Source organism: Hemicordylus capensis, chromosome 1, assembly GCF_027244095.1.
Source record: "Hemicordylus capensis ecotype Gifberg chromosome 1, rHemCap1.1.pri, whole genome shotgun sequence".
Taxonomy (NCBI): Eukaryota; Metazoa; Chordata; class Lepidosauria; order Squamata; family Cordylidae; genus Hemicordylus; species Hemicordylus capensis.
This window is the reverse complement of record NC_069657.1, coordinates 249,153,801-249,225,889: the sequence shown is the minus strand read 5'-3', so window position 1 is coordinate 249,225,889 and position 72,089 is coordinate 249,153,801. Positions and strand designations below refer to the sequence as shown.

The 72,089-nt window shown below is 42.9% G+C and overlaps 3 long non-coding RNA genes across 4 annotated transcripts; 2 read left to right on the top strand and 1 right to left on the bottom strand.

Annotated features, from left to right (window-relative positions):
• Positions 1-25,236: 25,236 nt before the first annotated feature.
• LOC128340224 (uncharacterized) lies at positions 25,237-65,201 on the top strand. 2 transcript variants are annotated; one of them, XR_008313529.1, is made up of 3 exons: positions 25,237-25,304; positions 62,723-62,818; positions 63,537-65,201. It is a non-coding gene; the product is annotated as an uncharacterized LOC128340224 (long non-coding RNA). The 2 variants fall into 2 exon arrangements; XR_008313530.1 differs by lacking the exon at positions 25,237-25,304 and adding an exon at positions 60,019-60,114.
• LOC128340223 (uncharacterized) lies at positions 41,122-52,738 on the top strand. Its single transcript, XR_008313528.1, has 2 exons — positions 41,122-50,742; positions 50,832-52,738. It is a non-coding gene; the product is annotated as an uncharacterized LOC128340223 (long non-coding RNA).
• Positions 56,252-70,424, bottom strand: LOC128340225 (uncharacterized). Its single transcript, XR_008313531.1, has 3 exons — positions 70,291-70,424; positions 62,079-62,161; positions 56,252-56,482 (listed from the first exon to the last, which is right to left on the bottom strand). It is a non-coding gene; the product is annotated as an uncharacterized LOC128340225 (long non-coding RNA).
• Positions 70,425-72,089: the final 1,665 nt, after the last annotated feature.

Genomic DNA, 72,089 nt, shown 5'->3' with positions numbered 1-72,089 from the left:
GAAGATAGGAAGCTGCCTTCTACCGAGTCAGACCATTGGTCCAGCCAGCTCAGTATTGTCTACACAGAACAGTCTACAATATGCAGATTGTGGACAATCTACACAGATTGTCTACAATACGCAGCGGCTTCTCCAAGGTTACAGGCAGGAGTCTCTCTCAGCTCTATCTTGGAGATGCCAGGGCGGGAATCTGAGATTCCCAGAGTGGCCCCATCTCCTAAGGGAATCTCTTACAATGCTCACAAGTAGTCTCCTATTCAAATGCAAACCAGGGCAGACCCTGCTTAGCAAAGGGAGCAATTCACACTTGCTACAGGTCTCCTCCAAGGGAGAAGCGATGCACTTCCCACCCTGAGGATTAAGCCAGCGATGGTTATGGAGATGCACATAGAGTGGTTTTGTGGCCATGCCCTAGGAATGCTTGTTGCACAAGGTTTAGACATTAAATAAGAACTGCCTTGTTGAGAGCCCCTGGTGGCGCAGTGGTAAAACTGCTGCCCTGTAACCAGAAGGTTACAAGTTCGATCCTGACCAGGGGCTCAAGGTTGACTCAGCCTTCCATCCTTCCGAGGTCGGTAAAATGAGCACCCAGAATGTTGGGGGCAATATGCTAAATCATTGTAAACCGCTTAGAGAGCTCCGGCTATAGAGCGGTATATAAATGTAAGTGCTATTGCTATTGCTATTGCTATTGTTGGGTCAGGCCAAGGGTCCACCAAATCCAGCTTAGTCTAGCATTAAGTCACCAACCTGATGCCGTTGGACAGCTCCAGAGCTGTAGGGAGAACTGAAGCAAGGCAGGGGGACACAAATGTCTCTGGGCCCCTGGGGGAAGGAGAGCTGCCAGCTGAGTGACCGCTTGCTCTTTGCCCTTTATTTATTTATTTATTTATTTATTTATTTATTTATTTATTTATTTATTTATTCTTCTATCTGAAGAAGACAGTGTGGAGTGGGCAGGCAGGGGCCCATCTCCATTTTCTGTCCCAGTGCCCCCTCCAGCCTTGTCACGCCGCCCACTGGGCATGTTGTTTGTCCCCAGCATCTGAGCACCAGGGATGGGCTGCTTTGGAATCTGGAGGTTAGTCTTGGCTTTTGTGACAAAATAATAAGCAATAAGTCTATCCTCTATGAATCTGAAAGCCACTGAAAACCAGTGGCCTCGAGTACATCTTACGGCAGTGAATTGCATATTCAGTGTGTGGAGGAATACTGACCTTTCCGAACCTAGTATGCCTCAGTTCCCAAGGCTCTGGGACACTAGTAGACCCTTGGACTTGAAATCTGGGCTGGAGCCAGTCTCCTGAAAGGCAACTAGGCTGCCATTCAAGCTACTGCTGGACAAGCCTTGGGCTGGATGCACTGCCTCCTCAAGGGCTAAGCCCCAGTTTCTCAGCCATGCCTACCCAGCTGCTTCTGACCAGCATCTCTGGCAAGGCAGCTCCTTGCATTCCAAGCTCAGTCAAGTCTCTCCTTCCCAATTAACTGTGATCATCAATATTATTTTAAGAGAATTAAGTGGGCTGCAAGTTTCATACAAAAAAGAGCCCAAACCTACTGCCAAATTGTGATTTAAACTGAGATTGGCATCAGCAGACATTTCTGCATCAGCCTGTAGCACATCTGGTCCAGACCAAACAAATAGAAGATTTATTCTGTCAGTGAGATCATTTAGCATTCCTTTTTATGCTTCAGAAAGCGCCTGTACCTGTCAGTCACCAAAGCACTAGCTTTTGGTGGCTGAGCTCTGTTGCTCTCTCCGACTAGCCTTGATCTGAGACTTCTAAAGAGGCTTGTGTGCACCCTCTCCACCTGGGAGACCAGTACCCATGCCAAGTTCATTTCCATAGTCTTGTAAAAAAAAAATCTCCTGGAGGATTTCAAACATCTGCTCATAAGTAAAGAAACATTGTCTTGAGATATAACAATAATATAAAGGGCAACTGAAACTTCCTTGCAAATAAACCAGAGCTAATAAATTATTTTGTTTCACCACTTTTAAGGGATTCAAACAGAGGATGAATATTACTAAACAGTCTGATCGAAACCTTAGGTAGGTGTTAATGCATTTTCTTTTAAGATCCTCGGAACGAATTTTTGTCATCCCAAGTGTCAATTAATTTATATTTTGGCTGGGATGCTAATGTTTGGGTGGCAGTGTTTTGGGAGGGCAGTAACAATAAAAATAATACTAAAATTTAATGCTTTGTACTTCCATAGTGTCTTTCAAGTCAACGTTAAAGTATGAGTTAATGAAGCCTTGCAATACCCTTGTGAGCCATGCCAGAAGTATATCAACTATAAAAACTCCTTCACCCAGAATGGGAAATAGAATCAATTCCACTGTGAGATGTGGCAGCTGTTAACCACACTCTACAACCATTTGGATAGCAGGGGAAAGCAACCAAAAATACAAGGGGGAATTATTACATACAATATCTATTTACCCAAAAAACAATTGCTGCCAAGACTCCAGTAAGAGTGCTGTTATTTCTTCTGAAATTATCAGGCAGATTTCCCAATTAGGAATAATCAACCCATGATATTATTTCCCATACAAATGATAGTAAATAATATTTTCCAGGAAATGATTGTGGGGAATGGGTTGACAAACCCCTGGGGCTCTGATTAAATATGTGTTTGGCTTTTAGCATCTGGTTAAGAGTCACTTCAAACATTACGAATTTCCTACATGAAAAGCTCTTCAGCAGAAAAGTGTGCAAATCATATGCAGATTGTAATGTATGATAATGATAATGTGTGTCTTTTCTGCTGGGCCATTGCTTTCTAGCACATGCACCTTGGGTGTAGATGTGTTGCATTCACATGCATCTAACATGACGACAGATTTCATGCATGAAAATTGATACTTTGTTGTGTCTGGACTTGCAGATCTGGTGGCCATTGAAGATTTGGGCTCCAAGCTAGCACAGTTATAAATGTGTAGGCCTTACCAATTTCAAGACTATGAATGTGTACATAAGAGCAGAAAAGAGGCCAACCTTAAATTGAAAACACTTCTATTTTATATAATGTTATCAATGTATTTGCTGCTGTATGGAATAATGAAAACCAAACTGAGCTAAAACAGTCTCAGTTACTACTAAGAGCCCCTGGTGGCGCAGTGCTAAAAAACTGCCGCCCTGTAACCAGAAGGTTACAAGTTCGATCCTGACCAGGGGCTCAAGGTTGACTCAGCCTTCCATCCTTCCGAGGTCGGTAAAATGAGTACCCAGAATGTTGGGGGGCAATATGCTACATCATTGTAAACCGCTTAGAGAGCTCCGGCTACAGAGCGGTATATAAATGTAAGTGCTATTGCTATTGCTACTTCTCTGGCTTGAGGCAAATAGCTTGTGGGAAACTTGGTGTATTTATTACTTATCTATTTTAATGTACTTTTAACTGTATACCCCCACCTCTTCAACAAAGTACCCTGAAGCATCTTACCAGACAATCAGAATTAAAACAGTAGTACATGAGAACATCAAGTTTAGCAGCAGCACAAAAATGCAAAATATCACAAAAAACTGACAGCAGAAAGGAACATGTTCTAGTAAGAACTAATCAGCCTATTTTCTTTCCACTGCCTCTACAACTGGACTATATTTGGTTCAAATCGAGGTCCACAAGTTAGATCTCTTGCACATCATGACATCATCAAAAACTACATCCTTGGGGCATCCCTATGTGTCCACAAGTTAGCTCACCTGTGCCTTAAAAGTTTATGGGTCCGCCATCTTGAATCAGGGTGGATGACATCATCGCAAACTACACCACTGGGATGTCCCTGTGTGTCACTCACTACAACTGTACCGAATTTGGTTAAAATCAGTTAGACAGTCCACAAGTTAGCCCACTTGTGCCTCAAACGTTCGCACAGCTGCCATCTTGGATTGGGGTAGATGACATCATCACAAACTATGCCATTGAGGTGTCCCTGTGTGTCACTCACTGCAACTGTACCCAAACACTGCTGGAGCCCACCACCACTCCACACATACAATCACTTCACCAGGCGGGCTGGTGGCTACGTGTCACCCCCAGCAGCACTGTCCCCGCCTGCCCAGTCCTCCAAGGGTCTAGGTGCCTTTCCAGTGGCCCCTGCCCTACTCTCAGTCAGGCATGGGTTCATGATGTCACCAGCCCCAAACCATTGGTCCCAAAGGTACAGTGGGCAGCCACAGCAGCTGCAAACACTCTCAGATACCCCCAAGACCTCCTAAAACTTCAGAACTGCTTGGCACACCCAGGGAGGCAGGACAGGTGTCCAAGTGAGCAGCAGGCACCTTAACCCTTTCCTCGCTGCTCGCTGCTCAGCCAGGTTGTGATGCACCTGACCTGGGGATCACCCCAGCAGGAAATGGGGAAGGCAACCCAACGGAAAGGGGCTATCCAGGACGACGACGATGACGACTACTACTGATATTTATATACCGCTTTTCAACAACATTTGCAAAGCAGTTTACACAGAAAAATAAATAAATAATAAATGAGTCCCTGTCCCCAAAGCCTCACAATCTAAAAAGAAACATAAGGTCGACACCAACAACAGTCCCTGGAGGAATGCTGTGCTGGGGCTGGCTAGGGCCAGTTGCTCTCCCTTTGCTTAATATAAGAGAATCACCACTTTGCAAGGTGCCTCTTTTCTCAGTTAGCAGGACTGCCCAGGCAGGTGAGCTGTGATATCAGCAAGCCCTGTATAAACCCCGGTGTTGGACGAGGCAGATCCAAGGACCCCAGAGCATTCTGGCACCCTAGCAAACATCATGGTAGGATGTCTGGGATGGATTCCTAGCCAGCAGTATAGGCAGGGGTGTTGCCTGGGAGGGGAGGACATAGAGAGACACCACCCTAGTTGCTGGCCCCTTTGACTGGAACATTGGCCAGAGGCAAGGGGAGGGTGTCTTCTCCAGGGGCACATCACTCCCCACTAGCTTAGTAGAGAGGAGTATGTCCACTCGTCAATTTTCCCTTCCTCATCAACATGACATTTCCTTCCTCTGCCATCACAAAATGATTGTCCTTTGCCTGATTGGCAACATCCATGGAAGGGGCCTTCGGATCCTGACTTCACAGGTATAAGGCCAGGAATCAGCAGACTCTGGGAATCCCCTCCAACCAAGGACATTCTAGGAGAAGGAGGGAACCAGAAGCCACTGATCCAACATATCCCAACCCTGTCCCTCCCCTATCACAATCACAAACACACACCTCCTCCCATCCCCCTTGTCCCCACCACAAGCGAACAAGCAGCATCCCATGCCACTGGTCCCACAAACAGTAGAGCTGGCCTTTGTCCTGTTGCTGGTCAGGTCCCTCTGCCAGGAACTGTTGGTGGAGTGTGGAGCTGCTGGTCATGGCATGCTGTGCTGTAGCTTGAAGGGACAGGAGTGTGGACAGTGAGGCAGGGGTAGGTGGGTGTTGTAGGTGAATGTGGCATGGTGTGTTTCCAGGCAGAGTGTAGCCAAATGTGTTGGGAGCCATAGAGTAGAGTGGGGATGCTAGAGCACCTGCGTGTGGCATCCAATCTAGGTGCAGGTGTCTATGCTGGACACACAGGTGAGGGTGTGCAGGTAACCAGGAAAGATGAGATGTGTGGGTTCACATAATCAGTGGATCTTGATTTGGAGTGTCCCAAGCCCTGCCACTCTACTTCAGATCCTAGATGACAGATGCTGATTTTCGTTCCACGACAGAACCAATATTCCTGCTGTGCCACGGGTTCACATGAACATGCCTATGTGGGTAACCAGCATTCAAGTATGATTTCTGCAATAGTGAGAACCAACAATATGCTCTGTATTGGGCGTGGGAGGTGCATAAACCTGAGACTTGCTTCCACACCCCATCACATGTAGAGCCTTCAAACAGATCTCTTGTGTGAACTAAACCTTAACATTATCCTGAACAGGTATCTCTAATTGCTAGCAAAGTCAGGGGGAGGACAACACCATGATTTCTCACTTTCTATATTCCATATATAAGCTCTGAACGGCTTGGGTCCGCGTTACCTTAGAGAGCACCTTCTTCAGTATGATCCCCATCACTCGTTGAGGTCATCTGGAGAGGTCCGTCTCCAGTTGCCACCAGTACGTCTGGTGGCGACTCGGAACTGGGCCTTTTCTGTAGCTGCTCCTGGTCTATGGAATGCACTCCCGGCAGATATCTGCAGTTTAGGCTCGTTGTCGTCCTTTAAGAGAGTCCTAAAAACCTATTTGTTTGGCCTGGCCTTCCAAGGCCCGTAAAGTGTTGTTTTTTAAAAGTATTTTAATTGGTTTTAAATGGTTTTAATCGTTTTTGAATTGTTTTTATATTGTTTGTTCATTGTGTTTTAATTGTGGGTTTTATGTCTTTTTAAAAAGTTGTACACCGCCCAGAGCCTCTGGATGGGGCAGTTTATAAATGTAATAGTAGATAGATAGATAGATAGATAGATAGATAGATAGATAGATAGATAGATAGATAGATAATTCATACAATCCAGCTGCAGAATCTTGTTCCTCTTCCACATAAATTGCACATGCAAGGGTTATAGCTGCATTATGAAGGTGAGTGCAAACAGTGGCAATAAAATAATCTTCTCTGCTGTATATCAAACATTTCTCCCTCCGCTTCCCCCCACCTCACCCCACCCTACCCCAATTTTGAACAATGGCATGACATCCAAGTATATGGTGATCATGCTAGTTCTAGGAAAGTGTTAAACTCTATGGATAAGTCCCTGTATCACAACTCTCCATTATATATGGCAGCATGATCTTGCTTCTCCTGGAGGCTTTACAGACAGGGCTTGTACCCCGAATCTCCTTCAGAAAAGAGAGTGTGTGTTCACACACCAGCCAAACTTACCCCAAAGTCCCTTTGAGATCCTTGGACCCACTCCACACACAAGTCGGGCTTTGTCTTGTGAATTTTCGCATATCTTGAGGTATTTCCAGTTTTTTAAAATGCTGGTTTTAAGCTACTTTTTCTGAAACTGCTAATAGGGAAGCAAATGGGGAGAGGCACTGATGTAGAATCATTAGCATGATAAGAGTGATACTCTCTTCAGAAATGCAGATGTAGCTCTTTAATACTCTCTATCCCAACCCCAACCATTGGCTAGAAGGAAAACATGGAAGCATGCCATGTGAACATGCAGCAAAACAAAACCCGAGAGCAGAGGGGAGCGGCTGCTTCCCTCAATGCCGCGAGTGTGATTTGAAGGGGCTTCACTCAACATTTACCCTGCAGCATGAAGCCATGTGCGAATAGCTCCCTGGAATAATAGAAAAAGTCATATTATCAGCTCTGTCTCAGAAAATACCTTTGGCTATGTAAATTGATCCATGTTTTTCCTCCCTCCATAATTCCTTGAGATCAACTGGAAGGCCTTGTAGAATGCTCTTTTCTTGAAGGATGCAAGACTGTTGGGGTGTTGAGATCAAGCTCTGTTGAGACAGAGCTTGATCTATGGTGGGCCTGGAGCTATGTAACAGGTTGACCCCTGCCAGGTCAAGTGGGACAGTGTCCAATTTTACCAGGATTTGGCATGGCCTATATTTGCCTCCTACCACTCCACCCCTGAGAATTTGAGAAATATTCAAAGAAACTGACTAGCAACTCTCTAGTCAGTTGCTGTTTTGAAAATGTTATCTGTTGGTTAGGCTGGACTTGTGTTGGCTATTTCTTTTATGGCTATTTGTGTTGCTGATGATAGTTTATGCTTTTGTAGAGGTAAAGTTGTGCCATCGAGTCAGTGTCAACTCCTGGCACCCACAGAGCCCTGTGGTTGTCTTTGGAAGAATACAGGAGGGATTTACCATTGCCTTCTCCTGTGGAGTATGAGATGATGCCTTTCAGCATCTTCCTATATGACCGCTGCCTGATATAGGTGTTTCCCATAGTCTGGGAAATACACCAGTGGGGATTTGAACCAGCAATCTCTGGCTTGCTAGTCAAGACATAGGAACATGGGAACATAGGAAGCTGCCATATACTGAGTCAGACCATTGCTCTATCTAGCTCAGTATTGTCTGCACAGACTGGCAGCGGCTTCTCCAAGGTTGCAGGCAGGAATCTCTCTCAGCCCTATCTTGGAGAAGCCAGGGATGGAACTTGGTCATTTCCCCACTGTGCCATTAGGAGGCTATTTTACCAAATGCAAACGGCTTTGACTGTATAGAGAAATCAAGACATCTGTTTTTAAACGAGCAGAGTGGCTAATGTCCTGGCTACAAAAGCATGCACATAAATAGCACCTCCAAGCTTACAAAGGGACTGCCCTAGCCCCTCCCCATCCCAACTCCACCAGTTCCTTTATGTGTGGGTTTTTGTGCAATGGAGCTAGCAGGCAACATGTTTCTGCTGTGTCAGAGGGCTTTGGGAGCGCAGTGAATAAGCCCTTTGATGAAGTGGTCCTGATCAATAAGAATATCAGCCAGGCCAAGGCCTAGGGGCATAGGTTCTAGGCTGAGTTCACAAATTAGAGTTACAAGCCTCCCTTCAAAATCACAACTCTAATATCCACTTATTAGTCTGGTGCTATGTGGGTAATTATTAAAGTAAACTATTACACAGCTGACTGGTATGTGTAATAATGACTTCCCCCACCTAATTATTTTTTGTAGGAAAAGGAAGAAATACCTGATTATATCAAGAGAAAGAGCAGCAACATACATGAAGATGTCCAAATGCAAATATCGCCATGCCGTGAGCCCTTTCTCATGACCGGTGAGAAAGAGCAATAAGGTTAGTGGGGACGCTTACCTCCCCGCACACAAGCAGTTCCCTTTTCTTGGGCGGGCAGATCGCCCACCCAGACAAGCACCGGCTGCTGCCAGTAGTTCTGAGGGTCAGGGTGCCGGAACACCCCCCCCCCCCCGAGCTTCAGTAATGTATTGCGCGAGTGTGCGGTGCCTTATGGGGATCCCCCCTCCCTGAGAGCACCGAGGTCTGCTAGCCATGGCTGACAGACAATAGAAAAAATGAGGAGCTTGCTCTCTTAACCTTGTTCTAGAGGGAGACTGCATAGGCAAGTTTGCCACCGTGGTGTTGCTGGAATCAGGCCCGATGCTGGCAGTATATATGCACATGCAAAGCTGGGCTGGGCTTCCTTAGCCTGGTTTTGCACAGATGTGTGAATATAGCCTCAGTGTGTTCCCTCCCGGGTTTGGATTTGGCAGAGTCTAAGGTCGATGGCATGACCTTATTACTGCAGCATGGCTAGCCTCCAGAAATCCCACAATGCACTGTGTGAGTATCACAGTGCATGGGGGGATTTCCCCACTGCCTGGTGCTCTAGGTGCCCGGCTCTGTGGCTGCTTGGGCTGCAGGCAACCCAAGTAGCCGCACAGCCAGGTACTGAGGTAGAAGTGTGCACTTGTGCCCTTCTACTTCAGTAAAAGCCTGAGTAAAAAAAACTGCACTGCACACGAGCAGACCTACTCAGGTAGGACATTGCAAGTGCAGGTAGAGCTGCTTGTGTGAACAGCCCCTCTTTGTTCTATGTCATCCATGATCCAATTCAGGAAAGTTTCCAAGAATTCTTAACCCAATGGATTATTGAGCAAGACTATTTTAGCCAAATGTTATGGAAAGACCCAGCAGTATAATTGCAGAAGAGTGGATGTTAGTCGGTTAAAGAAAAGATGGTAGATAATCCTGTGGTGCTTAAATGCATGCATTGTAGCATGACATTTTGCCGGCTAGAGCCTACTTGTCATATACAGGTACATCTATACCACATACACTCCATCCATGCAATCCATCCCGCTTATTGCTGCATACAGCCTGCATGTCAGATACATGCGATCACTGGGAAAGTTGGTAGTTGCTAGGTTTGTTCATGTTTCCTACCCACGTTCCAGACCCAGCATTTTGCTGATGGCGGGCAAAAATCTGTCATCTCCCATCTCCCACACAATCACTCTGCTCCTCCTCCCTTGCTTTTTCAGATCACATGCCCATGGATTCGGAGCACACACAGCTATTTTACCCTGGGTGGCAACTCCTCCAACCCATTTGGGGCCATCAACGAGCTCTGTGTGTGTGTGTGTGTGTGTGTGTGTGTGTGTGTGTGTGTGTGTGTGTGTAGGCAGGTAGGATATAAGTTATAAGTTTATTCGGTCATTGAACAGCAAAAGCAGGTAAGTAAAATGCATAATGCATTGAGAGCCAAGTGTGCCTCAGTTTCGTATGAGTCTAAGCTCCCAATCACACTTAATACTAGCAGCATGAAAGCCACTCTCCAATGGCAGTTCCAGTAAGCATTTGAATGTTTGGGGACAACCCTATTGTGAAGCAGGCTGCTATGGGTGCCAGACTCTGGCCAGTTAGGGTACTACAACATCCTTCCCCAAGACATCCGAATGCAGGTACAACATCATGTCTGAATTGGGCTTTGAAGAAGCTGTGTGATAGCACCATCATGTTCTCCCAAAACACAGAACCACTACAGCTCCAAAATCATTTAGTTACACACAGATTACAATGCAGGGTACAGCATGATGTGATTATGTTTCTTATAATGATCCTCAAGTAGTGGTTTAGACCAGGGATTCTCAACGTTGGGTCCCCAGATGTTATTGGACTTCAACTCCCATAATCCCCAACCAAAGGCCACTGGGGCTGGGGATTATGGGAGTTGAAGTCCGAGAACATCTGGGGACCCAATGTTGAGAATCCCTGGTTTAGACCATAATAATCCTTTGAAGGTCTGATTTATCCCAAGTGAAGCTACCCGCTGAAGAGAACCTCTGGGAAGGCCCTGCACCTCTTGCCAATGCATGCCAAAGCTTGGCAGCCAGCTGTGCAGGATTGAGCCTTCTCTGTGATTGCCCCCAGACTGTGGAACTCCCTCCCAGGGGAGATTCATTCTGTGTCCTCCCTCCCAATATTCTGGAAACAACTGAAGATCATCCTGTGATCATCCTTTGGGCCAGGCTGGTTAGGGTCTTGCTCTGTACTGGTTTAGTTTGCTTGTGGCTGCAGTTTTTAGTATTGGTTTTTAAATTATTTTGATATGTTGTTCACTGCCCTGGGGTCATTGACAAAGGAAAAAAACAAATATGAAATAAGACGTCTAGGAAGGACTGATTGGCATATACAGCCAAAGAAACTCTGACCAAAGCATTCTCTGAATCCTCTGTTACATTAACTTTCAGCAAGGAGAAAACAATCCTGTCCTGTAGGGTACATTGTGAAATACTTAGACTGTATGATGGCAGTGAAGGTGATGTATGAGTAGACTACCAACATTTGTCGAGTTATTTTGCTTTCACATTGTTATTTTTAAGCGTGTGGCTAAGTCTATCTGTAACCTTTTGCACCAATTGCCATCAACACTGGCAAACCTCAATTTCCTATTCAAGATGTTCCCAGGAGCAATTTTGTCCCTCTCTACCCAGGGGTTGCAAAAAAAAAAAAAAAGTCTGCCTCTCATATTCAGTGGTGACATCTATCTATTTCAACCAGTTGGCTTTCAGCATAGAAATGCTTCAGATTTCCAAAGAAGAAGTGCCCTGGGGGAAGTTCTACTCACACCCAAGAACTGATGTCAGTTAATATTTGGACATGATTAATTAAGAGAACACCCTAAGGCAAACTCTGCTATTACGAAAATAAGGCAATATAGCAGATTGCATGGTGGGACACCGATATGACAGATTCATCCCAGATGCTCAAGTATTATTTTATGAAACACAGGTTTGGACAAATTACCTCTGTCTCTTTTGGACATTATAAAAAAGTCATGAAACCCTACAGCTGGGTTTAAGCTTTGTAATGTTTTAAACACACATTATAAAGCCATTAGTGGCTATCCATTGTCATTGCCCTGTTTGCATTCATTCTTGTCCCAAATTCCAATGCTTTGTTTCATCTTTAGTACAGTTTGATGTTTCTCATACAGGTTTTTTCTCCCCTTATTAAGGATTTCCTTACAATTCTCAAAGTACATCTCAGTGCTCTGGATGCACCTCAATGCATTCAATACCAACATACCTTTCCTCTCCAGGGTCAAGCTGTGAAAGAATTTGGTTCTTCAAGTTCGAAGAAGCAGATGGCTGTGGGTGCTGCTGATTGGCTGTCTATGAGAAACCTTCCCTCAGGTGGTTATGTGTCTTAAAATATTTTAAATTTATTTTTATTAATAAGATGTTAAATAAATGGACTTCCACAAGCATTCTCAACAGCACTTTATAATTATTTTTCATTACTAAGTATTTTATACGCTATGTATATGTACCTTAAGTGGCAAGGCAGTAGGGAAATCCTTTCCTTGAATAACAAGCAGAAGGTTGCTGGTTCAAATCTCCACTGGTATGTTTATCAGGCAAAAGCTATATAGGAAGATGCTGAAAGGCATCATCTCATACTGCATGGGAGGAGGCAATGGTAAACCTCTCCTGTATTCTACCAAAGAAAACCACAGGGCTCTGTGGGTGCCAGGAGTTGAAATCGACTTGATGGCACACTTTACTTTATACGTATATAAACCTTACCAAAAAAAAGAAAATGTAGATGGTATGGCATTGTCATAAAATTAGTACATTAGTACATTTATGACAAGGTCATGGACACCACCCAGAGCCTCTGGATGGGGTGGTTTATACATGTAATTAATAAACAAACAAACAAACAAATAATGTTGTTGAAATCCATCTTTCAACAAATTTTTATGAAGTGCTTTTAATTGTTTTTTAAAGGGATACAGCCTACCTGAAAAACAGCCGGTGGGGAGTAGAGAGAGTAATGTGGAACCAGTGTTTGTTTGATTAATTGATATGGACTTCTGTCATTTGACCTGCAAACCTGGGAGGGAGCCAGATTCACACTGTTGCTTAGAGATGCACTGTGAGCTTCTCTTGTTATGATTAGTTTTACGCCACCATAGGAACATAGGAGGCTGCCTTATACCAAGTCAGACCATTGGTCCCTACACTGACTAGCAACGGCTGCCTTACAGGCTTCAGAGATGCAGGAAGTCCCTCCATGATAATATCTTTCTCTGTACTGGCACAGGGGGCCTCTGACATGGTAGAGAAGAACACTGTATGGCTGAAGCCTCTGCAGTCACTGGAGCATCCCCGATTCAATTCAATTTGCAGGTAAAAGCAGGGCCTCCAATTTCCAGCATGACATTCTCAATTGAAGTAGTGCAATCCAACATTGTGTGAATCGTCTTTCATTGGCTTACAGAACAATCCTATCCTTGACTTTTGACAACTGGCAGGATAGGATTGCTACTCAGTTTCCTTGCACTGGTAGAACACAATGCTGCCTGCCCTGGGGTGAAAAGAAAATGATATCCCCATAGTGTTATCCATATTCCAATCTCTCTCTCTCTCTCTCTCTCTCTCTCTCTCTCTCTCTCTCTCACTCACTCACACACACACACATATCAGAAGGGGGAAAGATTGGTGAAGTGAAGCATGGTGGGGGAGGAGGGGGAAATATTTGGGCTGCATTCACACCACAAGGATCCTGGTTAAAAAGTTAATCAGGATGAATGAGCCCAGTAGAGGACGATTGTGTGAACCCATAATTTCAAGGCAATCCTGGACAAACTGCTCTGGTTAACCAGGTTGGGTTATTTAATTTTATTTAATTTTATTTATTTATTTATTACACTTTTATACCGCCTCACACATGTGTCTCTGGGCAGTTCACAATGATAAAACAATTAAAACACATCTAAAAACACATCAAAACAATTAAAAACTAACAATTTAAAACTAACAATTTAAAAATCAATCACAGAATTAAAAACCTATACATTATTAAGAAGCTGAAAAAGCCTGAGTAAAAAGATGGGTTTTTAAATTTTTTTTTTTAAAAAAAAAATTGTCAGAGATTTTATCCTAGCTGGGCATTTTTCACACAGGGCTTTTAGCTTGCATCTCCAATATGTGTTCACATATTGGCCAGATTTATCCCACAGTCACTGCGAGCTATCGGCGAGCACTCCACACACGATTTGGGTCTTTCATTGCACATTAGAGTGTAGCCAAATCCATATCCAGGGTAAAAAAAAATCCACTTTTTGTGGTTGTTTTTGTTGTTGTTGTTGTTGTTGGGGGGGTGCAACTTCAGTAAACACGCAGTGAGGCCTGCCGTCTGAAAACTTTCCTGGTGGCAGCTCTCTCAATCCCTCCCCAACAACGTCCAATGAGCACCTAGTATTCATCACTATCCCCATGTCTGCCTTGCCTATTCACAAGCAACCATGTAGTCGGCCAAGCCAGTAAAACAGTTCTATCTGTAATTAGCCTGTCTCCATTTCTCCAGATCCAGAAGGGTCTCAGGCACAGGGGCAAGGATGTTCCCTGTATAATGGATACAGTACATGCCACAACAGTAACTCTGTAAGTTCACAACAAGCCTACCCAGAGTCTTGTGGCACTTCAAATACCAATGCACAATCTTCCATAAAGGTGCATCTGATGCACTGAGCTGCAGTAGCCCCTCAAAGCTCATGCCACAAAAAATATATCAGTCTTTAAGGTGCCACTGGACTCTTTGTCACTCATAATACATGAATGAAGAATGAAATCAGCAACATAGTTTGGTTGGCTGGCTGGCTGGGAATATTTCAGAACAGACACAGCAGGGCTTTATAAAAAGATGCAGTTGCCTTCATAGTGAGCTGATTGTGCCCTTGATTGTTGTATGGAAAGATTTCCAGGTTTCCCAGAGTTCTGGGGAGGTCATCAGGGTTAGAGTTTTGGTTCTTCAAATGAGTCTTCCCAGTTCTTTGTTTTCTTATCCTTTTGCCAGCCACCATTTCTCTGTCTTCATCATGATGAGAGTTTGACTTCGCTGCCAGCAGGTGTCTTGCCACCCATCCATCAGCCAACACTTAACACAACAGATGGTGCAAATGGCCTAGGAATAATGTGCTGGATTAGCTACATGTCTGAAATTATGAGTCAATGCAAGGGCTGCCACCCAGCCAGAATGTTGCCGGCCTGACCAGAATTTCCTCTTCTTGGCCAGTTGCCAAACAGGAGAGCAGGAAAACTGGAAACGTGTTTGTGCCATCTATCTATCTATCTATCTATCTATCTATCTATCTATCTATCTATCTATCTATCTAATTTTCCTACTTTCTGTGGAATATAAAAGTGGCACCTTTCCTAGGGAAGCAATCTACATGTACTCAAAGACATTTTAAAAGATATATTTTAAAATATGTTACTCTCCAGAGTAGGAAACTGCACATATTCAAAGGAATTCTGTGTTTTAACATGTTTTTCTCCAAGCTGCTTTCTGTCAAAAAAAGAGGGGGGGGGGTTCACTTTGCTGTTAGGTCCTTTAATATATATATTTTAAAGTATCTTTAGTTCTGCTCTAAGAAAGGTAGCTCTGCACATGTTCAGAAGTGTTCTCACTGCCATGCCACAATTGTTGAAAATGAAAGTGTCAGTCCTAGGCAATGCCTGACTGACCACATGTAGTGCCAGTAGTTAAGGCAAAATTGCAGAAAGCTTCCAATTGTGGAATTCTCTGCCACAAGATGTGGTGACAGCCAACAACCTGGATGGCTTTAAGAAGGGTTTCGATAACTTCAAGGAGGAGAGGTCTATCAACGGCTACTAGTCGGAGGGCTGTAGGCCACCTCCAGCCTCAAAGGCAGGATGCCTCTGGGTACCAGTTGCAGAGCAGTAACAGCAGGAGAGAAGGCATGCCCTCAACTCCTGCCTGTGGCTTCCAGCAGCATCTGGTGGGCCACTGTGTGAAACAGGATGCTGGACTAGATGGGCCTTGGGGCCTGATCCAGCAGGGCTGTTCTTATGTTCTTATGTTCGCTAGGTGTGCATAGAAAAAGAATCCTACCCTCCCTTTTATATGGGGAATGTGATGAAAGGGTGTGTGCTGTCACTGAACACTTCTGGTATGTGAAGTTGAGCCCTTAGAGGCTTTGTTTTCTCTCCCATAAAGCAGGATGTAGCCACTACTAGGGCGAGAAAGAAAAGCAAAAGATATTTTCCCCTGTCCTGGGCCAAGCACAAGCAGTGGTGGCTTATCATCAAGATCATGTTTCAGAAGGAACACCCTCTATGCTGCCTTCCTCACACATACACTGATCATTTCTCTTGCACATGGCACATTGGAATGGAATCCTGGAAGATGCTCATGCCTTCCCATGAGGTGCGCATAGGAGCTGCTCCCAGGGGATTGTGCCTCCAGCGATCAGCTTGCAAAACATTCTAATAAGGGCTAATTATCATGATGATGATGATGATTGTGTAAAAATATATATATGAAGGTAATGACTATTTAGCATGAGGAAATTCCCACTGAGAGGCACTTGTTAAAGGTAATCTGTTCTTTGGGAAGGGGGAAAAGTTAATTGGTAATTTTTTTCCATTCTTCCTTTCTTTTCTTTTCTTTCTTTCTTTCTTTTTTTTGTAATCTGTATCTCCCAATTGCATGATGTTAGTATTTGCCAAGCAGAAAGGCAACACAGTGAGAATGTTGAAATCCGTTTCGTTTTCCGCAGTTGGACTAAGCTGGAGAAAACACCAGTAGTTGCCTCTCTGCCAACTGATTATGCAGCCATGTTGTTTGAAAGCTTGCATAATTTACATTAGCATGCCTAAGATCTCTGGTGACTATGCCTTTGAGGCCAGCATGGCATCCCCAGTGGACCAAGATTTGATATTCTTCCCAATATCTGACCCTTTTTTCCTTGTTAATTACAGGCAGACTTCTCTGGCCTGTGCCTGGATCTGCACCTGTTTCCCATCTCTGAGCAGCTGCTAATTAGGTTGCAAATGGTGGGGTTGGGCAAAACCAGCCACACATGCTTGAGCAGTCTATTGATCAGATTGGCATGCCATGCATACAATAATGATGATCTGCCGGACCCGCTTAGAAAAGCCACTTGCAAGGAACTCCAGTGTTGAATTAAAATCACCTTCTCAGTGTGTGGCATGCTGCATGGAAGACACATGCCCAGAAGTTCTCTTCTGTTTTGCTATTACTCTTTCCTTGTGCTCTGTTCTTCCTTTAAGCTATGGATAACGTGAGATACTGATGTGTGTGGGGTTTTTTTACAGGCTGTTGCTGTAGGCACTATTGCCTATAATCTCTTAAGATCATTCTAAATTTGCAACCATCAATATTTATTTATTTATTTATTTATATGCCGCCGGACTCCACAGGCTCCAGGCGGTTCACAAAAATAAACACAACTATAACAAAACAAGATGAACTGTTACAACAATTTAAAACATTCAAAGGTCTGTAAAGATTTGTATTTAAGCCTCAGCTAGAGGTATTATTTGTTAACCTCCACTTGGAAAAAGTATAAGTTCCATTCATGATATGCCAGCAGGGGACCTGCTCAACAGCTTCCCATTGACTTCCGTGGCGTGGCCAGTTCTGAACATTTGGATGCTTCACACTGTTGACCATGAGGTGTTGGTGACACGTGATAGGCATTTTCCAGATTGTTCTTGGATTATTCTATCATTCTTAGCAGGACGATCCCAAAGAGTAGACAGGGCAGTTCCTCCCTATTTCCCCAGGGCGGTGATGAAGTAATTATAAATGGTAGGTTTAGTGAATTGGGAAGAGAAGTAAGTTCCAGTTACTTATAAGGTTCAGCTTCATGCGATGCTTCAACAGCCTTGGGGATGTTTCTGGATCTACTCCTGCACCCTGGAGGTCCCTCTTTGAAGCACTGGTCAGAAGGACATTCTGCCTATAAGAGAAGGCCACAGCCATTTCTCTCAGATTCTGACTGATCAGATCCTTTCTTCCTGACTTACGGTTAGAGACTATTGAAAGGTGCTGTCATAGGACTGACCATAACAGCTGATTGCAAGTTTCAACTGATACAGAATTTAGCAGACTACTTATGGCTTTATGGGGGAACACAGGCTAGATGCTCATTTTGGGGGAGAAGGAGGAATTTCTTTGTTCCTTTTCTGAATTGGCGGTTGAAAGTAAATCTTTTGTAATCTATTCTACCGTGTTGGACTGCTGGGTGTTTGGGGGGGTGGTTGTTCAGTAGGTCACAAGGAGCAAGTTCTGTTGCTGGAGGAATGCTGAGACTAAATCTTTAGAATAGTGATTAGCACCTCGAGGCACTAGAACATGAAGGGAGGTGGGCCAGGACCAACCCTTGCAACCCATAGGCTCAAGGTGAAGGAAAGGGAGTCATACTGACTATGGGCCCATGATGCTAAGGAGTGAAAGATGACATGCCAAAAATAATTCCCCAGGTTTCCCAGTCAAGGTAAAGGTAAAGGGTGCTGTCAAGTCGATTTTGACTCCTGGCACCCAAAGAGCCCTGTGGTTATCTTTGGTAGAATACAGGGGTGGGTACCATTGCCTCCTCTTGCGCAGTATGAGATGATGCCTTTCAGCATCTTCCTATATCGCTGCTGGTATAGTAGTAGTGGGGATTCGAACCGACAACCTTCTGCTTGTTAGTCAGGCATTTCCCCGTTGCACCTCTTAAGGTGGTATTCCCAGTCAAGACTGAAGTCTTAAATAGAAATGGAAATACACACACACACCTGTTGCAAACAATTATTTTTCAACTTTTTTTCCTTCTTATTTTTATTTCTTTGCAAAATGAAACCAAAATATGCTGGTATCTTTTCCCCCAATTAAAAACAAGATAAATCGTGGTGGACAGCTCATTGAAAGTGTCTAGAGAATGTGCGGCAGATGTAAAAAAGGCCAGTTCTATGCTTGGAATAATTAGGAAGGGGTCTGAAAATAAAATGGCTATTATAATGCATTTGTACAAAATCTATGGTGTGGCCATATTTGGAGTACCGTACATAGTTCTGGTCACTATACCTCAAAAATGACATTATAGAACTAGAGAAGGTGCAGAAGACAGAATCCAATATGATTAGTGGCCTGGAGCACCTTCCCAAGGTAAGGCTATACCACCTGGGGCTCTTTAGTTTTAAAAACAAGGGGTGACATGGTAAAGGTCTGTAAAAGTATGCATGGTATGGAGAAAGTGGATAGAGATTTTTTTCTCCCTTTCATGTAACACTAGATCCAGGGGTCATCCTATGAAACTGATTGCCAAGAAGACCTACAAAAGGGAAGTCCTTTCACACAGCATATGGAATTCTATGCCATTGGATGTGGTGACAGCTACTGGCTTTGATGGCTTTAAAAGGGGCTTAGACAAATTCATGGAGGACAGGTCTATCAATAGCTGCTAGTCTGGTGGCTGTAGGCCACCTCCAGCCTTAGAGGAAAGAGGCCTCTAAATACAAGTTACACGGGAGTAACAGCAAGAGAGAGGCCATACCCTCACCTCTTGCCAGTAGGCTTCTCAGAGGCATCTGGTGGGCCACTGTGTGAGGCAGGATACTGGACCAGATAGTCCTTGGTCCTGATCCAGCAGGGTTGTTCTTATGTTCTTAGGATATGTGTTTAAGTCTTCTTAAAAGAGCAGCATTTAATCAAGAGGCTCAAGCAGATGAAATCATTGCAAATAGATGAGGTTTAATATTTTTGGACAGGCTTGGGGGACTGCATGAAGCAAATCTAGAAATTGCTGAATAGGTAGTGAGTAAATTTTTATAAGCACATGGCTGGATATGAAGTGAATATGTTATAGTTAAGTGCATTATGAAAGATTTAAAAATGCTGGTCTTGGCTTTAGGCATGAAGTAATTAGCAATTTGTGCACATAGAAATCAGAGGAGATTCTAAATCCAGGACACCAAAGTTCTCTATATAATCTCAAATATGTTCATGTGTGTTCTGGGGCAATGTAATAAAGAACATCTAGGGATAAGTGGCCGATACTCTGGTGCAAACATGTTCAACTACACTTTAGCAATTTAATTTTATTGCCTTCTACCTTCTTCTTATCTGCTTTCCTTTCCAAGTATGGTATGTGCCTCAGACACAAGCCTAATTAAGGAGATAAGGGGGACAACATATTTTTTCTTGATTGTTGATATGCATTTTGGGAGAGACCCTAATATCTTTGTGAAGAAGTTGACATTTTAAATCTGCTATATAGTGTTGATGCTGCTGTCAGGCTCTTTTTCTGTGGGTTGGTTCACACAGCATGAAACCTACTTGCAAAGTCAGTAACTGACTTGTCTGGGGCTATTCACATGACCACGCTCACACATGGTCAGGTGAGCAGGTGGGGGGAGGCAGAGTTCAGCCTACCTTCCCCCAGATGACTGCTGTTAGGGATGTGCAAGCCTGCTTGAAATGAAGCCAGCTCACCTTCAAACCAGTTCAGTTCAAAAGTGCAACCGAGAAAAGAAATAGACATGTCCTTCAGGGAGCCTTCTGGACGAGGGCCCTCTGGGATTCCTGGCAGAGGCATAGGTCCCAGGTCCTCTGGGATTCCTGGCAGCAGAGGTCTTCATTGGGCACTTCTGTCTCGAGAGGTACTGGGGTGGTTACTTCATAATCTTGAGGCTGGGACTTCGCTTTGGAGGATGTCTCTCCACTGGGTATCCAGGGAATCTGGCCCGACCACAGGGTGGACCCTAATAATGGTATGTAAGCCATAATCATTGTTATTATTTCACTTTCAATGATGCCACCACATCTTTGCCATTTCCCATCCAATGGGATCCTCACCCAGCTTTGGACCCACCCAGCTTCCTTGTGCTCCCCCCATCCCAGATTACCCTTCTTCCTTCACCCCCTCTCCTTCCCACTGCATCCTCTCACCAAAGCCGCCTAGAGACGTAAGTTTGGGCGGGGTATAAATTAAATGAATGGATGGATGGATGAATGAATGAATGAATGAATGAATAAAGCTGAGGGTTGCCAGATGGTGAAAACAATCTAAATCCATCACCAAAAAAGTGCAAATAGTTGGTGTTATTCAGTAAAAAAGAGTCTTAAAAAATCTCCGCTTTGCATAAATGTTTGCATTAAATTTGCATATGCTAATTGGCATAATATATGCACGCTTTGCTAAAAATAGGATAAGATTGAGAATAGATACAACTCACCCCTGTGGAGAAGCTGATGTCCAGGACAGCTGTGTGACCAGTGTCAAAGAGCCAGCAAAGCCTACTTGAGGCTTGCTCATCACGAGCAACTCTATTCCAGCCTGTGCTGTGTGCTTTACCTCACATGTCCCTTTCTCCACACAGTTCAAACACAAGCCTCCTCTGACTGAATCACAGAATCCCATTGGGACAAATGGTACATTTTTATTTCATTTTCACGGAGACCTAGTCTTGTGGCAGCAAGCATGAATTGTCCCCTTTACTAAGCAGGGTCTGTCCTGGGTTGCATTTAAATTGGAGACTACATGTGAGCACTGCAAGATATTCCCCTTAGTGGGTGGGGCTGCTCTGGGGAAAGCACCTGCATGCTTGTGTGTAGAAGGTTCCAAGTCCCCTCCCTGGCCTATCCTGATAGGGCTGAGAGAGACTCCTGCCTGCAACATTGGAGAAGCCACTTCCAGCTAGATGGACCAATGGTCCATCTTGGTACAATTCAGCTTCCTATGTAAGGAACAGCAGAAAACACTACACACACGCATGTTGCTCCACACAGTTCAAACACCACCCTCTCACTCCTCTGATGGATCACAGAATCCCATGGGACAAATCAAATAATGGTGCATTTTAATTTCATTTTGGGGCAGGAATCCACCACAGAACCCTTTTCAACATAGTTGCTTAGGATGGCCCCCCCTTAACAATAAAGAGGAATCCTTGCCAGATTCCCCTTTGCCAGTAAGGCTTCGAGCTGGTTCCAAGCTGGCCAGCCCAATTTGGCTCAACCTTGGAACAAACTGGGTTCAGTTCGAGGTCGAGCCTTCGAACAGAACTGGTTGGAAGCTGAGCCGGCTTCATTTCAAGCCAGCTCGCACATCCCTATTGGAGTGGTCATCTGGCGGAAGGTAGGTTGAACCCTGCCTCCCCACCCCCACCCCCGCTCACCTGACTCTGTGTGAGTGTGGTCATGTGAATAGCCCCAGACAAGTCGGTTACTGACTTTGAAAGTAGGTTTCATGCTGTGTGAATGCCGGCCCCCTCTGGATCACAGAATCCGTTCCCATGGGACAAATGTTGGATAACATTTTCATTGTTGGAGAGCACTGTGTGCCCTCCTTCTCTGCAGTTCAAACAATACGATAGCCTCCCCTCCATAGACTGTGTGCCTACAAAGGGAGAGGAAGCATAACTGCCTGACCTGGTGATGAGCAGACTCAGCAGAGCTAAAGAGGAGACCGAGTCACAGAGAAGAGTCCCTGGGCAAGTTGGCACAATGGCTGGCGGCAACAGCAATCAAATGGGTTCTGCACTCGACTGTTGTCTTTGTTGTAGCATCACGGGCAGGGAAGGTGCTGCTTGCTTGTTGGCTGGCAGCTGGTTGCTTGCGTGCACTGCACAAGTGCACACAGAAGCTGCTGGTTTGGGGATCGGGATTCCGGTGAGTGAGGAGAAGCAGGGCTCATCACATGCGCAGGAGAGCCTCTGATTGGCTGGCGGACAGCTCATGCTGCAGCAGCCAGCTGCCATGCTGAAAAAAGAGGTTGGGCTGGCTCCGAACTCCAGACATCCCCTCCAACATGAAAATAGTCACGATTCCAGGGGGAAAGTCACCATGCAGCAACACAACCAAAGCTGCCTCTTCCCTTCCTGCTGATGGCCTTTTCAGTATGGCCTTTTCCTGATTGGTGTGAGGAGAGAAGAGGACACAACAGTAGCCTGGGGCCAGAGAGAGAGAGTGGCTGCTTCGCAAACAAGTGGCTGATCTAGGCATCATGCTCCATCGCTATTGCCCTATTTTGTTGTGAGAGAAACACTGTGGTTGTCGTAGGGGGTGTGGGACAGAACCAGTATTCCCTGCCAGCTTTATTAATTGTCTATGGATTAGACAACCCTGTGTATCAAGAGAGCGGTGGCTTGATTCTATAGTAGGTTGTGTTTGACCTTGTTTATTGACCAAAGATCTCTTTCACAAACCATTTTTCTGTATATTTAACCAGCTTTTCAACCAGCTTCATTACAGCTGCTAGCAACGCAAATCTTACCCTTGTTGTTACTGACATTTAGAGTTAGTTCACATTATGTTTATTATGTGATAATTGCAGCGATTACTTGATTATTGGAATGTGTGAAACTGCTATCGCAGATCAGCCAGCAAGATATTTCTCTTTCATCACCTCCAGCAACTGCCTAATGAGGGGAAGAAGAATGCTGGGAGATAATATGCATATTATATTTTTATCTCTCAAAATGACCCTGTGAACTCACCTTATTCTTTTCCTGATACCTTGTATGCATACCAAATCTATGGTCCTGGGAAAATATGCAACTTCTCACTCTGAGAGAGAAAAAATTGAAACTACCTCTGCCAATTCTACTTGGTGTAGTTTTAATTAATCAGCACATGGAAGTCTATCTTGGCAATTATGTACCGCAGCATATGATTGTATCTACATGCAACATGCATAGGCCTCCACCTAGAAACTACCCAAATCCTTTTGGTATTCAGAAAATGTGACTATTGCATTGATTGACATGAAATATAGAATGTTTTCATAACTGAACAAGTAGTCCAATTAATTGGAATGTTAGCAATGAAAGGTGGGATTTCTTATCACTAGAAGTTTTGAAACACTGATTTGTGATATGTGGCAGAGTATTAATTAAGAGCACTAAAAATATCAGGTGCTAAACCTGCCAAGCAAATGTACTGGTTTCACTTGACAAATACAGTGCTCTCACAGTTGGCTGTACCTGATCGTAAAATTTTCATTGGCATAACATCATAAAACTACTTATGCTAAATTGCTATGCCTGGGAATTCCCCCCATCACTTATTACCACAGACAGTCCTCGACTTAAGACACTCTGAATTAAGACAAACAGCACTTAAGACTTTTGCAAATTACCACCTTGTTTCAACTTTACAACAATATTTATTATTATTTCTTGTTTACACAGTCAGACAGGTGTTATTGACTGGTTTGTTTGATCCAGACATCGAACCCTTCCCAAGGACCTGGGATGGCTGAATTTTATTGTCAGTTGTTATAGATATCATTGCAGAAAATAGGCTGTTCCCAGTAAAGCTGCTTTTTGTAATTGGCTAGTGGTGATTTCTGTGGCCCCTATGGTGTTGAGGTGTTCTTCAAGGTCTTTTGGAACTGCACCCAGGGCGCCAATTACTGCTGGGATTATTTGGGTCTTTTTCTGCCACAGCCTTTCCGTTTCAATTTGTAGATCTTTGTATTTGGTGATTTTTTCTATTTCTTTTTCTTCTATTCTGCTATCCCCTGCTATCCCCTATGTCGATTATTTTGACTTTTCTTTCTTCTCGACTACAGTTATATCTGGTGTATTGTGTGGCAGATGTTTGTCTGTTTGTAGTCAGAAGTCCCATAATATTTTTACATCTTCATTTTCTACCACTTTTTCAATTTGTTGTTGTTGTTGTTGTTGTGCATTCGATTTCTATACCGCCCTTCCAAAAATGGCTCCTTCCAAAAATGGCCCTTCCAAAAATGGCCATTTACACAGAGAAATAATGAATAAGTAAGATGGATTCCTGTCCCCAAAGGGCTCACAATCTAAAAAGAAACATAAGAGAGACCCCAGCAACAGTCACTGGAGGTACTGTGCTGGGGGTGGATAGGGCCAGTTACTCTCTCCCTGCTAAATAAAGAGAATCACCACGTTAAAAGATGCCTCTTTGCAGAGCTAGCAAGGTTTTTTCAGCTTTACAACATTTGTTGTGGGAGGGGATGCCCTGCTAGTTGTTGCTGGTACATGGGCTAGAAGAGGAGGAGTAAGCAACAATGACCTCTCAGGCTCACATTGTCAGTGAGACTAGTTGCCCTGGTGGCAGCTGCTTCATCTGAAACTGCAGAGGGATTGGTCGACTCACCCATTCAAGATGCTCCTGCTGCCACTGATGGCTGCTACTGCTACTTTGGCTTCTTCTTCTCCAAACTCAGATGCTGTGTTGTGACCAGGTGCGTAACAACGATCGGGCAAGGGGAGACAGTTGTCTGGGGGCCCCACTGCCTGGAGGGGCCCCCCAGAGGCACCTCACGTGACTTCCCATTGCCCCCTGCCCAGCCCCAAGGCCCCTCAGCCACTTGCCCTGTTCGCCGTCTCTCCAGCTTGTTCTCCTGGCCGGCAATCGAGCAGCAGACAAGCTGCAAAGAGCTCCTTTTCTCCCGCCTCTCAGCTGATCGGCGGGTGGGCGGGGCTTCCACGGAGGTCTGGTGTAGGCCTCTGTGAAGCCTGAACTCCAGTAGGGCCCAAGCCAGCCAGGAAGGAGGAGGCAGCCAGAGAGGCCTCCACTGTTCTCTGCAGCAGAAGACCCCCTGCTGCCAGGTAGAGTGTGAACTCCTTTTTGTGGTTACCTTCCCCACCCCCCACCCCCACCCGGATATATAGGGATCTGCTTGCCATAGGGCTTTGATATGGGGGTGGGGGAGGAGGGACCGAGAAGTCTCTGAATATTTATTTTGAAACAGCTTGGAAAATTTGCTGACTTAAAAAAAACTATCTAAAAAGTCCTATAAATGGCTTGTTTCATGGCAGAAAATTACAAAAACTTCTGGAAGAAACAGTATTATATTTATTTTATTCATTCATTTATAAATGCACTTATGTTCAAGTTGTTTTGCAACCCAGAAGGTCTGAGTGAGAACTGTGAAGCATGTCTTCTGCTTTTATTTTATTTTATTTTTCTTGTGTGTGAACTGCTCCCCAATAACCTGCAGGGACTTCAGGATAAATCTGGCCAACATGTGAATGCAGCACCTCCACTCCAGAGGAGGAGAGGTGTGTTAAAGGGCTTTAAAAGCCTCCTGTGAAAAACCTCCTGGAATCAAACTTGACTGAATTTGTTCAGAATTCTGAGAAAACAAACATAGGCTCACCCTGCATGGTTGAAAGTCTCCTTGGCTAATCTGCAGCGAGGGGCCCATTTTAATCATTCATCTTTCTAGTGTGTTCTAGGCATTAAAAGTAAAACAAATGTATAGTACTCAATGTATATCACTATATATTGTGACATGTGCATGTGTGTGTTCAGTGAAATGTATTTCCAGGCAGCATACTTATTTTGGAATATCAGACTTAAATCCTTGGGGGCCTGGGGTGTGCGGAGGCCCTGGACTTTGAGTGGGGGGGCCCCATTTTAAAATCTTGTCTCTGGGCCCACTCCAACCTTGCTACGCCCCTGGTTGTGACAATGAGAGGGAAAGAGCCTGGTCCATTCCCAGCTCAGCTGCCACTTCCTGCCTGCCCTCCTTCCTTCCATGTCTAACCATTGCCTAGGGAGTGGATGGCAAGAGAGAGCAACTTCTGATTCTCCACTATCAAGTTCTCTGCTTCATGTCTGTATGGTCTGTAACTAACACACCAGCAGCTTTGCCTGCAGGGGGGCGGGGAGATATATATGGCCCTGGTTCAGGAATTAAACCTCCCATTTATAACATTGTTTCCTATGTGAAAACAGGTTATGAATTAAGATGTTTTGACTTACAATGTCATTTTCAGAAAACAATTGTGTCGTAAGTCTGAGGAGTGCCTGTATTGTGCTCAAGGGAAGGTAGTTTCAGTGTACATTTAAAAGCTGGCTTTCAGCATTTGTCTGTATACATGTGCACATGTACAAACTGATAGTTATAGAAGTCAATTTATAGCTTGGGTAATTTCTGGTCCCCGATTTCTGGTGTGACATTTTTATGGTTCTTGCTTTGGCATTTGGAAATAAACTGAAGACAACACGATATTGCCCATTTGATATTGGGGAGTGTGGTTTATTCAGGACTGAAGTAAGTGAACTGGGATTATGATATTCATGAATCTTCTGATATTATGGGACAGATAAAACAGATTATAGAAAGTGAAAGGTTCAAAGCTAACATTAGGTGGATGTATGGCAGGCTTTTTTTCACAGCTTATAGAATAACAACAAACAGCTTGTTTTACAGCTTATAGAATAACAACAAACAGCTCCTAAATATTTATTTAAAATGCTGTGGTGCATATAAGGTTACCGCATAAACTTCCAGAGGTTATTGTAGGAGGCTGAAGCTGCTAAAGATTTCTATCATAAAGAGACATTAACAAAGTTGCTGGCCGAGATGCAACTGCATTTCAAGGATGTGAACAAAACATAGTCTTGGTCAGCATGAGGGCTACTACCACAGTGGTGAGTTCACCAGGCTGTCAAAGCCAATTACACTGGATAAGGAATGAATAGGGCCCCATGTGCCACCTTGAGGAAAGAAAACCTGCTGAAGTTGGCAGGCCTTCTTGCATGATTAAGAGCCTCCTGGTGTGAATGAACGGCTGTACAATTCATTGTATAGGAAGCCTGTAAGATCTGAAAAGGTAATACCAGATCTGTAAGATCTGAAAAGGTAATACATTTTCACCTATACGGTTCGAAACCACAATGCAGGGTATTAAAAAAATCATGGGATTAAAACTGAAATAATGGGATTTGTTGCAATAAAATTATGAGTTGCCATTTTCAACTTCTAGTGTACAATGCAGAGGATAAAAGCATAATATTTGATTTACATCCATTAAACTACAGATAGGACTTACTGAGCTGTTTCTCACGATCAGTGAGAAAGGGCTCGAGGCAGAGTGGGGAGGAAGGCTGCTTGCACTTACCTCCCCGCAGACGACCAAGCAGGTCATCCTTGGCACACCTCCCATGCACCCACAGAGCTTGATTTTCCGGCCTCCGGGCATCCCACATGGGGATTCCTTCATCAGGCGGGTGCTCTATGCACCCATCTCTGTGTCTCCTCAGGCTGAATTCAGAAAAAGTTCCAGTGCAGAAAAAGTTCCAGTGCAGCAAAGTACCAGCACTTTACGTGGTCATTTTACAATGACTCCAGGAGCATTTCCAGACAGCAGGCTTTACCACGTGTTTACTGTGAGGCTTTACTACGAGTTCAAAGTTGCTAAAAAAAAAAAAAAAAAGACACCAAAAGTGGATTTTTTTTTTACCCCGGAGATAAATCAGGCTACACTCCACTGTGGCACCAAATGGCACAGTGGGGAAATGACTTGACTAGCAAGCCAGAGGTTCCTGGTTCGAATCCCCACTGGTATTCTCAGATGATGGGACACCTATATCTGGCAGCAGTGATATAGGAAGATGCTGAAAGGCATCATCTTGTACTGTGCAGGAGGAGGCAATGGTCAACCCCTCCTGTATTCTACCCAAGACAATCACAGGGCTCTGTGGCTGCCAGGAGTTGACTCCGACTCAATGGCACACTTTCCCTTTACACTCTAATGTGCAATAAAAAACCCAAATCCTATGTGAAGTGTTCCCTGATAGCTCACTGGGACTTCATGGAAAATCTGGCCAATATATGAATGCACACCCTCCATTCCAGAGGATATGCGAGCTAAAAGCCCTCTGTGAAAAAGTTCCAGGTGGTGTTTTTCTTCCTCTGCGATTCTGGGGAAAGCAATGGCTTCAGCCCTAGAAAAGAATACTGTTGCCCATGAGCCTTTCCCAGAGCGGCAGCGGGGTGGAAACTGCTTCCAGGAGTCATTTTAAAGTGACCCTGTCAAAGCTGCTGCTACCTTACCACACTTGGATAAAAATAAGAATAGGGCTAGCTCATTTCCGCCCATGCCCAGTAAGTACCCCTGGGGGTAGGGGAAGAGTTGCAAGGCCAAAGTAGCCGAAGTTCAGCCAAGTTCAGTCATGGATCCCCCAATTTGGACTGAACGGGTGGGCTGCTGCTTTGGTTTGGAACCAATATTTTAGTGTCAAAATCAAGTGGTCACTGAAGGTTAACATAGACCTAGTGCAGACACAGAATCTACTTCCCCCAAAAGGTCTTGCCAGTTTGGGAAAGTTAAAGGATTGGTGTCCTTTCCATTATTATTTTTTAGGACCCTTTGTTAAAGCTTCTTGTATTTCTGGTTGTCAATTTATAGCCAGAAATGGTGGTATGGCATGTATATAGATTAATTATATATGAATTGTAGATGTCCTTTAGGCACTGCTCCTTGAGGTTCTGAAGACCAAAGTTCTGAATCATTAGTTCTGAAGACCAAAAGACTAATTCATTTACCTCTACCTTTATGTGGCCCGTAAATACTATCAGCAGCACTGGCTTCAGCTGTCCTCAGAATTTCAGAATCCTGATTATTATGGAACTTGTTCCTCCCTCCTGCTGCCATACCATGTCCTCCTGTCTGTGCATAGTAAATATGAGTGGGAACTAAGGAACTCTGGGACTTGAGAGAGCATGCCACATGAGGGGCACACACATTTCTCTGTCTCCCAAACTGGGCATCCTAAAGCGTTCTGTTTAAGAGGAGGGCATGGGCCGTTCAAAATGTTGCTTTTTACCTTCTAACAATGTTTTTGAATAGCTCCAGCAAACCGCACAAGATCTTAAAACATCTGAGCATCGCATATTGATCCAGGGAAATAGGTTTGCATAAACATCCTCAAGAATGATCTATAGTTCAATTAACCCCTGCGAACTGGGCAAAGAGGCACCTTTTAAAGTGGTGGTTCTCTTACATTTAGCAGGGGGGAGCCACTGTCCCTATTCAGCGTCTGCACAAGCACAACATCCCTCATTGGCTGTTACTGGTGTCTGCCTTGTGTTTCTTTTTATATTGTGAGCCCTTTGAGGACAGGGAACGATTCTCTTCCTCCTATTATTCTTTTTACTTTGTAAACTGCTATGAGACATTTTCTGTTGAAAAGTAGCATATAAACAAGCAAATAAATTAGTACAGTTATCTCTTGCCAACCACAGTTTTGAGTATCCACAAACTGGAAATTGTGTCCGGTCTCACCAGCCACAACCCGCGTATCCATGGTTGGTGAGGTTTATTAGTGATTGGCGGGGGAGAGAGATTTTAGGGGTTCAGAGGTTCAATCCGTTCATTCTTCTTGCTGATCCTTACGCACTCCTCACAATTTAAAGTGCCTTTGAGTTATTTGGGAGGGTTCAGAAAATTTTCAGAGGTTCAATCTGCTCATTCCTCCGGGTGACTCTTGGTGATATTAAGGGATATGGGGGGATTTTTGCTGCTTTTTTAAAAAAATCCTCTATTTTTTGGTCTTTTTGCAATCTTGGTTCCCACAATGCTGTTTCCCATTCATTTCAATAGCCCGCCAAACACGAATTTGCCAACCACAGGGTTTTGCCGGAACAGAACCCTCATGGTTGGCGAGGGATAACTGTATCAATTTCCCCTTATAGTGATGCCAGCCCTGCCCGCTTGACTTCTAGGTCTACATAAAGTATTCCATTCCTATTCCCCTGCCAGAGTCCACCAGGCTCCGCCTCCTGACCTTTCTTGGGCCTCACGACTTGACTCCGTCCTATTGTCAGCAAGTGTTAAATCAAAAGCTAGCAACCCTCTGGGCATGCCTAGCTATTTACATTATGCTGATTTATTATAATGAGGAATAGAGTCCCCAAGCAAGCTTATTAAGTTGCTATGTATGGAACTGTTCCGTAAACAGCTAAAAAGGTGGAACTCCACGTAAATGGGATGATTATACCATCCTCTTGATGTGCTGCAGAGATGTATTTATTTATTTGGAACTCACCCTTTCTAGGATCATTTGAGAGCTCTATAAAAGAGCCAGCTTTCCTGGATCTAAGCTCTATATATTTATCACAAAAGCATCTTTCCTCACCACTATCCCCTGACCTAACTAATTGTTACTGTCTGGCTCTTCCTTTTGTTCTCTCTGGGCACAGTGATGATCATGGAAGTTTAAGGAACTTTCTTTTGCTTTATAATTTAAATTAAAGTCTGTTTAAGAGAGGGGGGGGGACCCTACAAGACATAGTGCAATTTTAAAGTCATTTGGCAAACTGATTCTGTCAAGAAAGCTTAGTTTCATTCTGTTTGCTTGCAACAGCTTCCCCCCGCACCCCCCATAACTCTGCTGTTCTTGTTCTTTTAATACATTTGGGAGGCCTGTCAAGGCCTATCCACTCTCCAAATAGCTTTGCAGATTAAATTTTTAACTCTACCCTCTTCATGCAGATGTATATTTCTGACAAAGAATTGTACTGACATGTCAGCTTCCATCTTTCTCACCACAGAGGAAACATCTACAGTACGTGCAAGTACTGCTGGAAACTCAGAATCTGAATCTCCCTAGTAGTGGGGAAACACACACATGTGCACACACACACACCAGCACAACTGAGCCTTAGTTAAGCTAATTTTGCTGCTTGTGGCTGTTATTTCCTTCCCTTTCACTTTCAGCAGCACTCAGCCCACTAATGGGGGATCATGGGATGTGAGACAGTATGGGTTTTATTTTTCATTTCTCTACTACTGAGACACACACATTTCAAACAAAATACTACCTCCACAGTCCACTTTGCTTCTTCCGCCCATATTTTAGGTGCTGTGGAGTGTGTTTTTTCATGTTTCCCCTGAAAGTAACAAAATTTCCCCAAAAATCTGCTTGCTGCATGGGACTGTGGGATTGAACTGTAGACAGGATTAATAATCTCGGGATTCCTCCCCTCCCCACTGGAATTCGGAAGCAATATTTAGCTGAGGAAATGGTTCAGGTCAGGATATCTCTTCAATTGTTTTTTAAGAGCGCAGGGTACATAAGAAGCAGAAAACAGAAGAGAATAGTATTTACAACAACAAGACCAAGAAAAGCATCTTTAGTCTTGGGCTGCTTTTACTAGATGCACTGGAGTTATTATTATTTTTACTTCCGACATCTGCATGATGGCATGTTAGTTACCAGTCCACATAATGCATGTTCAAATATTTACATTTCTGTGTTCTTTGAATCACAGTGCCCACTGTTTTCTAGTGTAGGAGAGAGAGAGAAAGCATGATTCTGGGAAGATTGCCCAGATGACAAAATGAAAATGCTTTTCTATGACAAAAACGGAGACTAAAATGCACATTGTTATGCAACCCCAAGCTTCTATTACTTCTTTCAGACCTCTCACTTTAAACCTTCCTTCTCCGTGTAGCGTTTGGCTTAACCTCTTTGTCCACAACTTAGTCCACAACTGTAACCAAAATGAAGCCATGTAGCCTAGTCCTGTATATACTTACTTGGAAGTAAATCCTGCTGTATCTGGTGGGCTTTGTTATAGGTACTTCATTTTGAAGCATAAATACATGTAATTGTGTTCATTTGCATTTGTGCCATTGTATCCTTTGCCACCCATTCTTTTCCTCATTACCCTGGCCTTTCCCTCATTACTCTTCTGTTGAAATGTAGACTGCATAATGGTTTTTAAAACTAACCTTACTCTTCAAAATACTATGTGAACTGATCTGCCTGCCACTGGTTGTTTTTTTTTTAACTTTACTCAAGACAATTAACAAAACACAACATTTATAACATTAAATTAAACTAAAACAAGAACAATCCAGTTATAAAGATTAAAACAAACAGACCATACAAAAGCAGCAGGAGGCAGAAGACAAATTATGAAAGCTGACTCCCAGTCATTTTGTATTGCCACAATGCCCCACATGTTATTTTGGTCCAGGACATTGTGAAAAGAATGGCAGTTACCACAATAAATGGTGACACCCACCGGTGGCTGGTATTTCCCTCCACGATTCCCTGAATGATGTAATGGCTAGGCCATTGTGGGAAAACAAAATGGCCGCTCTGGAAGACAGCCGCTAAGAGGATTATCCTGCTACCAGGAAAGGTAAACCTACCCAAATGAGTCAAAACGAACCCATTCACCATTCTTTCAAAATCATTTGGTTCTTGTCATTTATTTCATAACAAATCAGAATGGAACCAAAAAGGCCTGATTTAGTTCCATTTTTATTTTTTGTTCTGAAACAAATGAACCTTTCTAAGCCCCATTCCAGCCACTCATCGATATCGAATGCCACTGAGATATCAAAGAAAATTCACACTCCCTCTGTTCATCTCTGGGTGTAAGTCATCTACCAGGGCAAATGAGATTGTTTCTATCCCCTAACTGGATGAGAAACCAGACTAGAATGGAACTAAGAAATCAGTTTCATCCATGGATACCTGGAGCTAGGTTGCCACCAAATGCTCAAACATCTTGGCTTAGAATGGTAAATTTAGCCAAGGCTAATCACTTTTAAGATCAGTTTGATTCAATTGTGTGTTTGTTTTTGTTTTTAAGAAGGGGTCTCCTCTCACACAGCCTCCATCACTCACTTTTTCAGTGAGGCTTTTTTTGGCTGTTGTAATCAGCAAAGATGGGGCAAGCTCCAGAACCCACATGATTGGCCTCACTTTCCAACAATCTTGCTTACTCTTCAGACTGCCCTAACTAAAAAGCATGCATATGAACTTCACTAGGAGGCTCCTCAAGGGCACCTATAACCTATCAGGCTTGTTCACACAATGGTTTGAATCTAGGTTTAATGTGGGTTACCAACACTGAAGTGAATGTGTGAACCCATACCAAGGTGGTTTATGGCCCAAGATTCCCATCTTGACATGGGTTTGCACAATCACAAGCCTATTGCATTTTCAATGTGGTGTTAAAGTTAGATCAGATACAAGAAACTTGTCATCCAAGAGCCCCACAAACTCATCTAGCAGGCCCTTTCAGCAAATTGATCCACTGGATAATATGATGTTGGCTGAGAAGTATGATTTCTTTGCCATCATCACTGTCACAGAATAGGTTCCAAAATTAGATCTTACTTGTACTTAGTGAGTTTTGGTCTGAGTTTTCCACTATTTATGCTCTAGCTATCATTCCTCCTATTTCATTGCCCCAATTCCACAGAAAACCAAGGAGATGGTTGGGCTCTGTGGAATAGAAGAGGACATCTAGCAGTGATTGTGCCAATAGTATGGGTCATCTCTACATTCCAGACATTAACCAGTGTATTGACAGGACCATCAGATATCAGAGAACCCAACCCACAGATCACCTGCATGACATCTTGAGCTATGCCAGACAAGGCAGCCTGGACATGGATGTTAAAGTCTCCCATGATGAAAAACCTGAAATTCTCCCAACACCACCATCAAGACCACCTCTGCCACCTCAGCAGGGACACTGCAGGGAGCTGAGTGGTACATGAATAGAATCCTCATACTGTCCCCAAAGTCCAACACCAGGTCCAGATACTCAAAGTTAGAAGACTGCTGGATAGAGTACCTCAAAGGAAGATAGAATAAGGATGAACAACAGTGACCTCACTACCTGCCCGATTCTATGTTGCTAGTGTGCCGCTATGACAACCCTCTGTGTGTGTGTACACACACACACACACACACACACACACACACACACACAAACCACCCTTCCCAAAGTGGTCGAGGGAGGTTTACATGAAAATCAGAAATACATAATAATTAAAACCAGGAGCCAATTAAAAGCAGATTAAAATTACAATTAAAACTAAATATCATTAAAAGTCAGGCTAAAAAGATTGGTAAGGCTCTCCTAAAGGCCTCCAGGAAAGACAACTCTTTTATCTCTACAGAGACTGTGTCAACTTACCAGTGACAACAGAGAAGGCCCTATCCCAGGTCACCACCAGATGAGCTGGTGGCACCTGAAGACAGACCCCTCTTGCAGGGGCAGAGCCACCATTGTGCAGGGGGTTTCAAGGAACCCATGCCACTGCACTCAAGGGCCATGCCTGGCACCCCACCCACCCACCCTCTGTGTATGACATCAGTGAAATGGAGATGGCGTTGGTCAGATGCTGTGGCCATGTTAGCAAATGGGGCCACATGCTCCATTTGCAAGTAAACTTAGGCCAGTGCCACATTTGCAGCATGGCCAGTAGCACCTCTCTTAGCTTGTGAAAGGAAGGTCTACCACCACTGCCGGGGTCAGACGTGACTGTGAGACCAACCGTAACCAGGAAGTGGTCCATCTATGATAATGAGGAGGCTACAGGAGACTCCATCCATGGAACACCCCAATGACCCAAGCAAAAGGCCAAATCCAGCATGTGAATAGGCCTATATTGTCATGGCTGCTATGAACTCCAGAGCAGCACCACACAAGCCAGTCCCAAAGTGGACATTGAAATCACCCAGCACCAAAAGCCTGGGCAGCCCCAACACCAACTCAGCTACCATCTCTATCAGCTCAGTTAGGAAGTCTGTTAGGCAGCGGGATGGACAGTACACCAACAGAATACCCACTGTATTCTGAGTCCCCAACCTAAGGTACACAGGCTCAATATAAGTCAATTTTCTCACAAGGATCCTGGTAAGGGGAGTGTTATTCTTATGGACCACAGCCAATCCACCCACCCGCTGCCCACTTCCCCTAACCTGAAGGCTGCCACACATGTGCACTGGCCATTTGCATGCCTGGGTCACACATGCACAGCAGCCTTCAAAATGGCCACCATGAGCAGGCAGAGGGCTGGGAAGGCCCATAAATGGTCTGAACCGGTCCAAAAAGTAGGCAGTTATTATTAGACCACTTCTGAAGAAGCCTACCTTGGATCTCTCAGAGTTGAGCACCTACAGGTCTGTCTCCAACCTTCCATGGCTGGGCAGGGTGTGGCAAACTGAGAGAGTTGTGGCCTCCCAGTTCCAGATGGTCTTGGAGGAAAGTGATTATCTAGACACATTTCAAATTGGCTTTCGGGTGGGCTATGGGGTGGAGACTGCTTTGGTCGGCCTGATGGGTGATCTCCAATTGGGAATTGACAGAGGAAGTATTATTTTATTTATTTATTATTTATTCATTCGATTTCTATACTGGCCTTCCAAAAATGGCTTAGGAAGTATGACTCTGTTGGTCCTTTTGGACCTCTTGGCGGCTTTCGATACTAAAGAAGATATATAGTATCCTTCTGGGGCATCTGAGGGGATTGGGAGTGGGGGGCACTGCTTTGCAGTGGTTCTGCTCCTACCTCTTGGGCAGGTTCCAGATGGTGTCTCTTGGAGACTGCTGTTCTTCCAAATCTGAACTTTCGTATGGTGTCCCTCAGGATTCTCCAATGTCATTTATTTATTTATTTATTTACTTATTTTATTTGTCAGATTTGTACACTGCCCCAGACAGGAGACTGTTGTTCTGCAAAATCTGAACTTCTGTATGGTGTGCCTCATGGCTCTGTATTGTCTCCAACGTTGTTTAACATCTACATGAAACCGCTGGGAGAGATCATCAGGAGATTTGGTACAGGGTGCTATCGGTATGCTGATGATACCCAAATCTATTTCTCCATGTCAAAATCATCGGGAGAGGGCATCAACCTCCCTAAATGCCTGCTTGGAGGTAGTAATGGGTTGGATGAGGGATAACAAAATGAGACTGAATCCAGATAAGACGGAATTACTCATTGTGCAGGGTTGAAACTCGGGAGATGAGTTTGATCTGCCTGTTCTGAACTGGGTCACACTCCCTTGGAAGGAACAGGTACGCAGTCTGGGGGTGCTTCTGGACCTGAGTCTCTCCCTGGTGTCCCAGGTTGAGGCAGTGGCAAGAGGTGCCTTCTATCAGCTTTGGTTGATACGCCAGATGCATCTGTTCCTTGAGCTAAATGTCCTCAGAACAGTGGTACATGTGCTTGTAACCTCCAGACAAGATTACTGCAATGTGCTCTATGTGGGGCTGCCCTTGTGTGTAGTCTGGAAACTACAATTGGTACAGAATGCAGCACCCAGGTTGGTCTCTGGGTCATCTAGGAGAGACCATATTACTCTCATTTTGAAAGATCTACACTGACTGCCAATAGGTTTCCAGGGAAAATGCATGGTGCTATGCTGGCCTTGGGCCAAAATAAACAAATACATACAATGCATGGTGCTGGTTAAAGCCCCAAACGGCTTGGGCCCTGGGTAATTAAGAGAACGTCTTCTTTGTTATGAACCCCAACACCCATTGAGATCATCAGAAGAGGTCCACCTGCAGTGGCCACCAGCTCATTTGGTGGCTACTCGAGGATGGGCTTCTCAGCTGCTGCCCCAAAACTTTAGAACATGCTCCCTGCTGAAGTAAAAGCCTCCCCATGACAACTTTTAAAAAGTCTATAAAGACACATCTATTCACCCAGGCTTTTAACTAAATATTGTTTTAATAGTTTTAACATTGTTTAAAATGTTTTAAGGTTTGAATTGTTGTAGTTTTAACTTTTGCTGTATCATTTACTGGGGCTATTCTCACGATCTGCAAAAATCAGGCTAGAAGAGCCTAGCCCGATTTTTGCAGATTTTTTTGCAGATTTTTGCTGCGAACCCGGTGGTTCTAGAGCGGGTAACCCGCTCAAGAACCCTTGCCCCAAAACCTGGTTTGTGGAGCGAGCGCTCAGCAAACCTGGTTTTCTAGATCGTGAGTAGCTGCGGTGAGGCTTCGCGCCATGCCTACTCACAAGGAGACCCCCGGAGGGGAAGCGAAAAGCCGCCTCCCAGCTCCAGGGGGTCTCGCCAGCATGCCCTGTGCACTCGTGCAGGGCATACTGGAGCTTGCGGGGGCCAATTGGCCCCCGCTCCCCCCAGCCCCCACTGGCTCTGCCACAGAGCCAGCAATCGTGTGGGCAGCCAATCCGGCTGCCCAGGGCTCCCTCCCCGCTTGTGTGTGAGGAGAGTGGGCATAGCCCGCTCTCCCTGCACACTCGAAGAAACCGACCCGGTCCCCTTTGTTTTAATTTTTTGTTTATTTTAACTAATGTTTTAACCTTTTCTGTTTGTTTGTTTGTTTGTTTGTTTGTTTGTTTTGTTGTAAACTGCCCAGAGAAGTGAGTTTGGGGCAGTATAAACATATGTTAAATGAATGAATGAATGAATGAATGAATGAATATAAGTATTGGGGGAGGCCGGTGGGGGAGGGGGAACCTTCTGAGATCCCTCACCTTGTGGCCACAGCAGCACCTCTGGAGGTCAGCATTATGACCCCAACCCAGCACTGAGTTATTAATTTAAATAATAATAATAACACAACATTTTACAATTAGAACCCCAAACCAGCTTGAACCTGAGCCAAACAGGTGTTCTAGTTCAGAGTGCCAAAACCAAACATGCCCAGTCTGGTTCAAGTCCAGTTTGGACTTGAACCAAACCTGGCAAAGTGGTTTTTGTGCACACCCCTACTACCAAAGTCTCTAGGTGGTTTACAGCATTAAACAAATGTAGAATAAAATAAACCAAGGATTTAACAGTTAAAACATAAATATCAGATTAAAATATCAATAAAAACTAACAAAAAGGTTTGGCTGAAGAAGTGTGTCTTTAGTTATTTCCTAAAAGCCAATGCATGGAGCCGCTCTAGGAACATAGGAAGCTGCCATATACTGAGTCAGACCGTTGGTCTATCTAGCTCAGTATTGTCTTCACAGACTGGCAGTGGCTTCTCAAAGGTTACTGGCAGGAATCTCTCTCAGCTCTGTCTTGGCAAAGCCAGGGAGGGAACTTGGAACCTTCTGCTCTTCCCAGAGCAGCTCCATTTCTTGAGAGGAATATCTTACAGGGCTCACACTTCTAGTCTCCCATTCATATGCAACCAGGGAGAACCCTGCTTAGCTAAGAGGACAAGTCATGCTTGCTACCACAAGACCAGCTTTCCTCTCCTAGAGAATCTCAGCAGGAAGTAAATTCCACAGTCCTGGGGCAACTACATAGAAGGCATGCCTTTGAGTTGCCACCAGACGAGCTTGTGGCACCCTCAGATGAACCTCCCCTGAAGATCTTAATAGGTGGCAGGGTTCATAACCAAGAAGGTATTCTCTTAAATACCGTGGACCCAAGCCATAAAGAGCTTTATATGTAATAACGAGCGCTTCGCATTTTGCCCGGAAACATATTGGTAGCCAGTGTAGATCTTTTAGAATCAGAGTAATAGGGTCTCTATGGGACATTCCAGAGACCAAGCTGGCAGCAGTATTCTGCACCAATTGCAGCTTCCAGACTATGTACAAAGGCAGCCCCACATAGAGTGCATTGCGGTAGTCAAGCCTGGAGGTTACCAGCATGTGTACCCTGTCTTAAGGTCGCTAAATTCCAGGAAAAGGTGCAGTTGGGGAACTAGTCTAAAGCTGATAAAAGCACTCCTGGCCACCACCTGCACCTGAGATACCAGAGAGAGGGTTGGGTCCAGAAGTACTCCCAAACTGTGAACCTGTTCCTTCTGGGGGAGTGTAACCCCATTCAGAACAGGCAGATATATCCCATTTCCCAAACTCTGGCTTCCTACAGTGAACACTTTGGTCTTGATTGGATTCAATCTCAGTTTGTTATTCCTCATCCAGTCCATTACTGCCTCAAGGCAGGCATATAGAGAAGTTATGCCAATTGCTGATGAAGCTGACATGAAAAAGTAGATTTGAAGTATGAAAAGTAGACCAAATCTCCTGATGATCCCTCCCAGCAGTTTCATGTAGATGTTAAAAAGCATTGGAGACAAAATGGAGCCCTTAGAGATACCATACAAAAGCTCTTGCTTTATAGAGCAGCAGTCTCCAAAAGTGTTCCCTCTAACAGGAATTCCCAGATGTTGTTGACTACAACTCCCATAATCCCCAGCCAAATGTCATTGCAGCTGGGGATGCTGGAAATTGTAGTCAACAACTTCTGAGAATCCCTGTTAGAGGGAACACAGTTCCCCAAGTAACACTTTCTGAAATCTGCCCAAGAGGTATGAGGAGAATCACTGGAAAGCAGTGCCCCCTACCCCATCCCCACAGGTGATCCAAAAGGATACCATGGTTGATGGCATCAAAAAACACCGAGAGATCCAAAAGGACCAACAGACTCACACTCCCTCTCTCAATTCCCTTTTGGAGATCATCCATCAGGCCGACCAAAGCAATCTCCACCGCATAACCTGCCCAAAAGCCAGTTTGAAATGGGTCAAGGTAAGATTTTTCATCCAAAACTGCCTGGAGTTGAGAGGCCACCACATTCTCAATCACCTTGGCCAACCATGGGAGATTGGAGACAGGCCTATAATTGTCTAAATCTGAGGGATCCAGTGTAGTTTTCTTTAAAAGAGGTCCAATAACTGCCTCCTTTAAACAAGGAGGCTTCCTTCCTTCCCTCAGAGAAGCATTTTTGATCTCAACCATGCCCCCTCCAACCATCTCCCTGCTTGATAATATAAACCATGTTGGACAAGGGTCAACAGGTGGTAGGGCGCACAGTTCCATGAAGCTTGTTTACATCCTCAGGAATCACAAACTGAAACTGATCCAATAAAAGTACACAAGAGGAGTTACTGGATATGCCCACTAAAGACTCTGCACCAACAATGGAATCTACAATAGCCACAAAGCAAGGGAGCTGTGATCCACTTAGCCATTTTCTTAAGTCTGCTCTATTTGCTTGGTTTTGATTCCTGAAACCAGCCTCACCTAGAACAAAGAGGGTGGGATGTGCAAAAATGTAAGACACAGGAACCACACACGGTCCATTTACTCTTCCGTTGGGTCACATCACAAGGGAAAGGGTGGAGCTTGGTGCTTTACTTTGTGCAAAAGAAAAGGGGGGGGGGGAACCTGTTGCTGCTAAGTGTACTTGGTGCTTTAATTTTAAAAGTTCCAGTTTACATTTTAATTCCAGCTGAGTCTGTTTGGGGTTTAGTTTGCCTATAGCTAGAGCACTTTGATTTTTAAAATTAATTGTTTCTTGATCTGACACCACCTGTCTTCCACTACTACTACAATAAACATCTGTGTACTGCTTTTCAACAAAAGTTCTCAAAGTGGTTTACACAGACAAATAAATAAATAAATAAAATATGTCCCTGTCCCAAGAGGGCTCACCATTTTAAAAAGAAACATAAGGTAGACACCAGCAACAGTCACTGGAGAGATGCTTTGCTGGGGTCAGATAATGACAGTTGCTCTCTCTAGGGATGTGCAGAATGTTTTGACTTGAAACGAGCCATTTCAAGAGTTTCGCGCTTGAAACAAAACACCCTCTTTAAAAAGGGCCTGTTTTGAGCTCGGAGTAGAACAACCTCATTTCAATCAAAACGTTTCGAGTGCCATTTTGGAGGCCTGTTTTTTCCTTGCTGATTGGTTTTCTGGCACTGGCAGCCAATTGGCTTGTGCTCTCCTTGCTTCTTGATTGGCTTGTTATCATACAAATCAAGTGTTGTCATGGGCACCTATGCCCTATTGGCTGGGGGGAGGGGGGACACAAAAGGAGGGGATTTCAAAATGTATTCAAAGGGATTCAGAGGAAGAGAGAGCCCTTATGTGTCTCTTGAAGAGGAGTAAGGTAGGTTTGATTTTGTGGTTTTCTTTTTTCAACACTGAGTATGTTATGTTGTGCTATTGCTACTGTAATTATCTGGTTTTGCTGGATCTCAGATTGACACAGGCAAACTTGGATGCCTGCCTTCCTTGAACTGTGGTTTATTTGTTTGTGAGATACATTGTGGTGAGACAATGACAGCTCTCTCTCTCTCTCTCTCTCTCTCTCTCTCTCTCTCTCTCTCTCTCTCTCTCTCTCATATTTATTGGTGATTGCTGTGATGAGCTCCATGTCTGGACTTGAGACTTGTGCTTCACTCACTGCTCTAGTCTGCTCTGTCATCACATTTCAAAGTGTACTCAGTCAAAATGTGGCTGAAGTTGCTCTAGTTGAACTTATGACTATGCTTGCTGCTAAAGGTGCTGCTGTGGCAGTTGTTGGTTGGAATGTAAGAAGTCATAGCTGTGGTGGCTATGTGGTAGCTACCAGCAATGGTAGGAATGTAAGAAGTCATATCTGTGAGTGAGAGAGCAATTTGTGCCAATGATGTTACTGCAGTGCAGGCATTGTGACTGGCAGTGGATTCTGGGTCAGTGATTCTTTTTTAGCCATTTTTTTGACTGGGTTTGAAATGTGTGTTCTGTGCTGGGAGGGACAGATTCCCTTTTACTGTGTGCTTCTCTGGTGCTTTTCAAGGTAGTGTTGCAAAATGCATTGTAATGCAAAACTTGTGTGTGAATTCTGAGCATACAGCTTGTTCCGGCCATAGGGAACAATGGGGAAACTCTAAATACCCCATTGTTCTAAGGACACCAATATAGCTTGTATGGTAGGACATGGTGGATGCTACCTACCACCCAACCCACAAAAGAAATGGGCAAGCGGACAATTTTAATCTAACCTTTTCCCCAAACCCCCGTAGTGTGGAAAAGTTTAAAATGTGTTTAAAATATCCTGCTTGCCCATTTCTTTTGTGGGTTGGGTAGTAGGTAACACCCATCATGCCCTACCACACAACCTACATTGGTGTCCCTAGGAGCTACTCATGTGGAACAAGCTTGAAACAAAACACAAAATCCATTTCATGCTCTCTCCCTGCCAAATATAAGATAATCGCTACTTTTAAAAGTGCCTCTTTGTTCAGTTAGCAGGGGTGATGTCCTTATACTCTGATATTATTCTGAGTTTGGGGAAGGGTTTGGGGGAAGGGATTTTCATGGCTTTTGCTGAAGTTGTTTAGTTAAAATCCTTTCCAGTATTGATCCACTACCACAACCCACTTATTTATTTTTCCTCAGCACATTGGGGGTTTACCTTTGCTGTAGCTGGAGCAATTAATTTCAAATCTTCTTTCCAAACAAGCGGAACTATTACCTCTCCTTTATACCCTTTTCCTCAGAAGATGGGCAACTATGGCATCATTTCCTGGGGTAAACTCTTTTATTTGGAGAAATGCAGCTTACACAAAGTGGAGGTGATTGCTGCACTGAAAACTACAGCAACGGGCAGACATATTAGTGATGGAGCCAAGAAAATGTGCATGAATAAGATATCTAGACATGAAAATGAATAGAGTCATGAAACTATGTTTTTCTTGCACATTGCATCCTTCTTTTACTAATTCCTTCTTCACTTTGTGAGGCTTGGATACTTCAACAGAGATTCATTTGCCTCCATCACTTCAGACTCACTAACCCACAGTCATCTCAACCTCTCCTGTACTCCTCCATCATTAGGAGCCAATCAGGAGTGTAGCTAGGGGAGAAGGGGCCTGAGTTCGCCCCTCTCCTTGGCAGCCCTCAGAGCAAGAGAGATAATGAAGAAAATAGGGGAGTGGAGCTGGGGGGCCCTCAGGAGCTCAGGCCCCCAGGTTTTTTTTTTAACCCATCCACTCAATTAATTATGTAGCAATTATGTAGTATACAATTATGTATCCATCTCCATTGTGACATCCAAATGCAATGTCAGTTCCCAGTGCATTCTGGGAAAGAGAATGGAACTGACAGTTGGGAGATGAGCAGGCTACCAGTAGAACAGTGGTGCTCTGAGCACCACTGCCATTGTCTGCATTGATATTGCCTTTTTCAAGGCTTAAGCAAGAAAACACCCTGCCCCATCTTCACAATTACAAACAGTTGTGTACCACCACCCCCTGGCCAGGTACAGAATCTCCCCACTCATTTTTGCCACCAGCCTTAATTCAGATCTGTTGGAGTTAGGACCCTGGCAGCATCAGCTCTCAGCTGCAATGTCTCATAGTGACCACTGGGGGGTTTTAGGGTCATGGATAAAAGTGCTGGACTCTTCCCTTCTTTGTTCTTCCAGGGTTAGTTCCCATTTTGTCTCTCCAGAGATGGCTGTTTGTTTTGGTCTCTCTCTTCAGCCATGAGCTACAGCTGAAATTTAGCTGCAGGCCTTTTCACATTTGTTTGTAACCTTTTCTTTAAATCAATCCTTGTAGTTCTTCAGTACTAAAGAACTGGCTCAAGACTTCTTGCTTTGTTGCTTTCTCACCAAACTGGTTTTGCTTTGCTATTTTGGGATCGAACTGCCATTCTTCCCCTAGGAAGGGTTATGGGCCCAGAAGCCTGTAAATAAAAGAGAAAAGCCTAGAGAGTTAAATAGAAAGTAAAGCAAAGAGGGAAAGCTTTGAAAATGGAGACAGCACAAGGATTCCAGATGAGTGAAAAATTGCAAGATCCTGAGTATGAGCTCTGGTCTTTCAAGATGGAGATGCTCCTCAAGAGTAATGGACTTGGCAGTGTTCTGCACACCCAGTGTCCTGCAGTTGCAGGAAAACAGCAGGAGGAATAGGACAGAGCAGATGAAAAGGCATCAGGAATTATTTGCTTGGTGGAAAGTGACCCAATCTCAGTGCATCTAAGAGACAAAGAAAATGCAAAGAATAAGTGGGAAACTCTGAAGGAGTTATATAAAAAGAAGTATGTGGTTTCCAAAGTGCATCTAGTAAGAAAACTGAGCAATAAAAGACTTAGAGAATGATAAAGTCTGTCCAAACACATAAATGCAATGTTAGAAATATCTAGGCAACTGCAAGCTCAACAAGTAATCATGCCAGATGTAAGTTTGATAGGATTGCTGTTGAATAGTTTGATATTGATAGTGTGTCTAGTGCCTTGGAAGTCAAGGAGGATGCAGGCTTACAATTTGTAATTAACCATCTAGAGGATTTTGATTTGTGCAGAAGGGATGATAGGCAACCAAAGGGAAGTGAAAATGCATTTAGAACCTTACAAAGAAATAAGAAATGCTTTATTTATGGAAGCCCAAACACTTGCAGAATAAGTATCCCAAGAATAAAGGGTTTGCAGACAAAAGGCAAGCAAAACAAAGTTGCAAAGAGATTGAGTCATCTGAGAACACAGAGTACAGAATTTACAAGCAATCGGGGACTAAAGCTAATAAGCAAAGGATATACCTTGCAAGAACAGATAAAGTTTTGGAAGCTAAGTCTGAGAAATGCAGTGGCTACAAGCAACCTGATTAGAGAAAGTTTGGGGGAAAGCCACAGATCCTCGACACTGACAATGGTGGTGAATACACTGGGAATGATGTCATAAGATTCCTAAAGGAGGAGGGTATTGAACACCAAAAGACTGTTCCACATACTTGGGAGGAAAATTGAGTAGTGGAAAGAAAGAACCATTCTCTTATGGAAATGACAAGATGCACATGAGTTATGGCATGGCATAACTTTGAGTCATATAAGAGTGTTTGGATCTAAAGCATACACCTATGTATGATTTATATACAAAGCCAAAAGGACCAAATTCAGCTGTAGATCTGAGGAAGGAATACTTGTTGGCTATTCCATAGGATGTAAAGTATGTAGAATTTTAGATCTTGCCACAGAAACAATAAAAATATGCAATGTAGCATACTTCAGTGAAAATTAAAAACCAACCACTAGTGAACTGCCAAACTTAGAGTCCAATTTTCAGTTGGGGAAAGAATCAAGGCAATATGACCAAAAGGAAAGATCCACTCTAAGTTTTACACCTGGCAGTGATTCAGTAGAAGAAGATGCTGATGACGAACAAAAGGTACAGCATTCAACACAACAAAATAAAGGAGTTCTGCCTAAGAAACCTTCCTATATTGCAAAGGGAGAAAAGTTTCATAAACCAAGCACGTGAATATAAAATGATAACATACCTGCAACTGAAGAACAAAACTGGAAGGAAGCTGCGAAAGAAGAAATGGAATCATTGCACAAAAACAACACATGGACACTCACAGAGCTACCTGAGGGAAGAAAGACTGTGGGGTGCAAGTGGATTTTTAAAAATTGCAGAAGGAGATGTCTAGAGTTACAAAGCGAGACTGGTGGCAAAGGGATTCTTGCAGATATATGGGGAAGAGTATGATGAGACATTTGCCCCTGTTGTAAAACACACCTCAGTAAGTCCACTCCTAAGTATTTCAGTAGCAAAGAATATGCAAGTGGATCTCACGAAAACTGCATTTCTTCATGGAGACATCAAAGAAGATATTTATATGGAGCAGCCTCCAGGATTTGTGGAACCTGGTAAAGAAAAACTTGTATATAAGCTGCAGAAAAATATTTATGGACTAAAGCAGGCTGCAAGAGCCTGGAGTGTCAAATTAAACCAGTTGCTAGTCACCGATAGTTTTACCCAAGGAAAGGCTGACCCTTGCCTGTACTCGAGGCTCAAAGACAACAGATGGACCTATATACTTACGTGCGATGATGATCTGATAATTTGTTATGAAAATAGAGAGAACAGCCTTGAAATAATAAAGCACCTGGATAGTGAGATAGAAGTAAAAGAACTTGGGCCTGTTTCACACTATCTTGGGATAAACATAGAGAGAGAAGAGGGTGGGAGCTATTTGCTTACCAAAAACAGAAAATAAATGATTTATTAAAGTATTTGGAACTTACAGAGGCCAAAGAAATGAGTACACCTATGGAAACAGGTTACCTAAAACAGAAGGAAGAGAGTGAACTTCTGCCAGACAACAGTGAGTACAGGACAGCGATGGGAAAACTTTTATATGTAGCTACAGTATGATAACAAGACCAGATATAGCAACATCTGTAGGAATCTTGAGTAGGAAAGTAAGTACACCCAGCAAAGATGACTGGACTGCAGTGAAGAGACTAGTCGGGTACCTAAAAGGGGAAATCCATCTAAAATTAAAGTTACCTACTAGTAGTAGACCCAAATCAGTTGGTTATATGGATACAGGCTGGGCTGAGGATCAAACAGACTGGAAGTCAACCAGTGGTTATGTATTATTTTATGGTGGTGGAGCAGTCAGTGGGCGTAGCTGAAAGCAATCCGTAGTTGCTCTCTCATCTACTGAGGCAGAATATGTATCTGTTACTCAAGCATGTCAAGAGGTGGTGTGGCTGCACAAGCTAATGTCAGATTTCAATATAGATAACCAAAACCCACTGAGATGTAGGGATGTTCACGGAACTGCACGGGGGAGGCTTGAAGGCGGCAGGGGTGCTGCTTTAAGAGTGGGAGAGGATGCACTTACCCCTCCCACCACTTTCCCCCTGCCGGCATCCATTTTAGTCAAATCCCATCAGGACAGCAGCGTACCTCCCTGCCGCCCCATTGCCCCTGTTGTCCAGATATGAACAAAAGTATCCGACACGCCTGTGTGCGCAGATGTGGTCAAGCACATGTCGGGCATGCACAGGTGCATTGGATACTTACAGTCATATCTGGGCAATGGGGCGGCAATGTCTCATAGTGACCACTGCAGGGGTGGGATTAGGTTCATGGATAAAAGTGTGGGACTCCTTCCCTCTTTGTTCTTCCAGGGTTAGTCTCCATTTTGTCTCTCCAGAGATGGCTGTTTGTTTTGGTCTCTCTCTTCAGCCATGAGCTACAGCTGAAATTAAGCTGCAGGCTTTTCCACATTTGTTTGTAACCTTTTCTTTAAATAAATCCTTGTAGTCCTTCAATACTAAAGAACTGTCTCAAGACCTCTTGCTTTGCTGCTTTCTCTTCAAACTGGTTTTGCTTAGCTATTTGGGGACTGAACTGCCATTACCTACAAAATCCTCCTCTGAGTAACATGGACTTCATCTTATGAAAAAGCAGAAGTTCACACACACAGCCCCCATCAAATATATAACAGAACATATGATATGGGCATTCCATGTGGAAACCTGTACATGCAGATGTCAATCTCTGGAATCCTGATTTCAGCAATCCACACACACACCCCTATTTTTTGAGGGGTGGAGGAAGAATCATGTGAACCGACTGACTGAGAATACTGTCATTGCTTGGGTGAGTAAGCTGGAACAGAAAAGTGCTTATGTCAGGGAGGGGGACTATTTTGTGGGAAATGAAGGCTGCACCCCAAATTTCTTGGTGTGGCTTTAATTTCCCTGTTCCACTGACTCTCTTCTTGTATTTTAACTTGGAGAAACCAAGAGAGAGAGAGAGAGAGAGAGAGAGAGAGAGAGAGAGAGAGAGGTCACAAGTATCTTTATTAGGCCCACCATGTTTTGGAAAAATCCTTTTAAAAGGGATTTTTTAAAAAATAAAAAAAATGCAGTGGGCCTAGTATCGATACCTGTGAGGCACCTGAGGGCTCCCTGCCCTTCTTTGTTTCTTCGGTGGTGCCCCCCAACCCTCCTTTTTCCTTCTGTTTTTCAATCTGCCATTCATACACAATTATTTCAAAATATCTTTGAATTCTTGCTGAAGATGCAACCATTGTGAAACCTAAGCGACAAATGGAAGAAACATTTATCCTTGATGAGTGTATCCCCCATCAGTAAAACATCAAATGGTTATCAACTCCAAGCTTCTGTGCTGAAGAAATGGCATACACCCAAGAGAGACAGTCTGGCAGAATCCTTTGCCACAGCTGCAGGAGAAGAAGGTTGTCTTCATGCCCTGTTTTTGAGGCTTCCTCGAAGCATCTGGTTGGTGGGATACAGGGTCCTGACTAGATGGACATTTGGTCCAGACTAGCAGGGCTGTTCTTGCAATCATTACTTTAGGTGTTCCCACCACTGAAGTTTTTAGAACAGCTTTAGGAACTTAATTGTGTGTGAATATCATTCTGCTCCATCCGTGCACATCACATGTTTGGACTTCTGATCAAAGTCTTTAAATTCTCAGCACTATTGAGTTGCATCAGTCATTTGAAAGGGACAAGACTGGATATCATAGACCAGAAGTGGCAACCTGTTATCCAGATCTAGCCTTCTAGCTCATTATGTTGAGGAGACTGCTTACAATCTAGGAAGAGAATTCCGTGCCATTTCCAACCTTGTAGTCTGTATGACTTTTCAGTCCTACATGAAATTAATTGCCCATCAGAATTCAAAAATCAAATTCTTGCGTGAAATTGTACCTGCAGCCCCAGCTCTTGCCTGATGTCTCTTTGTGCTAAATTTTGGATGTGTGCAAAACACTGTTAGAAGCAGGAAACTCCTGTAAGTTTCACAGTCATCAACTTAAGGAGCAAATATTATTGCATGTAATCTATTGATGATTTGGTACACATCAAGGATATTTTAGTCTAACTTTGAACTGCTGCTAGCTTTACCTTTATGAGAACGAAGGCAGCCATTCTACCAATTCCTAAGAGAGGTTTGTACCTGATAATGGATGGCAACGCAGATTTTTTCAAGCAGATGGATAGATCCTTAGTTTTGCCTATGTTCATTATGCATTTTATGGCAATTGTAAATTAAGGAGCAAAATGATTTCTTCAAAGTCAGAACAATAATAAACAAAATTGCATTTGATATATTCCCTTTACTTGTTTTGTTTTCTCTGTGAACTGTTTCTCTGTTCCCTGTCAGAATCACTTGCTCACCAATATTTCATTTCTTGCAGTATTGATGTCCATTGATCTTACGGCAAGTTCATTTACCTGGGTGTCTTTCTCCACATAGACAACTCTAGCTGTTTGCAGTTTGACCTTCCCATGCATGGATGGCTGGTTTGGCAAATGTCCTGGTCCCCCTTTTTTGTAATGCAAATGTAGCCTCTGCTGTCATCTTTTGAGAATGTTCTTGGTTCCTAACATGAGCTTTCTGAAATGTAACACAGCTGATTTGTTGGATAATGAAATCCAAATTGTTCCAGAAAAAGGTGCAATTATGCAGCGTGTAATACACAAATAAATTGACTTAATGCTACATGATAATGGAAACTGTGCAAAACCCTCTACACAAGCACAATAAAATAATAAAAAGTAATAGAACAGGTAATAGATGTAAAATAAATGCTAAAAAAAGTAGTTCAAATCATTTTCATACCAGTCAAAAGATACCGAGAAGGGCGCATCCAATCACAATAAAACACCAGAATGAAACACTTCTAAATAGTAATATAAATTTTTGTGGACACTTCATGTCCCATGATGTGGAATTGACATATAGTTTGATTTTCTCCTTCCTAATGTAAGCCACAGTTTTACAGTCCTAGTGAAAACATTTTATTGCTGTGGATGTATTAGACATGGTTCATTTCCTTCCTCAGTATGGCTTTAATTTTCCACATCCATGGCTTGACATAGACCCAAACACCAGAAGATGGTTGTCTGCTATAAACACTTGGGTGGTTTTTTTCCTTCTTTGATTGCTTTACAATTTAATCTATAGTTCATTCCATTAACCCTTTCCATTTTAATGTTATCAAAGCCTTCCCATCTCCTTAATACAAAGATAAACATTTCCGCCACCCAATTTTTTATGCTTTATGCCCAGAGGATTATGGTGATGAAGAAAGGGTAAGTTTCTCTCCCTAGCTAACTTTTTTCCAGGGCAATCATTGGCAAAATAATGACATGCATTCCAGCGATAGAGGTCCTCCCCCCTCCTCTTCTGTTTTTACAATGCTTTCCTAATTATTCATTCATTTGGTTTGGTCAGGACCAGACTGATTTGCAGCGCCAAGAAAGTGCCACTGTCATTCTAACTTTTTCCTCACTCCCTGATCTTTAGAGGGGTTAGGGGAGAAAATCTTTCCCCGTCTGCAGTGTTGTCACATCCGATATCCCGTTCCTTCCGGCAGAGAAAGTGTATCTGGGAGGGTCACCGGAGCAGGCTGCGCCTCAGGGCTCCTCGCCTAAAGTACAAAAGACTCGACTCAACTCACGTTAGTCGTCTAGGTGGCCTATCGGTGATGACGGACTGCCAGCTCGGTCTGTGGGCTAGCCGTGATAACTGCCTTGAAATGCTAAGTGCTTAATTAAGGACCTTTCATATCAGTTATTGAGGGCTCCATCTCCCATAGCCCAGGGCATTGTACTTTGCAGAGGACTCCCCAGAGCCACTGCCAACTTTATTGCTGTGACAAGTTGGGCGGGGGGGGGGGGGAGAGAGGAATAGAAAAGAAAGAGGGAAACAAGTGGTTTTAAAACCTCTTGCAGGCTCCCCAAATCTAAATACGATGAGACAGCTGAACAGACATTGTGGGTCTCATTCTAAATATATACTTTTGCATGTTTGGGAAAATATTGCTTGCTAGTGTTAGGGGAAAGCTGAGAAGTCATCTTTTTCTTTTTCTTTTTCTTTTTTTTTGACAAGCGGGGATGAATGCTTGCCTTAAGCTGCAGTGGCAGGCTGAAATCTCCATCCGTTCCCTTCCTCAGGAACAACATTTGGTCCAGACTGAGAGGGTATGTTTATTTAAAAACCAACCCAAACATATGTTTTGGCTGAATCTTGTCTCTTTCATCATTGTGTTTTTCTATCTGTGTATTTCTAGCTCGCTGTCTATACCTATGACACACGCACACAACGGACAGGTATCCAGCAGGGCTGCTGCTATTCAGCGGGGAGCAGAAGAAGCCACACTCAGGAGGGACTCGATGTTTGCTTTGTTGCTACCTGGCAGGGATATAGGAGTAATTTCTATCAGTGCAGGGACCAGAGCCTGTTGCCACTTCTAATCTGTTTTAGAACCAATAGTATAGTGATATGTACACTGATGAGTAAATGTATGCTGGTAAGAAAAAGAGCAAGGTCCTAGACATTATTTTAAAGGGCAACATTCAGGGCGGGGGGAAATGTGTCCAAGACTGGGACTGTAGCACTTCAGAATGGTGATGAAGGATAATCATTGAGGAATGTCAAAAACTTTCAACCTGTGGGAAGCTAGCATGTCAAAGAGAAGAGTTCTAGCGTTCCCCGTGATGGACCATTAGTTTTCTTTGTGGAGAGAGTTTTTTTTATGTGGGGGCACATACAAATATGATATTCTGCACATAGATTCTGATGGGACAGTCCTGGGAGAGCTCTACCATGAGCCTTTGCTGAACATATAGATTGGCTGTAAGAAGAGCAGTGGAAACAATACATTCACATCAGGTCCAGATTATGACATGCTCATGTCAAGATTAGAAGGCGCCAAAACATTACAATATGGGTCAGAACTTAGTCCCGCCCTGGCACATCACTCACCCCCCCACTCACTGCGCTGCTCATGATTATAGCATCGTTCATCTTAAGAGGCGAACACTAACTGTAACTGTGATGGTGGCCATTGATCTAAACTGGACTCTGGTCAGTTATAATTTCAATATAACTTAGTTATTTCTGCACAGATTTATAAACTCAATTTGATAAATAATTGTGTAGCCATATAAATATATTTTTGTCTTATCAGAATGATCATGTCTCTTTTGAAGTCTTCCCCCCCCCCTTTCTCCTTTATTTTTCAGTGGAGTATGTAAAACTTGAAATTTAGTCATTTGTTGGTGATCAGAGACCCTTCATAATGCAAGGCATGTACATGATGGGTCACAAAACACAGTAACTATAGTCATATTCATAAGATCACATACAGCACAATACTATGCATGTTCAATGTGTTCAATGGCACTTGCTCCCTACTAACTGCAATGATTGTGACTGCAGACCCAGTATGGTTTTGTTACTATTGAAATCATCACCACAAAGTTCCTTTTTGGCCACAAATTGGGTAAAGAGACTTCCTGGGACTGTCCTGGCACAAATACAAGTGGGGCAACGCATATTTGACTGCTTCATGTCAAATCCGCCCTGAATTCAGGAAATTATCATGTTTGTGTAAAGGCTTGGTTAGAACCCTCCCTTCCCTCTGTAATAGCATTTTTTCTAAACTGAAAAGTCCCTGCTCATTTTAGTTTGTGTATATTTTAGTTACAGATGATAAAGCTGAGTTCCTGAAGTCAGAGTCAGTATTAATTAACCATTCAGCTAGAGTATAACAGAACTGTGAAATCACTCACATTTAAAATTTCAGCAGGCAAAACTTGACAGTGTTCCCTGTTATATATTCAAAAGATGCATTTTTTTTCCTTAGAAATCTTTCTCCCTTATTAATCAACCCATTTTGTGCTCTTTGATGTACATGTAGCTTTGCGCCTGTCTGGTTGTTGACTGATGTATAAGCTATTGATGCCTACAAGGTATTGATATGTAGGCAGTTTTTAAACCAAATATGCAGATAGCATTAAAAGAAAGATGTTATTTAAGCTGCTATTTCTGTTTTTAATAAGTATTCTCTTCTAGCACTGGTTGTGCAGCTTTGTACCGTGATCAGTTGCATATTTGTCAGCAGTAAGGTACTTTTATATTCTGCATTCTGTACTTAAAGTATTATGCAGAATAAACAGCACATAGTACGTTGAACTTTGGGGCTGTTTTACACATCCATGTGCATCGTCTTTACTCTGGGCATATCACTGTACTTGATGATTGGCAGCTGTATGTGTGAATTGACTCCATTGAAAAATATCATGTTTGAGCTGTGGAAAACTGGTATGAACACTGAACATATGAAACTGCCTTATACCATGGGTCCATCCAGCTTAGTATTGTCTATGGCACTAGCTCTCCAAGGTTTCATATAAAAGCATCTTTCCCAGCCCTGTCTGGAGATGCCAGTGACTGAATCTGGAACCTCTGGCATGAAACACACAGGCACTATCACTGAGCTACACCCCCATTCCAAAATACTAAGGCCCCACCCCCTGGCAATTATCAGAACTGTGATGTCTGCAACATTGGGCAATGGCTTGTATAATGAGCCATGAAGTGATGAACATTCATGTGTGAACAAGATCTTGGAGAGGACAGAACTATGTTCTGTATGTAAAATAATTTTGCAAATTCTAATATGATTCAAATTTTTAAAAATGACTTATCTGGTATAAAGATTTAAAATTGATATTTTTTAAAAAATATATCTTTATTCAGAATTTATATGTATAAATGTGCAGGATATCATCATGTTTACCTGGCAGGGAAATCTTCACATTACGCAGTTTCTGGTGATTAAACTGAGATGATTGACTAAAAGCTTGGACTGTTTTTTATCTGGTTTATTGTGTACACTATCTAACCCAATGTGATCTATTTTCAGAAAATAAGATGATCTATTATCTGCATTGCTTGGCTAAAGTAAGAATTAATTGAAGAGTCAAACAGGCCAATGTTTTCTTTTTCCTGGACCACGTAGTCTTCTTTGGCTTCCCTGGTGCAATTGGTTTGATAATGTGCACAGGTTATCTATATATTCTGCACTGTACTTTACTAAATACTAGCTCATAGTAATGACTCTTACACAGCAGAATTCTAGATGAATCTTGAAGTCATTGGACTTATCGAATTCTTCCTCTTGGAAGGTTTAGTTTAACTTTTAGGGAAGAATTTTCTAGCCAAAATATAATGTAACTCAGCTGACATCTTTTTCTAAGTAGAGGCTCTGCGTCTATCATTTTGCAGCTTTTTTTCCCAACTTGCAGTGATAGCAAAAGCTTGATAGCAGACTGTTTCAGCCTCTAATTTTGTTCTGTCTGGGAACTTGACTGGGATGGTTGGGTGAATGTATCTACACTCACAATGGGATAAGAATTACTCAACGACTGACATGTCCCACAATGCTATGAATGTGGAAGAAGCACTGTGGGCCTGCAAAAAGGCTGGTGCAGAGTTGTGACATGGGGGAGGGGAGGAGGGAGCATTTTTTGCTTTGTGTGCCAGGAATGTATGTATCTGGGGGCTGCAGATATTGTTCAGTCAGAGTAATCTGACTGACTAATCAGGAGAGGAGAGCTGGTCTTGTGGTAGCACGCATGACTTATCCCCTTAGCTAAGCAGGGTCTGCCCTGGTTGCATATGAATGGGAGACTTGATGTGTGAGCACTGTAAGATATTCCCCTCAGGGGATGAAGCCGCTCTGGGAAGAGCAGAAGGTTCCAAGTTCCCTCTCTGGCTTCTCCAAGATAGGACAAGATTTTTGTTATTCAACCAACAAACTACCAAAGCATACAGAACGTTGCCAAAGCACAATTATATACAAAGTGGTTGTTTGTACATCATATATCTACAAAGATTTACACACAAGGATTTGGAAACCCACAGGGTTATAAAGTATATGCAGGCAGTACTGTAACTAGGGGATGGGGGATTACAAGGCACATCAGGTAATCGGGGAGGGGGGAGGGGTACGTCCAACGTCCATTTCCATAATTTGTCTCATTGCTGTTTAGAAGAGATAGGGCTGAGAGAGATTCCTGCCTGAAAGCTTGGAGAAGCTGCTGCCAGTCTGTGAAGACAATACTGAGCTAGTTAGACCAATGGTCTGATTCAGTATATGGCAGCTTCCTACGTTCCTATGACTTCTTTGTCTTTTGTTTCATAAAGATCTCAAAGCAGTTCACCCAGAAAGCTAGATAAATAAGAAATAAGATGGTTCCCTGCCCCAAAAGGGTTCACAATCTAAAACAAAACACAAGGTAGACACTAGTGACAACCAATGGAGAGAGGCTATGCAGTGGTTGGGTAGGAACAATGGCTCTCCTCCTGCTAAATATAAGAGACTCGCCACTTGAGCTGCTTCTTTGCCCAGTTAGCAGGGGCTAACTGAGTGCCTGTGTTGGACTAGAGTGAGACTTTGTGGTGCAAATCTCAGGGCCCAGAACACTAGTGGCATCTGAAGTGTGTAGCTGATCCACCCAATTTGCACCACAGCTGAGTGTGGTAACAGGTGTGAGCATTCTGCTCATATCTGACCACTACAGTGTTGGGGTTTCTGAGAGCCACACTGTTCTCTCTGGGAAAGGCCCAATCTGTGACCAGAGAAGTGTTTCCTCATAGGGCAGCTATGAGGAAACACTCCTCTTGTCACAGAGGTTCTATGGGATCCAACAGTACAGCTGTGACCTAAGAATAGCAGGAAAGGCCTTGTCTAGCATGGAAGCATCACTTGGATGGAATGAGTACTTCAAATGAGAGGGTGCTCTTTCATCTGAAGTTGCAATTAATGTGACATCCTTTATAAGGCAGGAATCGGGGAGATTTTTCCTTGTTCCTCTCCTGCATACATTTTTTCATGCCTAATTTAGCAGATGATTTCCCAGCATTACTATGTGCTGATGAAAGAGACACATAACAGCACATTTAGAAAAAAACAAAACAAAAACCAAGACTGGGGGAAGGAAAGGCAGTAAACATATGAAGATGCACAGAAGTGCCAATAGTTTTGTTTTGTTTCAGGAATGCAGTTACTGATAATTTGGAATATCTGCCCTCATTCAAGAGTGTAATGCTGCTGACAATTATTTGCTAACAAGGATAAATAAGCTATCAGCATGGAGCTGCATGGCAGACTGGCATTCCAATGGAACATGTTTTATTGCAGCAGGCTCCACCTGATGACAGCTACAATCAAGAGTGGCTCCAGGCAGCTGCTTTGCTGCAGGCCACATTCAATTATGTCGGACTGCATTAGTCCCTGGTGAAGCTGTCACCTTCCAGCCTGTGAAGTGATAGCATGAAGAGGTTCCTGAAGGCTCAGCAGTTCTTGCTTGCAGTTATGGGGAGCAAGGGAAGCCGTGTGGCAAAGGAAAGACCACGAGCTCTTTGACTGCCGCTCTCAGCATTCATTTCGTCTTGGGAGGGGGGGCGGGAATTAAACGGCGAAACAGATTAGCTGAGCTGCAGTTGAGAAATGGTGTGTGGACTGGAAATATTGGTGCCCTTTTGCTTTTCCTCTCATGTGAACCCTTTCGTGAGGGTCATGATGAGAAGGGAAAGATGCTGGCAGATGGTCGACTTCCAGCCTTTTTGCTTCTTCCCTACTTTAAAAACAAAAACAAAAACTGTTCATAGTTATTCTCATTTCTCACTAGCCTTCTCAAGAGAGGATTTTATTGTACCTACAGCAATAGGAAACTACAATGGCACAGCATCACCTTCATACCATGCTTTCTCAAGCAATCCCTTGACGTTTCTAGAGGTAGTAAGCCCTGGAGGTGTCTCTGGTTCAGGGTTTGTTTTATATATATAAATCTGACTCGAAGTCTCAACTGTAGCTCCTTTGGGTCTGAGGCTGGATGACAACCCTTGGGAATCGGTAACAGGATACGGAGGCTTTTGTTGCAAAAAAAAAAAAAAGAAAAGAAAAGGGTTAGTTTGTATCTATCCTAGGGCTGTAGTGGCTGGAAAATGGCTGTTCAATGACCTGTGTGAAATTTGCCTGAAAGCTGCTTCTGTTCCTGATTGACAGAATCGTAGGTGCAGACTATCGAGGGAGGCCGGAGTTCCTAGACTAGGGAGCTCTCCTTTTAAAAAGTTGGAAGAGCTGTATCCTGCTGCGTTCCCTTCCCTGGAATTTGCAAGAATATAAAGTGGCAACTTAGTATCATTTTTTGCTCACCATACTACTTGGATGGATCATATACTACATACCATGTAGTATGTTCCATACCATTGGAACATACTCTCCAATGGAGGTATGATCTAGGTTCACATTCAGTCTTTCTGGCAAGGAACAGATCCAAGGTCAGAATGAAGGGAACACAACCAAATGGGGTGGATTCGGTTTGTCTAACGCAAATGGGCTGGTCTACCAGTGGGCCTGAAAGGACCCATTTCTGGAACCTTGTTGTTGCCCAGTCATTTTCATTTTGATTTTTCAGAAAGAACCTTCCTTTAAAACACTCACACCCCAGTGTAACAGCAGCAATGTTTTCATGGTAGTGGCTATTACGTTTTTTACCCACACTGCCCTAGGATGATGATGCATACTGAGGCAGTTATGGAGATTCAAGATGGCACACTTTATGAGGCCATGTTTTAAATTTTAAAAATGAAAACACATGAAAGGAAATAAATCAGGATGTTCCTAATGGGTGTAATGAAGGAGGAAGACCCGAATGGGTCCAAAACAAAAATTAATAAGGATATTTTCAACAAACAGGGATAAAAATTGAAGATCTTTTGAGTGCACACATCTAGTGTGCAATACAGCAAAAATACTCTCCTAGCCATTTGCAAATGTCAGAACAGGACTTCTCTGAAGGTAGCTTTAACTTTTCTTCACATCAAATGGCTTTCTTAAGTGTGAAGTATGTCACTGTACTTCAATGAAATTTAAAAGTAGCTTTTTACAAGTGGGGTAGATATTTACAATGACCGTACATAGAAGCTCTTCTCAGTGAGAAGAACTTTGGGACTAACTGCAGGGAAAGCGGGCTAAGCCCGCTCCCCCCGCAGATGAGCAGCTGCTCGTAGCTGGGCAGCCAGATCGGCTGCCCACACGACAGCAAGCTCCATCACGGAGACAGCGGGGACGGTGGGGATCGGGGGCCACGCGGCCCCTGGAAGTTCTGCGGGGCATTCTGAAGGGACCCCTGAGCAGGGGTCTATTCGTGTGTTGCCATGCACCGCGGCAACACAAGAGCAAAAAGATGAGGTTAATGGAGCGCTCGCTCCATTAATCTCATTTAAGGGGAGGGGGAATTAGGCGGTCTAGCCACCTTGGGAACACCAGGCTCACCTGCGAGCCCAGTGGTTCCCAGAATCCCTGGAAAGTGGGCTAAGCTCCCTTAGCCTGCCTTCCAGTGATCATGAGAATAGCTTTATATTATTTTTAGAATGTCATCCACATTGCATATTGTCAACTTCACACTCACTCTGCATGGTCCAAACTCTGGAATCTGGTATTGCATTTGGCTTGCTGAAGATTTTGGTCTTTTGTGGGAAGGGGAAAGTGAGTTTGTCGTGCTGAGAAATTCTATAAATATGAGCTATTTCTGCTAAACATTTTGGAAACATTTCTCCCTCAAAATGTGGGATTCCACATCACCCAGAAAACTGAATTTTGATACACACATAGCCCAAGACAGATGAGAAGAACATTTGTATTTCTTTCCATCTAAATAGTAGATATGAAGTGTACCCAGTAGAGTTCATTGTTCACTAAAAAGCTGTAATTTGGGCACACATGGTCGTAGTCACCCACAATGGTTACCAGGAATGTCTGAAAACAGGACATTTTCACATCAAATGGTCAAAATGTGGGCCATGAAGTGTATACCTCATGCTAGAGCAAGCCAAGCGCATATGAGATGGGATGTTGAACCGTGGGAGTTCTGTTCTGCTTCACATACTTGAATCCATGTGGCAGATTTCTGCTGGCTGCCAATCAAGAAATCAAGCTGCAGCTGCAGGCAAATTATAAAATCGTGGCTAACTTCCAGACTAACAAAGCACTAGTGTGGCAACACTGAACGCATGCCATGGGTGAGGTCTATGAGGATGTATTTTCAGCAGGCACAATGGGCTTTGGAGTGAAGGTGAGAGTGACAAAAATGTCCCCTTCCCCAAAGCATGTGCTGCAGATTCGCTTCACCAGTGCCTCATTAGACTGGATGACAGCCACTGTCTGCAAATGTGAGTTCACATCTTAGTGAGATCTTTAGAGGAGGTTTCTCCAAAGAAAGTCTGTGAGGGTCATCTTTGGAGGTTCTGCATCTCGAATGAAAATGCAGCAAGCTCTCTGCAATACTGCAGTATGAGCAAAAAGTAAGACCAAAAGGAGCTTCGCCATCCCTGACAGCCTTTAAAAAGACACCTGAGATGCACCTTTTAAATCAGGCTTTTACTTACATTTCCAGATGTTTAAAATGGTTTTGTTTTTATTTTGGTGTTTTATGTTATTGTGTGTTGTATTTTATTGTGCAAACTGCCTAGACACTAATTCTGGGGGTATGTATGTGTTAAATAAATAAATAAAAGAATCACATGAATTTTGCCGGCCACAGGCTATGTGTGAGGTGCAGTAGGGATGTGCACAGAACTAGTTCAGAGGCCCTTTATGGGCCTCCGAATTGGTTCGAAAGGTGGCCGGTTCTACTGGTTTGATGGTGGGGGGTGGTGCTGCTTTAAGAGCGGGAGAGGGTGCACTTACCCCTCTTCCCCTGCCGGCCCTCCTTTTTTCTAAAGTTCATCGGGGCAGCAGCATACTTCCCTGTTGCCCATTTACCAGCTACAACCAGAAGTATCCAACATGCCTACACACATTGTGCACCTGCGCAATGGCAGGACGTGAATGCGCAGGCGTGTCTGATACTTCCGGTTGTATTTGGTAAACGGAGGCAATGGGGTGTCAGGAAAGTAAGCTACCACCCTGATGAACTTTAGAAAAAAGGAGCGCCAGCAGGGGAAGAGCGGAGGGAGTGGTAAGGGCACCCTCCCCTGCTCTTAAACACACCCTGCCATCGAACCACCCCTGCCTGGTTCCGTGCACATCCCTAATGCACAGGGATAGCAGGGTTCGTGTTTGAATTCTTAAGACTGCAGTTTTAGTGCAGCAGTGCATCCTTTCCTAAAGGGAATGAGAAAGATGGACTGAAGTGCAAAGGAGAAAGTGCCAGATGCATCATGGCTCAAATCAGGAGTGGCTCAAATCAAATCATGGCTCAAGTCAAGCACTGGCTCAGCTCCTGGTCGGGGGGGGGAGTACAGATAATTTCAGTTGGGACATTCACACAACTGCCTGTAATCTCTTTGGCTTGGAAAGTTAGGTGACACTACAGAGCCAATCCTGTCTCACTAGATCATATAAAACTTCTTGGATTTGCTTTTTTCCCTTTGGTCCGGGCAACGTCTTGTTAAGGGAACCTACCAAGTCACTCTTCAACTTGCCTGACACCCTTGGGCCTGAGCACCTGACAGAATGAGAGAGAGGAACAGGACAGAAGGAGAGATGAAAAGAAAAAGTGAGGACAGATCTAGATAAAAGTAAAACTAATACATGAGATGGGACATTAAAATGGGTCCCACCTGTGGCAAGTTGGGAGCCAGCTGCTTCCAGTACAGTTTTGTATGGTGTTGGCATAGATCAAGGTTGCTTCTGACAGCTTTCATAACATTTACCTCCATGGAGGAACACAGGGCCGTAACCAGGGGAAAACAGCCCATGTTCGCCCCTCTCCCTGGTGGCCCCTTGGAGTGAGAGAGATAATGAAGAAACTAGGGAGGGGTGGAGCTGGAGACCATCAGGAGCTGGAGGAGCTGGGATCTTTGAACCCATCTGCTCAATTATAGCTACAGCCCTGGAGGAACATATGGGGACAACCAACGCAAAATCTACATCAGCTTTTCAAGAAAAACCCTTCACTAGCTGTAGGTTGAAATCTAGTACCCTGTTCTTGACCTTCTCTGTCAAGACATTAAAATCAACAAAGTTCAATTAAAATCAACAAAGCAATGAATCCTAATTGCAGGATATATTGTGAAAATTAAGGATGCTTCTGAGGATCTACATGTGATCCAACAAAAAGATTTGACTTCACATGTAGTGGAAGTCACTGAGGCTGTATCAATTGCTACTGCTACTCTGTCTCTGTGATATTTGTTCATGCTGCAACACAGAAAAAGGAATCTGTTGCGTATGCCACAGCAATGATTTGTAAATCATGATCCAGGGACCATCATTAGTCCATTGTGCCTTTTCAGGTTGTCCAGAAGACCATTATAAAAATAGAGGAAAATACTTGAAAGCAGTGATGAACCCAGAATTAAAACTCAATTCCATCTGCATTCCAATACAGCTATAATGAATATGCTGGGTAAAGGGACATGATACTTTTGTTTCTTAGTTAAGACACAACTATTCATCATCTGGATGCAGGAATTCATAAGCCTTTCAAGCAGCCTCCTCTCCTGTAAGGCAGGCATAACATTAAAATAACTGGATATCCACAAAGCAGAATACTGACACAAACATGATCCAATGTGTGACTACACAGAAGTACAACCCAAGGAGCATGTAGGATTGTACCCAATGTTCCTTTTAACAGGGATTCCCAGATGTTGTTGACTACAACTCCCATAATCCCCAAGCAAAGGCTATTGCACCGGTGGATGCTGGGAGTTGTAGTCAACAGCATCTGGGGATTTCTGTTAGATTGAACATTGATTGCACCCATAGCTAAATCATCTCTTTGTTACACCTGTGGAAGGAAACTGTAGAGTTGTGCAATTCAATTCAAGCTCGAATTGAATCACAAAAACTCAAACTGATTCATTGAAAACCACCTTGACAAATCAACCTCAAATTGATTCAAGTGCTATGAGCACCATTTTGAGGCATATTTTTCTGGGGAGAGCTGGAAATATGGGCCTCAAAATGGCACCATTTTTCCGTTCTACCAATTGGGACTGGCGGGTAAACCAGCTCTCTGGATTTGGTGTGTGAACCTGCCTCAGAGAGCTGGTCTACCTGGGCAGACAAGTCATCTTAGTCAGGCAGATGCGCTGCCCAGAGTGGAGGGCTGGTCTACCCACTGACCCCAATTGGTAGACCAGCTCTCTCTTAAAAGGGGCCTCAAAATGGCACCTTTTCCCAGGGAGAGTGGTCTATCAATTGAGGTTAGTGGGTAGACCAGCCCTCCACTCTGGACTTGGCGTGTCAGCCTGTCTCAGAGGACTGGTCTACCCTAGACCAGCTCTCCCCAGAGAAATGGTGCTTGAATCACCCAAATCGATTAGGGTCAAGTTGGGGGTGATTCTTCTCATCCCCATATCAGGCCCTCTATTTTAAAGATGATTTGATTTGAGATTGAACCCCTGAATCACCCCAGATTCAACCCGATTCTATTTGAGGTTGAATTGAATTGCACATCCCTAGGAAGCTGCTGTAAGAATTAAAACACTGCTTAGATTCATCTGTGAAACTTACATTAAACATTGTATGTTCTGAGATGTCTTGTCGCCAAGTGTTTGTTCTTAAAGGTTGCAATCATTACAAAGGTCATGATCATCCTGCAAAAGGAAACTGTTCAGAATCGTGCCATATATCACCTCTTGAGCTATCAATCTGGCAACCACAGACTGCCACAGGATAAGGGACTTGGAAAAGGTCTGGGAGCCATGCCTGAATACACTTGGAGAAATAAATATCCTGTGCCATGGCTATTCCCCCACATTCCTAACCTCTGTACCACCTCCCTCTCTACCATATTTCCTCCCTCAGTCTACACTTTCTGCTTTTATTTATTTATTTATTTATTTATTTATTTAAAATACATATGCACCATCTCTCAGTTCTAATTTCAGAGTGATTTACAACATCACAAAAAGCAACAATATGTACCTAACCAAACCAAAGTCCAGCTCCCACTCCAATGCACATATATGTTGTTATTCTATTACTGAAATCTGTTTAGTGCACAATTTGGGTTGGTTTGTTTTTACCTTGAAGATGTACATGTGTTTTATATATATAGTAGAAACCTCAGGAGAGCTGTAGTACTTTGTCTGGTGTGCTTGGTATTTCAAAACAGTTATCAAAAATATATGGCAATTTTGTCTTCATTTAAACAGAGAGAAAAAATGAAACTAGCGGTGTTGGTCCAATAAAATAAACATCCAAAAGCAGCAATTGTCTTCAACTAGGAGCATCTAAAATGTCACAAAGCAGTAAGCAAGCTTTTAAGTTGTCCAGAACTCCTCTTCAGGCTAGAAGTTAAGAAAAACAGAAGTGGGTGGAGGAAAGAAGCTGGGCATGATGGGAAAGTCTCATGGTATGTAATCTGTAGCAATCTCAACTTGGTGTTCAGCAGGCTAGTCTGTGCTAGTTTCTCTCTCTTTAAACATATAAAATCAAGCAGTAATTCAGTTCTGCTTCTAGCACTAATTGGGGTACATGGATCTGTGGTACACCTTACAAAGAGAACAGTGGTAGTCCTTATGTTAGCAAAGCAGGAGATTAATTTTAGGTGGTGCAGTTAATATTTGCTAATGCAAGGACTACTACCTGTATTTGTGCTCCATCTTACAAGGGACCTGTATATCCCAATTAGTGCTAGAAGCAGAACTGAATTATTGCTGGATTTTCTATTTTCAAAAAAGATAAAACATCGGTGCTTCTCTATCCTAGTCACCCTTGGTGCGGCCGGAAATCTGTTTGCACCTAGCTCCGTCTAACCTCATTAAGTCTGCATAACACCTCCTGAATTCTGTTACACTGCAAGACTGTGGGGCTTTTCCATCATGCCTTGAAATATACTTTGCTTGTAAACAGATTTTTGTTATCTGAAATGGAATCACCACCCATCATTTTGCTTCACCTAGGTGCAAGTTACTTGAGCTCAGAGCTCCAATTGATTAATCAGGTTTCCTTTCGATATTCCCACAGGCACGTGATCCTTGGGAGAACATTTACATCTTGGAGAACATTTAAATGACCCAATAACATGGGTGGGGGGCAGTCATATGGATCTTTCCCATGGAATCAGAACTATGTTGGGAGCTCCCCTGGAATAAACAGCTCTCCCATGGCTTGGAGGATGTCTAAAGGCCACTTCGAGATGGACATGGTTTAATTACAGTGGGAGCATGCAATCAGAAGGGCTGTTGGTCCCCTTTAGGCACTTTATGTGCTGAGCTAGTTTTGATGTATACTATAAGAGAATACGGAAAATAAATTAAATGTTGTCTTGCCTTCTAATAATGAGTGGAAGTTTTGTTTATGAAGTTACAGGGTATCTCACACTTCCTCCGACATCTCAAAGCAGACATGTTTTGGTAATATGCAAATTTATTTAATTTTAATTTAATTTTTAATAATTTCAGCAGTCAAAGAGTAGATGATTAATCAGGGAGGGTTTTTTGACAACTCTCTGCTATATACATGGAGCTACATTGACTTGAGAGGACGGAAGATTCATAAAGAATATTGATAATGGGGATAACATATAAGAATATGATTTTTAATGATACCTTCTCTGCAGTTAATATTTGTGTTCAAATATAAATGTGCCTGTTATATGCATCAGATTAAAATAAAGAGATCCAAAACAATGTTCGGCATCCAGACTAAATGAGTCAACTGTACTTACTCAGGAGTTACTCTACAGAACTACTTAATTTCGGTAGGACTGCTCAAGAGTTATTTAGTCTGGATGTTCCCCAGGGTAAATTAGTGTTTCGGATAAACAACCTTTGGGTAATTGCAGAATTTAATATGGTTGTCAAAACAAACCAATGGCCTACATTTTCTTTGCACTTTTGAAACATGCATTAGTGAATAGCCACTGATCAAGTTTAATACTATTGATATCTCAGCTTTTAAAAATTATTGGTGCATTCTTTTTATTTTATATCTTAGTTGTTGTAACAGTGAAAAAACTGTTCACCATATCACCATCATCTTTTTAACTCTGGTGGGGAGAATTTAGTGGGAAAGGGCTTTTTAATATAGAGGAAAAAGTTACATGTTTGCCTCTTGTTTAACTAGTGGTCCCTCTAGTGGCATCAGAGCAGCAATACTGGCAAAATAAAACCAACAACCTCCGATCCCGACACATTATTTCATCCAATACTAATGATCAAAATACTTTGCTTAACTCAATTTCTTCTAAAAAGCATGTTGCACAATGTTCTGCAGAAACAGATACTATCATTCTTAACAAGTAAAACTGTTAGTTAAAACATGTGACAAGCTATAGTGGATATGAAGGCAAAGGTATGAGTGATGCAAGAACAGACGTGTACCTTAAATTCATTACCTTTTTTTTGTTAACTTGTAACTTTACCTTTGATCATAAAGTTCACATCCTGCATGTAAGATTTCTAAAGGTAATGATCTTTTAAGGAATCCTCTTTCTGTTACTATTTTTCTTATTTCATTTTCTTCCTTCCTTCTCCCCACCATTTCCCTAATCTGCAGCATTGTGTTTAAAATTTGCTGTGCCCTCTAACTTTACCTCTTATTTTGTCCTTGTAAACCACATAAACACCTTAAGTCCAAACTATCTTTTTGCTTCTTCTTTTTTTAACCTTGCTTACCATTCCCAGGTTGTCTCCAAAAAGGTTCTGTGCTGGCGCGGCATTGATTTTTCTTTTTCAGCTTAATTGTGTTTGTGCTTGCAGAGAGTAAAAGGAAAGAAAAACTAACCCCGAAATGACCATTCAGGCTTGTAGCATTTCTTTTTTCTTAGAGAAGTTTTATGCGGGTAGATGTAGCTTGTTCTACAGGGATCTCTGTCAACTTCTCTTTTTATGCATTTAATGCTCTTCCCTAGTGATAGCCTAAGGGTGCTTTTGCTAAACAATTAATGTAAGGCATCTCTTGGGAATCTAATGGGTATTTAGCCATAAGTTCACTTCCAGTGAATTGTATAATGTGATATTTTGACAATGGATTTAGTGAAGTTCTTGAAAGGTAAAGGGTGTTATTTTCTCCAATAATAATAATAACAACAATTAATAATAAAGCTCTCTACCTAACTTTCTTGGGACAACCTTATAGAGTGGGATAGAGGATAGGGCATAAATTGTAGGTAATTTGTTAGAGCACTTTAAGTGTTGTAAGACTGCATGTTCTGTAATTTCAATGTCATCCTGCAATACTGCTCACCTTCCATAATACAATGTACAAGTCGTAATCTATTAGAGAAAATAAAATTTACTCTGACATTTGATATGAAAGCCGCTAGCAATGAAAGCTGTACAACTGCCACTGATATTTGTATTATGTTAATAAAAAATGATATTAACATATGAAATTATTACTGGGCACGGTGAGGGGAGAAAACAGCTGAATGGAAAGATTTATGGAAAAGTAAAACATGGGGGGGGGGGAGTAGCTTTCTCTATCTTTTCCCATCCCATTCGGTGGTCATCATCCAAAAACCTGACCACTCATTCCAAGTCACAATGATAAATAATTAACTCAAGTTGAGGCTATTATGCACATTATTCTAGCCCTCTCTGATGTTTTTATAAAATGAACAGAAAATAATTCGATCAAGCATTCTTACACTGGAAGAAATACTTGTAATATTTCTATACATAGTGGTATTACAATCCTCATACCATAATACATTCTTCATGTGGGGTCAAATTCCCACCCAATCCTAGATCTGTTTACACAGAAGTAAGTCCCATTTATGTGAGTGGGACTTATACCATTGCATCCTTGTTCTCTGTGGTCCTGGTCTGACATTGTGTATGTGTGTGTTTGAGTTAATTTCTTCATGTCCTTTCCCCTTTAAAAATGAGGGAAACGCTTTTACAAACATGCTTTATTGCAAAAATATACTAAACGCATGGAAATATATTTTGTATGCAACCAAACAATACATGCACAACACCTGTGACAGTGTTCCCTGCCACCACCAGTTCTTTTTGTTGCAAATTGAGCTTAACAAAAGGTATAGAGTTTGTTTAGGTCAACTGTATATAGACCTGGTAAATATTCAGTTACGATATTTCTTTTAATGCTTCCCTTTCATCAAAGTTTTATGAAAGCAACTATGCTTAGGTAATGCATTGCCTAAAGTAGATGCTAATAACAGTAAACAACGGAGGAAAAGTGTTCACATTTGTTCTTCTGGTTGAGCATACATTCACCCATAGAATTTCCTTCAAATTCTGGAAAGTGGTGATATACCAGACTTGTTTATACAATCAAGCCTAGAAAATAACAGTTTTTAAAAGAAAATAGCTGTAGTCAAGATGAAAGAAATATCCAACATTTAACAAGAATGAGCTAAAGAATAGCTTCCCCACTGCCCCCAAAGTTATGTTCCTCCTGGTCCTAGAAGATAGATGCAAAATGAATGATCTGGCCAAAGTGAAGTACTCACTAGTTCCACTGAATTCAATGGGAGAGGGACTGGAATGAAGATCAAAAAGCACTGAAATGATGCAATCTGAGCAGGGCCGCCCAGAAAACACGCTGAGTACAACTTCTTTGTACCAGCTGAAGGTTTTGGACAGTCTTCAAGAACAGCCTCACATACAGTAGCCTAGTAGTGGCTGCTGCCTGTTGGGGCTGGAGGGAGGTCAGAGGGGAGGGGGAAACCATAGGTGGGGCTAAGAATAGGCTGGTCCAACCCTGAAACAAGTTAAAAAGAAGTGGATGGGAAATCTTCAGCCCATGGTTTTCTCCAGTCTGTAAAGTTGTTTAGCTGTCTCAGCCAAAATATACATCATTCATACCAGCACTTGGCAGCTGGCTTTCCCCTCGGTGGGCTGCAAGTAAAGCAATCATGACCTTAGACTCGTTAACTGTAGGTGTCAGTGTAGAAAGTAGCAACGTCCTCTGTCTCTCTCCCTCTCAAGTCGCTTTGCGTCTTTTTCCCAGGGAGAGGGCCTTTTTGGTGGTTGTACCCCATTTATGGAATAACTTCCCCAGTGAGGTTCACCTGGCTTCATCACTTTGTTCTTTCAGACGCCAGGTAAAGATCTTTTTGTTCACCTAGGCCTTTTACATTCTGGTTTTCAGATTTGAGCTGATTTTTAACTAATTTTAAAATGAGTTTTAATGCAGCTTTGTATTTTCTTTTCACCTTTTTTTTTGTCTGTTGAGATTTAATGTATTATGTATTTTTATTGTGTGTTTTAATCCTCTGTTGTGAGCCACCAGAGAAAAATTTGTTATGGGATGGCTAACAAATAAAGTTTATTATAATATATTTTATTATTTCTTGTTTACACAGTCAGACAGGTGTTATTCGCTGGTTTGTTTTATCCAGACATCGAGTCCTTCCCAAGCACCTGGGATGGCTGAATTTTATGGTCAATGTTGTTCTTGTTGTTGTTATAGATACCGTCACAGAATATAGGCTGATCCCAGTAAAATTGTTTATTGTAATTGGCTGATGGTGATTTCTGTGGCCCCTATGGTGTTGAGGTGCTCTTTGAGGTCTTTTGGAATTGCACCTAGGGCATCAGTTACTACTGGGATTATTTTGGTCTTTTTCTGGCACAGCCTTTCAATTTCAATTTGTAGATCTTTGTATTTTGTGATTTTTTCTATTTCTTTTTCTTCTCTTCTGCTATCACCTGGTATTTCTATGTAGATTATTTTGACTTGTTTTTCTTTTCTTCTGTATTTTTTTTTAATTATTATTCCACTCAGAAGCTACATCCCTTCTATCAGCATTGCTTCAATTTCTGCCCCTCCTTGCAATCTCAGCCCTCTTCTCCTCATGCAGGTCTAGGCTAAGGCCAACTGAAGTGGTGTTGGTGTTGTGGGTTGTCAGTTTTTACCCCCAGTAGGTAAAACCAAAGAGCGCTAAGGAATGAGTACACTCTCCAGTTACAGAGTAGGTAGCAGAGGATGGTTTAGTTGTTGCAGCTATTTAGAGAAAACACATGGAGATCCATGTAGAACGAAACACTAAGTATTTATTGGTTAAGTACACTTAGATATGAAAGTCCTACACCTAATCTAAGGACTACATAATGTATAGGTAAGGAGGGAGAGAGATGTTTCCATCTTCTCTCTAGGAGGAAAGGAAGGATTGTGACTCAGCACAGGAAGTGCAGAAGAGTCAGTTCAGGGGTCATAGAGTAGAGATAGGTAGAACAGTTAGGGGAGACCCTTACTCACTATCTCTACTCACAATGTCCCTAGTGGTCACTAGTTGGTGCAAAAGGTTGATGCATTGGAACTCCATCTCCAACAGGTGGGTGGGTTGGATTCTTGAACACTTATTTGTAGTTTCACTGCATTTTTAAGTTTCACACTGCTTGAAAATACTACAAGGTATTTCCCCCTCCCACCCCCACACACAAACATAGAGCCCACTAGTTTCCTTTCTTCTTGCAAATATGCACAGGAAATTAAAGCACCCCTTTTTTCTCCCTCTCTCACAATATAAACATTTCTGGGATATGTCCTTAGGCTGCAAGCCTATGCACACAACAGTTACTTGGGAGTAAGCCCTCATTAATTCATTAAGGCTTTACTTGGAAACTATATAGAATTGGTTGCAAATCTATGCAACACTTACTTTATCAGATTTGAAAATTAAGCCATATAGATCATAGTCCTGACCAAAGAATTTATTCTGAAGATCTCTCCTTTCAACACTACTACCACTCATCCAAAAAAAGGGGGGGGATTTAAAAAACCCCAAATAACCAACCAACAGCAAACAAAAACTGGTATAAAGACTATAGAAAGAGGTGCAGCTACTTGACTAATTTGGACTTGCCCAGTTTCCAAGCTGGCTGCTAGGTTGCTCGTAAATAGAAGGCAATAATCTCAGAATTCTTCAAAATTAAAAACAAGTATTTCTCTATTTAAAAGGCACACATTTCAGACAGTATAAGTTTGAAATAGTCCAATTAATAATTTCAGTTAAAATACCATGTTTTATTTGGAAACTAAAAAAAACCCCTCCTGCCCTCCAGAGAGGTGAGAGAGTAAGAGAAAAATGACAGAGCTGGCAACAAGCTTTCCTTAAAGACCCAGAACAAGGGGGGAGAAAGGAGGTGGCTGTTTGTTATGAAAAGAATGCTCCAGAAAAGGTGTCAGTCCACCATATCCCATCCCTTTCCCACTCCATTTTCTAGATCTCTGGATGTTACTAAGATTTGCTAGCAAAATTTTAAAACAGGGGGGTGGGGTGCAGGGGCGTAGCAAGGCTGGAGTGGGCCCAGAGACAAGATTTTAAAATGGCCCCCCCTCACTGATGCTCAGCTCATGAAGTAAAGAAATCTTAAATGAGGGCTGAATATTGGTAACAAAAAGCACACACACACACACACACACACACACACACACACACACACCCCTATGTGCCACAATAGAACATCATCCTAAATTATTTTTTTAAAGGTTTTGTAAATTGTGGACAATGCAAGTCATTTAATGGTACTAGAGAGAGAGATGCTGTTCTGGTAGCTCCAGGTCTTAACACCCACATCATTTTCGGAGGATGAATACAACTGAAGGAAGCCCGGGCGGGTGTGCAGCTGGGGGAGTCAGTCATGTGACTTGCCCCTGGCCCTTCCCCCCAAGGCAATGGGCCCCCAGACAACTGTCTCCCCTTGCCCTATTATATGCCCCTGCTGGAGTGGGGAGGAAAAGCGGAAAACTTCCAGCAAATGCTGGAGAAATCCAATGCCTTCTGAGGGCTTGGTTGGGTTCCTACCTTTTCTGAATCCCATTTGCTTGCAGATTGAGTGCCCCCATTTTGTAAAAACTACCACAACATTTCACAAAAGATAGAACACCAACACAATGTGCTCTAATAAAAATGGGGCTTCCTACTTCCTTACTTCCAGCCCCATACAAAAGCTCTGCTTGCCTCCAGGTGCTCCTGACTAGTGTTCAGGTAAATCAATCATAGCTGAGCCTTTCCTTATTGGCTGAGGCTCCTGGAGGACTAGCCCACCTTGTGACAACAAAGAAAAAGCTGATTATTGGCTAGGAGGCTTTAAAATATTAAAATTAAGGAAGGAATTCTTATGCTAATGTTGTCCATTATGCACACTGAGCCTGGAGCCCACCATAGCCACACAAACATCTTTATTGCAGCCCCAGACCAGTACAATAGTCAGGACTTCTGACTGGATTATGCTCACAGCTTTCTTAATGGCAGAATATATCTGATCTCTTATGTTGTCTCAGTAAAGCTGAAAATCTATGCATAATTATGTGGGAGTAATTACACCCCCAAACCTGCCTAGAATGTGCACAGTAACAATCATTGTTTCTGTGTGGGACATTTCAAACTGAATTTTTTCCATTTACAAATTATGGATTTCTTTTAATAAAACAAGTGCATAGACCAAAGTCCAGTTTATTTCTGTGGAAGATATTTAAGCATCTCTCCAAAACCAATGAGAATTAGAACTGCTTAGTTTTGGTTGAATTTTGCTCAAACTTAAAACAATAATTTTAAAAATTAATGGTAACCTTTGTCACATAGATAGTTCTTTGCATTGATGGTGCATTTTAGTATTATTCTGGGCTCTTTTCTGACATATTGAAATGGATCTGGCCTATATCAGTTTAAAATTAAATATTAATTATACCACATTTTTGAAAATGCAGCCATTATTTTGAAATGAGTCACTTCAAGCCTTGTTGGATAACCCAAATTACACACCTGGAAGTATGATTGCTTGTTAGAATACAGCAATGCTTTTTTCAGAAAGGATTACTCTATGGTGGATCCTGGGGCAATAAGGAGTAAAAAAAAAAGGTGCTGCTTTACAATGTCTAGTAAAATGTGCTATAGAGATTTACCGCATATTTAATTTTTAAGTATATGAGCTATACAAGATTAAAAGGTATATAAGATTGAAATTAAACACCTATGAAAATATGAAATAGAGCAGCATCTCACATTATATGCCACAATTATGATTTAAGAGTCCATGTCATCCAACTCACCCAGTAAAGGCCATTTCATACATTATATGGAGCCATACCCAAGTTTGTCACCAAATATGCCCTCAACAGGGAATTGTGGCTTCCATATGCCTGAATCTCTATGATACGTGTCCCCGATACAGTCACATTTTCATATCTAAATGTTTTCTTAAAGCATCTTAGATGTTCTCCTAAAAATGTCATACTGTGAAGAGACCCTTTTGGTGTTACTAGATAACTTTGAGTGACCACTTACTATGTCGGAAACTACATTTTGTGGGGGGGGGGGCATGTGAAATGCTGTAAGGGGGTGTGATATCAGAATCTGTGGAAGAGTGGAAACCTGTTTGGGGAATGTTTTGTTGAACTGCAGCCTGGTACTGTTGCTAGCACTGCTTTTCTGCTCAGTCTCAGAAGCCTTGCTGCTTATGGTTGAGACTGCAGGCATATGGGTCTCACTTTTGACATGCTCAGGAGCCTCACAGCATCATGAACCCTACATTTTTGGGCATATTGGGGAACAGTCATTTAGTAGTTAGTGGGACAGTTATCCCCAGATTTAGCAGCTGCAAA